The sequence below is a fragment of the Sturnus vulgaris genome, unplaced genomic scaffold, assembly GCF_052056855.1.
Source record: "Sturnus vulgaris isolate bStuVul1 unplaced genomic scaffold, bStuVul1.hap1 Scaffold_153, whole genome shotgun sequence".
In the NCBI taxonomy this organism is placed as follows: Eukaryota; Metazoa; Chordata; class Aves; order Passeriformes; family Sturnidae; genus Sturnus; species Sturnus vulgaris.
The window spans coordinates 229,296-300,475 of NW_028276071.1; the positions used below are offsets into that span (position 1 = coordinate 229,296).

At 51.7% G+C, this 71,180-nt stretch overlaps 1 protein-coding gene across 1 annotated transcript; it reads right to left on the minus strand.

The window, feature by feature from the left end:
- Positions 1-17,602: 17,602 nt before the first annotated feature.
- LOC148219356 (Fc receptor-like protein 4) lies at positions 17,603-30,097 on the minus strand. The gene is made up of 7 exons (XM_088157687.1): positions 30,004-30,097; positions 25,582-25,812; positions 25,013-25,267; positions 24,641-24,913; positions 23,929-24,198; positions 18,244-18,321; positions 17,603-17,631 (listed from the first exon to the last, which is right to left on the minus strand). The coding sequence occupies exons 1-7, from the start codon at positions 30,095-30,097 to the stop codon at positions 17,603-17,605; spliced, it is 1,230 nt and encodes a 409-aa protein (XP_088013813.1).
- Between the last annotated feature and the right edge of the window lie 41,083 nt (positions 30,098-71,180).

The window sequence follows — 71,180 nt, forward strand, 5'->3', positions numbered from 1 at the left end:
TTTCTTTTTTTTTTTATTTTTGAAGCAATCTAAAACTCCTAATGTTCCCCACTGCAAACAGACACACTCCTCAGGTGTGTGCCAGCCCAAGGTGCCACCAAAACCACTGCAGAGCTGCCCTGGGCCAGCTCTGAGGGTGGATCATCATCCCAACCTGCCCTGGGCCACTGCCAGGGGCTGTGGCCATGGACACTGCACTGACCCCACTGCTGGCTTTGGCTGCCACAGCAACCGGGAGAAGTTCAAGTTTCCTTGGGAACACTGGGGAGCACTGGGACAACCTGGGAAGATGGGAAGTGCTGAGGGGAATCTGGGTGGACTGGGATGGACTGTGGGCTGCACTTAAAAACACAGGGACATCCTGGGACATCCTGGGATTGACAGAGCCCGACTGGAGCCGGGACTACAACACCTCTCATGCCCCGTGCCCCACAGAACCCCGGTGTCCGTCCCCCACATGTCCCTTAAGTGTCCCCCAGACCCTCCAGGATTCAGAAGTGCCTCCTCAGCACCCATTCGGGATCCCCTCAAAGTGTCCCCAGATCCCCTGAATGCTCCCAACCCCACAGATTCCTGTTACAGTCACTTCTGGGAATTCATCTCCTGTAATCCCCCACGGCCTCAGAGTCCCTCATAACACAGGTCTGTACCTAAAACTCCTGCCGTGCCCTGTGCCCTAAAGAGCCCGGTTAGAGCTCCCCAAGCTCCCCCCAAGTGCTCCCGAACCGTTCACGTTCCCTCCTGAGCACCTCAAGTCTCGGCTCGGACACAAAAGTGTCCCCCAGGTGCCTTCCCGGACCCCCAAACGCCCCGGCTGAGCCACTTCCGGGACTACAGCTCCCATCATGCTCCGTGGTTCCCATAGAGTGCTATTGCAGCCGTGACTTCATCTCCCGTCATGCACCACGCCCCACCGAGAGACATTTTAGCTGCTCCTACAACTCCCATGATGCTCCGCGGCCCTATTGAACCGTATTATACCTGTGCCTACAATTCCCATCATCCCCCGCGCCTCGGAGAGCCCCGTTAGAGCCCCCGAGTGCCCGCCCGGACCCTGAATGGCCCCAGATTCCCCTCCCTCACCCCCAAGTGCCACCCTGGACCCCCAAGAGCTCACCCAGACCCCGAAGTTTCTGTCCTAATCCTTAAGTGACCACCTGGCTCCCTGAAGTGTCCTCCAGACCCTCAAGTTCTCTCTAAATTCTCTCCCCAGACCCAAAACTTCCTGAAATGTACCCCAGAAATGTCTTCATGGACCCTAAAGTGACCCCATTTTATCCTGTGAAAATGATTAAAAAGAAGAAAAAGGGATTAAAATAGGACTAATTATCATAAAGAGGGAAAAATTAATGGCCAGTAGTGGTCAATTAATTAATGAAGTGAATTGTGTTTCTTAGAATTAATGACCATTAATTTTCCTGATTTCTAAAAATTCATAGATTTTTTCATATAAATATAAAAATTCGGTATAAAAAAGAATAATAGCATTATAAAAATAAAAGCATAATTATATATTTGTTATTTAATTAAATTAACATATTAATAATAAATTGATAGGGTTTTTTTATGTTTTAGGATGTCAGTCCCAGCTAGGCAATGTCAGACACGGTGAGGCTGGGGGTGAGGAGCAGGTTGTCCAAACAGGGTTGGCCTGCAAGGGGCTCATCCTTCTGCATGCCCAGACCTCCTAAGGAGACATTCAGCATCAAGATCACTTAAGGAATGCTTCAGTCAGCCCTTCTCTGAACGGAAAAATAAAAATAATATGCCCTTGATTAAAACCGAAATTCCTTCTCGTCTCACTCACAAGGAAAGCTCTGTGTCCTGCTGTTCACAAACAGAGAAGGGCTGGTGGGAGATGTGGTGCTCAGAGGCTGTTTGGGGTACAGTGACCATGAAATAATGCAGCTTTTTAATATTCTGTGAAAGCAGGTGGGGCATCAACAAAACTTCTACATTGGACTTAGAGAGAGCAGACTTTGGCCTATTCAAGATGTGGCTTTGTGGAGCACCAAATCAGGTACTGATTTTCTTAAGGGAAACAGCTTTTTAAAACAAAGGATTCCAGAAAGGATGGACACACGTCAAGAATGAAATCTTGAAGGCGCAGGAGCAGCCTGTCCCTCTGTGCCAAAAAGTGAACAGTGACCTAGCAAGGAAAATGACAGGCCTGGCTGGGCATGGAGGTTTTTCCAGGAACTCAGGGAAAAAAGAGGGTGCATCACCTGTGGACAGAGGGGCAGAAAACTCAGGAAGTGTTTAAGGATGTTGTTAGGTCATGCAGAAAGAAAATGAGAGAAGTGAAAGCTCAATTAGGATGTAACCTGGCCACTTTTGTGAAGAATAACAAAAATGATTTTAAAAATATATTTATGGGAAAAGGAGGGACAAGGAGAACCTCCATTCCTTATTGGATATAGGGGGAATATAATAAATAGGATGAGGAAATGGCTGCTATACTTATCTCCTTCTTTGCCTCAGTTTTCAACAATAGGACAAGTTGTCCCCAGGACAAGTGTTCTCCTGAGCTGGTAGATGGGGACAGGGAGCAGAACAGACCCCCTGTAATCCAGGAGGAAGCAGCTGGGGACCTGCTGAGACACTCAGATGCTCACAGGTGTCTCTGGGAACAGATGGGATCCATCCCAGGGGGATGAGGGAGCTGCTGGATGAGCTGCCCAAGCTGCTCTCCATCATTTCTCATCAGTGCTGGCTCAGCAGGGAGGTGCCAGAGGACTGGAGGTGCCAATGTGAGCCCATCCCCAAGAAGGGCTGGAAGGAGGATGTGGGGAACTGCAGGCCTGTCAGCCTGACCTGGGTGCCTGGTGAGGTGATGGAACAGATCACCTTGAGTGCCATCCCAGGGCACCTACAGGATGGCTGAGGGATCAGAGCCAGCCAGCGTGGATTTCAATATCTGCATTGATGATCTGGATGTGGGAATTGAGTGCACCATCAGCAAATGTGCAGATGGCACCAAGCTGGGTGTGAGTGTGGATGTGCTGGAGGGTAGGAGGGCTCTGCAGAGGGACCTGGACAGGCTGGATCCAGGGCCTAAATCCAACAAGGTGAGGTTTAACAAGGCCAAGTGCTATGTCCTGCACTTTGGCCACAACAACCCCTGCAGTGCTCCAGGCTGGGGACAGAGTGGCTGGACAGCAGCCAGGCAGAAAGGGACCTGGGGGCAGTGATGGACAGCAGGCTGGACATGAGGCAGCAGTGTGCCCAGGTGGCCAAGAAGGCCAATGGCACCTGGGCTGGATCAGGAATGGTGTGGCCAGCAGGAGCAGGGCAGTGATTCTTCCCCTGTGCTCAGCACTGGTTGGGCAGCACCTCGAGTGCTGTGTCCAGTTCTGGGCCTCCAATTTAGGAAGGCCATGGAGGGGCTGGAGCGTGTCCAGAGAAGGGCAACAAGGCTGGTGAGGGGTCTGGAACAGAAGTCTTGTGAGGAGGGGCTGAGGGAGCTGGAGATGTTTATCCTGGAGAAGAGTAGGCTCAGGGAGACAAGGTGGTGTCAGGGCACAGGTTGGACTTGATGATATCTAAGGTCTTTTCCAGCCCTGCTGATTCTGTGATTCTCTGAAACCACCCTTGGAGCAGTTGCAGGATGAGCCCTGGGCCTCCTCTTCACAAGGTCCAGCAGCCCAGGTCCCTCAGCTTCTCCACACAGCCCCAAAGCCCATCCTGTCAGTCCTGCAGAGCCTCTCCAGCCCCTCCTCATTGCCCACAACAGGGAGCCCCACACCCAGACACAGCAGCCCAGATGTGCCCCCCTGGCCTGTGGTGCCTCTGGCAAGGGAGCAGCACGAGGCACTGCAGGACCCTGCAGACAATTCCTGAAGCACTTGGAGGATGATCCTGCTCCCCAAGGGATGTTCCCATGGTGCCAGCTCAGGAACTGAAATGGGTAGTGGGACCAGGGAGGAAAGGGCAAACAAGGATTGTCTGTTTCCAGGTGAGGGAACATGGATGGGCAAGAGGAAAAAATCTTGAGAAGGTAAGAGGAAAGAAACCAAAAGTGAAGCCAAGGAAATGCTCAGGGCAGTTTAGAGCTGGCTGCCAGGCAGCCCTGGCTCTAAGCAACTACATCTGCAGTGGGACAGGAAACTCACAGTTCATGGGAACAAACTTTCTGGCTGACTTCAGAGGCCATGACAAAGCTGAGTGGTTTCCCTGCCGTCCCCCAGCCCTTGCTGGCCCCAGGGGCTGATGGCATTTGTGCTCACTCAGCTCCATGTCCCCACAGCAGCACCATGGGGGTGCTGACCCTGCTGTGTGCAATGCAAACAGGGGCTCCTGAGCCAGTGCTGCCGTGTGTGTGCCTGCAAGGATGGGGCTCCTGTGTGAGCTGGGGGAGAGGCCAGGGCTGCAGAGGGGGGATGTTGTTGGCAGGTGCATGAGGACGCTCTGGGACGCTGCCCTGGGGTGTCCAGCACAGTGGGGATGGATCAGCCCCTGCTCTGCTGCTCCTTGCCAGAGTGTCCCCCTTGCAGGGAGCTTGCAGAGCACCAGCCATGCTGTTTGCCCCCAGCCTGCCCACAGCCAGCCTGGGGCTGCTCGTGGGGCTTTTCTGTGCTCAGCATTGGCCTGGCCAAGTGTTGTGGAGAGAGCCTGGTCAAGGAGCCTGGAGCCCCCAGGCCCTGGCCTGAGGCGTCAGCGCTGTCCCAGCAGTGCCCATGGCCTGTCCCTGCTGCAGCCCTGGCACTGCCACCCCCAGGGCTGTGCCCGGCCCCGAGAGCACTCAGGCCCTGCAGCAACACGAGGGCCAGGAGGGCAGCGGGGCAGTGGCACGGGAGCAGCAATGGCAACACCAAGTGCTGCTGCTGCTGCTGGGCACAGCTGCTGTGCCAGCACTGATCTGCCCCAGCTCTGCACACAGACATTGCTGCTGCAGCTGCAGAGAAGGAAACAGAAGGGGCATCTCTGAATAAAACTTTGCTGGGAGAGAGATCCTTTATTTTGTTTAAAGTTACCAAGAGCACAGCCCCTCATTGACACAGTCTCTGGGTCACAGAAAAGATGGAGAAAATCAAAAGGAAATGCAGCACAAATAATGACATTTCTTTGTAGACTATATTGAAAAGCTAAAACAAAGGAAAGAAAAGAACAAACCAACAAGCAAACCAACAAGAAGAATCAAAGGTGACTTTTATTACAAGTGATTTTCAGAAATTGGCAAGCAGTTTAATGTTTCTGAAACCATCTAGTGTTCAGTCTCCACACTGCCGCCTTGAGCTCCTGATTCCTCAGGCTGTAGATGAGAGGGTTCAGGGCTGGAGGTACCACCGAATACAGAACAGAAAGGGCCAGATCCAGGGATGGGGAGGAGATGGAGGGGGGTTTCAGGTAGGCAAACACTGCAGTGCTTAGGAGCAGGGAGACCACAGCCAGGTGAGGGAGGCAGGTGGAAAAGGCTTTGTGCCGTCCCTGCTCTGAGGGGATCCTCAGCACAGCCCTGAAGATCTGCACATAGGAGAAAACAATGAACACAAAACAACATAGTGCTAAACAGGCACTAACAGAAATGAGCCCAAGTTCCTTGAGGTAGGAATGTGAGCAGGAGAGTTTGAGGATCTGTGGGATTTCACAGAAGAACTGGCCCAGGGTATTGTCCTGGCATAGGGGCAGGGAAAATGTATTGGCTGTGTGCAGCAGAGCATTGAGAAAGCCACTGGCCCAGGCAGCTGCTGCCATGTGGGCACAAGCTCTGCTGCCCAGGAGGGTCCCGTAGTGCAGGGGTTTGCAGATGGACACGTAGCGGTCGTAGCACATGATGGTCAGCAGGGAAAACTCTACTGAAAAGAAAAAGACGAACAGAAAGAGCTGAGCAGCACATCCTTCATAGGAGATGTGTCTGGTGTTCCAGAGGGAATTGTGCATGGCTTTGGGGACAGTGGTGCAGATGGAGCCCAGGTCACTGAGGGCCAGGTTGAGCAGGAAGAAGAACATGGGGGTGTGCAGGTGGTGGCCGCAGGCTACGGCGCTGATGATGAGGCCGTTGGCCAGGAGGGCAGCCAGGGAGATGGCCAGGAAGAGGCAGAAGTGCAGGAGCTGCAGCTGCCGCGTGTCTGCCAATGGCAGCAGGAGGAAGTGGCTGATGGAGCTGCTGTTGGCAGACATGGGGACCTGTTCATGGAGAAAAAGTTATTGAGGAGTTAGAGGAGATGGCTGTACCAAAATCAAAGCCATATCCCATACGCCCTCCCCAGTAACACACACAGATACACTTTGGTGTTTCAGAGTTCTGAGGTTTTGTATTTTAAGCTCCCCCCACGTCTCTACTGGTATTCTTGGATATCAGAAACCCTCAGCATTTTTGCTGCCCTCTGGTAGAACAGAGTGAGTTCCCTGAGGCAAGATGATCAGTGGAGACTGAGGGAAAATGATCTGTCTCTTCATTCTTTTTGGAGTTTCTTCAGGCTTTCATATTTCTCAAATGGAGGATGTTCACACTGCCCTGTTTTTCTTAAAGATCAGCAGATATTGCTGAGAGCAATGTATCCACCACAGCACAGCAGCATTTTTGTATCCAAGGACTCACATTGCTCATTTCACCACCCTAACAGAATTTTCAGTGTCAGAACATCTCTTCCTTTCTCCATTAATTTTATAACCAGGAGATGGTCTAGGACAGGTTTGCATCCTGGATTGAAGCTCCCAGCTTGGACTGAAATCTCAGAGACACTTCCAAGTGTCCCAGTGATGGCATTGGAGTAAGGCAGATCCAGCTCCTTCCCCGGCTGCACTGACAGCATTGCCCACAGCCGGGCACTGGGGACAGCGTCACCCTGAGCCAGCTGTGCCCCCTCCCAGAGCCCCCAGTGCCAGGCAGCTGCTCCCAGTCCTGTGCTCTGCAGAGGGAACTGGGCCCGGGGCTGCAGAGCTGCCCCACGGCTCTGCTGCAGCTCTGCCTGCACAGGAGGGGCTCCACACCTGGGACCCCCGGCCCTGAGGGCAGAGGCTTGGCTGGGGGACAGGAGGGAGGGGGCTTGTTCAGAGGGAGGGGCTGCACTGCAGGGGTTCCTATGGAGACCTCTGAACTCTCCCTGCTACAACATTTCTGGGTTTTGTTTTCTCTCATTGCCTGATATTCTTTCTGTGTCCTGGGGATTTTCCTCCTGGAGGTGTTTCCCTGTGCCTGATCTCTCCCTGCCAGCACTCACAGGCCCCAAATCTCTGTGCACTCTCCTTGGCCCTACAGAACCGTGCCTGTTAGCAGGGCACTGGCTGGGGCAGGTTCTGTTTGCAGATGGGAGAGAGGACAGGTTAGACTGAGCCTGATGGGTCCAGCAAAGGGGATGCTGGTGCTGTGCATGGGCAGAGTGACTGAAAACACATCAGGAATTTCCTGTGAACCTATTGATCACTAAAAATAACAGTTCGGATGTCTCAAGCACTTATCAAAATTTATAATACCTTTAATATTTATACCCTCCTTCCTGCCGTTCTCCAATAGTATGAAACTGAATACAAAGTCTTAGGAAATGTCTTCATTTTTATCAAAATCCTTGTCTTGGAAATATTCTATGACTGATCATAAACCCACAACCTGTCAGAGTTTTATGAGAATTTCACCTCCTCTCCCCTAGAAACATTCAGAGAATGTACTCACAGAGTCTGCAGGCATTGGGATGTTCCAGCTTTAGGAGATCACTGCAGGAGCTGCAGCTGCATTGTCCTGCAGCCAGAGGCTTCCTGTGTCAAGGGCTGGGAGTGATTCTGCCCCAGTCACTTCTGAGCATCTTCCCAGCCCTGACTGATTGAAGCTCTCTGTGCCTCTGTGCTGTGCCTGGGGTGGCTGCAGGCAGTGCCTCAGCCCTGCTGAGCTGGGAGAAGAGCTGCTCATCAAGAGAAATGTGTTTTTGAAGCTCTTCTTGGTTGCCAGGATCTCCCTCTGTGCCAGGAGCCCGGCCCAGCTCAGCAGCACAGACACAGCACAAGGACTTTAATGACCATCCTGGGGTTTGTGCTGAGGCCCTGAACATCAGTCCCTGAGAGGGAGCTGAAGAAACCACTCAAGAACTCCAAGTCATAATCCAACTCCAAAGTTTCTGCTAGTTTTAATGGGTCCCACTGAGGGACACAGCTGAGAAAGTGTCACCAGGTTCCAGGTAGAGCAGGAAACTGGAGGCAGTGTTGACAGGAGGGGACACAGAGAAGCCAAGTCTTGGTGCCCTGGGGCACAGCAGGGTCTGTGCCACCAAGGGCTGGGAGGAGACACCTTGTCCTGAGCCACTGGGGCCTCCTGGCACAGCCCCAGCAAGGCTGGCCACTGGCACCCCTTGTCCTGCCCTCAGCATCCCCCCACATCCCAGTGGCCTCAGGGATCTGCTGGGACGAGTCCCTGGGGAGCCTTGGTCAGGAATGGCCCTGGGGGCTCCTTCATGCTCCCAGGGACTGCAGGATTTTCAGAGGACTTTGGGTTTTGCTTTTGCCTTGGAGTCTCTGTGAACTTTGTGCAATCATGGCCTTCAATTTTCTACTTTAATTAGTCCCTTGAGAGCCTTTTTCAGTAACAACACTCAGTGGGGCTCATTAATGCTTCAAGGTACTTCAGTTTTTTAAGGTACTTTCCTTTTCCTTTTCTCTCTGAGTCTCTCAGAGGTTTCTGGGTAATCCTGGCATCCAGTTCTCTCCTCCAAGGAGTCCATGAGGAGCCTGTGTTGGGGATGGACCTCAGTGGGACCCATTAATGCTTTGAGACACTTTGGGTTTTTCTTCTGACTTGGACTCCTGGAAAGGTTTGTGCAATCTCCTCTCAGGCCCTGAGGTTCAAGAGCTCAGCACCAAATGCACCACGGGGCTGATTGGGATCAAGCAAGTCCTGACAAACCATGGCTCTGCCTTGATTTCCCTCTGGTCTGGGGCAGTTCATTAGGAAGGTTTTCAAGTGCATTTATGAAGAAATTATTCAAAGAGCTTCTAAGAATTATGTATTCCTATTTTCAAGGGTGTATTTAATTACAGTTCTCTTTAGAGTAGAGGTGATTGCAGCATTCTATGGTTGATATTGATCCAGGGTCTCTCCTCAGGAGGTCTGGCCTGCTCACAGAAGCTGTGCCTTGAGGTCTGAGCCAGTGTGGACAACCTTGCTCCACATTCCCCAGACCCATCCTGTCTGTCCTCACTCACCTGTGACCTGCTTTGCTTGGAGAACTGACTGCACTCTGGCAAACAGGTGTTTTCATGCTTTTTTTGGAAGCTATCTAAAAATCCTAAGTCTCCCCACTGCAAACAGACACACTCCTCAGGTTTGTGCCAAGCCCAAGGTGCCACCAAGGAGATTCCCCTTTCCCAAGGTAGAACCCTGCAAGGATTATTACAGACCTTTGGACTCCCTGGTTCCCTGAGGCTTTGCAGTGTCACAAAAGCCCCTTGGTTCCATCAGGTTCTGTACTGTCACAATGGAGATTTGGGTCCATTGGGTCCCATGGAGTCACAATGCTCTTTTTGGTTCTATGAGGCCTTGATCTGTGACAATGGACTTTTGGTTCCATGAGTTTCTCTACTCAACAATGGCCTCTGGAGTTCCAAAGTGTCACAACAGACCCTTGGTTCCATGAGGTTCCTCAATTTCAAAATGGAATCTTTGGTTCCACGAGGCCCCACAGTGTCACCATGGTCTCCTTGGTTCCACAAGGCCGTGCAGTGTCACAATGGCTCACAGGTTTCATGAGGTTCCACAGTGTCACAGTGGCCCCTTGGTCCCATGAGTTTCCCCAGTGTCACAATGGTTCCTTGGCTCCATGTGGCCCTGCTGTGTCACAATGGACTCTTGGTTCCCAGGGGTCCCACAGTGTCACAGGGTCTTTTTTTTCCAGCAAACCCCACTGGCAGGGCCAAATGCCTGGGAAGAAGGAGGAAAAGGGGACATTTGGAGTGATGGTTTTTGTCTTCTCAGGGCACAGTGATGTGGGCTGGGGCCCTTCTGTCCTGGAGATGGCTGAACACCAGCCTGCCCATGGAAGGGCTGAGAGACAACAACCTCTGTGCATGGAACTGCAACAGCAGAGAGCTCAGGCTGAAGGCTGGGTTTAAAAGACTGTCACCAGCACAGGAACCATCAATGTGAGAGGAAAGATGTGTGCTCATGTCTTTCCAAATCATTTGGTGGGTGAAGGGATGGGTGTTGAGGTGTTTGAAATGGGTCGTAACATTTCTACTGACTTTGGGCAGCAGGTTTGTTACCGGGCCCAGCCAGCTTGGCTCCTGACACAGACAAGGGTTTTCACTGGTTTGTACTGGTTTTTACCTATTTTCCTTGTTTGTAGAGGTCTGTACTCGTTTTTTCTTGTCTATACTGGTTTGTACTGGTTACTACGTATGTATTACACAGTTGGTTACTGTTTTTTACTGGTTTTTACCACTTATACTGGTCCATACTGGTCTGGACTGGTTTATACAGGTTTCAGGGTGCTGTTGGAGCTGTCGTTTATGGGGCAGATCCTGGGGGTGAGCCCCAAATCCTACGGGGTGTGGCACCACCAGGGCTGGGTGCTGGGCCGCGCTGCAGCGCCCCCTGCTGGCTGGGAGGAACTGGCACCGTGTGATCGCCTCCTGGTGGCCGACCCCTGCAACTGTGAGTGGGTTGTATTGGTTTGTACTGGTTTGTGCTGGGATGGGGTCCAGGGGGTGCTTGGATGGGGCTGGGGTCACTGGGTTATACTGGGTTATACTGGGAAAGACTGTGTGAGTGTCTGGGAAGACCTAGTGCTGTGTGTACTGGTTTTACTGGGTTATACTGCTTTGTACTGGGATGAGGTGCTGGGGGTTTACTGGTCTGTACTGGGTTATACTGGGATGTGGTACTGGGAGTGACTGGTTTATACTGGGTTATACTGGGATAGGGTGCTGGGGGTTACTGGGTTATACACAGATGAGGTGCTGGGGGGTTACTGATTTGTACTGAGTTCTACTGGGAAAGGGAGCAGGGCTGTGTGAGTGCCCCCTGCTGGCTTGGAGGACCTGGTGGCCGACTGCAAGTTATACTGGTTTATATTGGGATGGGGTGATGGGGGTCACTGGGTTATACTGGGATGTGGTCCTGGGAGTGACTGGATTGTAGTGGTTTATACTGGGTTATACAGGGATATTCTGGATTTTACTGGGTTATACTGGGGTGTACTGGGTTATACCGGGAGGGGGCTTTGGGATGCTTGGCACTTCCCTGGGAGCAACTTCTGGGGATGCTGGCCTTACTGATTCATACGGGGATGGAACTTGGTGCCTACTGGGAGTGACTTCAGGTTGTGCTTACTGGTTTCTACTGGGAGCTGCTGCAATGGGCTCAGGGGCTCAGGGGTGGCTCCCAGTGCTTACTGGTTTATACTGGTGCCCTCCCAGTATAAACCTGGGAGCCCCAGGACCACACTGGGAATGGGTTTGGGTGCATGAGGCCTTACTGGTTTATACTGGGAGCTGATGCCACAGGCCTCAGGAGCTTGGGAGTGGCTCCAAGTGCTTACTGGTTTATACTGGTGCCTTCCCAGTCCACACCTGGGAACACTGGTGGGCCCTTGTGGCCGGGCAGGAGCTCAAGGCCGAGCTGCCCTTCACCAGGGCCTTGCTGAGCCGCAGCTTCTCCAACTTCTCAGCCTGGCAACACTGCCTGGGGCTCCTGAAGCCCACCAGGAACTACAGCAAGGGCTCTGCCCCCTGGAAGGCTGGAGGAAGCTGAGGGATACCCCAAAAAACTTCCACAATTTTGTGGGATCCCCAAAATTTTCCAGCCCATCCCTTGCCTAAATTGGAAGCTGGTTGGTTCAGTTGCATTGAATGGGTAGACCTGGTTTTCCTAAGTCCCTATTGACTTCAATGAGTAGATCTGGTGTTCCTAAATCCCCATTGACTTTAATGGGTAGACCAGAACTCCTGGATACTTGGGTGCCCCCAGCGAGATATTGGGATTTCCCCTGCTGCCCCCCTGAGATTTTGGGGTGCCTCCTTTGCACACCCCAGAGCTGGAGCTGCTGCAGAATACCATCTGCACCAACCCCATGGGCCAAAGCACCTGGCTGTACCTGATCTGTATCTTCTCCTGAGGTAACTCAGGGCTACCTCCCACCCCTGATGTCCTCACCTGGAGTTTTGGGGTACCCCCTGAATGTTGTAGTGCCCTGTGACAGCCCTGCTGCTGCCAAGGGTCACCTGTGTCCACATCGACTGGGAGGATGGTGGCCATCATCTTCTCCTGGCCTGTCAAGGTGAGTCAGGTCACTTGGGTGCCCCAAAAATAACCTGGATATCTCTAAAAATTATCTGGGTACACCTGGATACTGCCCAAAATCACCTGGATACCCCTCAACAATCACCTGGGTACACCTGGGTATCCCCAAAAATCACCTGGGTACCCCCAGAAATCACCTGGATACACCTGGGTACCCCTTGGACACCTGGATCACCAAAAACCCCTGGGCTCCTCCCGAAAACTAGTGTCTCAAACATCCTCCTTGCTTTGATTGGGTAGACCTGGTGCCCCTAAACCCCATTGCCATTAAAGGGTAGACCTGCTGTCCCTAAATTCCTATTGATTTCAATGGGATAGACCTGGAGTTCTGTTTATCTCCAATTATCTCTACAAATCCCTCCCAGTGGTCCCACTTTTGCTTCAGTGCTCCCAGTCACCCCAGTGTCCCGCATTAGCCCTTCCCAGTGGTTCCAGTTTAAACAGTAACTCTTCCCATTCAAGCCCTATCAATGGGCAGACCTGATGTCCCAAAATTTTTGGTGCTAAAAACACCAATTTTGGGTGCAAAATTCCCAGATTTCAGCTGAAAATGGACATTTTTGGGCTTACCTGGAGGCACAGCTCTAGCATGGACCGCAGGTGTGGGATTAGGGATTTGGGATTGGCCTCCAGGAATTCATCCAGGACATCCAGAGCATTGGCACTGCGATCCTGGAGCAGAAATTCCTAGAATTCAGCCCAAGATTTCTCCCAAATTTCCCCATTTTAGGACCAAAATTTACCAAAATCCCCATGAAATAGAAAGGATTAAACCAGGTGTCCCTAAATCCCTATTGACTTTAATGGGATAGACCTGGTGTCCATTAAGTCCCTAGTGATTTCATTAGTCGTGGCTGATGTCAAAAAATTGTGTATTGGGAGATTGATATTACAAGAGATGGGGCAACTGAGAGACGTTGTAAAAGATGGTTTATGGCCTCATGGTGTCAGTCTCATAGAAGGGTGAGACATTAAAGGTGTTACATCCAACACCATAATATCAGAAGCCTCCTCATTCTTAGTTACAATGCCTTATGTTAGCTTTTTATCCAATCAAATACTTCTGTGAAGTTTGCCAGCATCCTTTTACACCAATCATTAATTGCTTTCCTTCTCATGGCTTTGCTGCGATGCTTCATTTTTCAACCAATCCTATAACACTTCACAAACCTACACTGATATATCTTAAACTTCTAACTAACTTTATAACAGGTTCTATTGCTAAGCTTTACAAACTTTTACTATCTTACTTAACATACTGCTTTGCTTACATAATGCATATTTCTGCTTGCCTAAAACATATTTCTACTTGAACTAATTATAACTATATAACTTTCTTAGTCGTGGCCCTCAGCAAGACCCATGAACGGAATCAGAAACTTTGGATATTAATTATGATTGAATTTTTGAGATGTTTCTTAGCAAACAATGGTCCTGCCTTGATTTCCCTCTGGTCTGGTCCAGTTCATTCAGTAGTTTTTCAACTCCAATTATAGAGAAATATGACAAAGACCTTCTTAGAAATATCCATTCCCATTTTCAAGGCTGTATTTTATTACTGTTCTCTTTAGAGCGGAGGTGATTGCAGCATTCTGTGATTGATATTTGTGAGAAATGGATTTGTAAAGGATTCTCAATGCCTGACTGAAAGCTCACTCAGTCTTGTACATCTGGATGCAAACTCTGAGATAAGGTGTGCTGACTCAGAATGGCCCTGGAATAGAGAAGACATTGCTGAGAGAGAGATTGAACTAGAAACAAGTTTCAAACAATGGCCTTACAAAAAGATCAGATATTTTTGAGAATTAGAACTGTGAAAGATGCATTGTGGCAAGAGCACATGGGGTAGAATACTAGGTGATTGGTGTTAGGATTATTAGCACCATTGTGTGGCAAAAGCTAATAGGCTGAAAGAATTTCTAAGGTATTGTAACCAGGAAATAACTTGGCTTCTGATGGAATGGCATTGAGTTTTACATGTCTTATGCTTCACCCTTCAAGGAGACTGATAATGGAATAAAATCTTTTAAAACCTTTCTCAGTTTTCCTGTCTCTGTAGAGTTGAGATTTTCCAACAGTGCTGAGTCCCTGAACATCAGTCCCTGAAAGGGAGCTGAAGGAAAACTTCTCAAGAACTCAAAGTCATATTCAAACTCCAAAGTTTATTGAAGTTTTAATGGATTCCACTGAGGGATATGACTCGGAAAATGTCCCCTGGTTCCTGTTTGAGCAGAACACTGGAGGCACTGATGACAGGTGAGGACAAAGAAAGGAAAGGTATCTGTGATGCTGAGCAAATCTGGATGTGTTTCAGGAATGCAAAGGGCCAAGGGCTGAGCCCCAGCCCCTGGCAAGGCAGATCCTGTCCCTCCCTCATTGCTCAGGGCTCTTCCCGGGCCACTGGGCTCTGGGCATGTGCAATGCCAAGGGCAGCACCATGGGGCGGCCCCTGCCAGGCTGCTGAGCAGGGACAAGGAGGCAATGAGGCCCCAGCACAGCAAGGCTCACTTGTCCCCTGCTGGCCTCAGGCCCAGGGCCAGCCTGCATGGCCCAAGTGCTGCAGGAGTTGGCTGTGTCAGGGCCTTTCAGCTGCTGCCCATCCCTGTGCCCTCTGCAGCCCAGGCTGTCCTACGGTGTCCATGCCCTGCGCCTCTGTCCCTGCAGGCTGTCGTCATCCCCCGGCTGCCCCACCTCGCTGGCCCCTTCCTTTGCTGACAGCTCTGCCTCCTGCCTGCCTCTGCCTGGACACACAGAGTTTGAGCTTCATACCAAAAGGGTTCAATCAAGTTTTACCGTGCCTGTGAACTTTTGGCATGGGAACAAGGCATGCAGAGGCTGATTTGTCAGCAAGGATGATTGGAAGAGAAGAAGAAGACATCTGGCTCAAGGGTGCAGTGATAGAAAAAACAAAGACTGAACCTTGGAACTTGGGGTGGTGTGGGACACATATTGAGAAAGCAAGAAAATTACAGCCTGAAAAATATTCCAGGCTGCAGCTTCTCAGCTCTGTTCCCAGCCAATAAGCTCAAGGCTAGGGAGAATTACTCCCACAGTGATAATTTGGTCAAAATAAAAAGGAATTAATAACAAGATAGAGCACCTGTTGTGGTGCCTGACCAGGCCCTGGCAATGGGGTGTCTTCTCTCTAAACCAATCACCTTTTCTCTACTCTTGGAGTTGCGAGTCATGCTATAAAACCAAGTGTGCTTCTGAAGAAACTTGTCTCTTTCTTCTTGTCATGGAAGATGACCATGTAGCTGTGGATCTTATTTCTGCTGCACTTAAAGGGTTAAAACCCCTTTCTACGGCTACAGGGTGGGTTTTATCTAAATAGGTAAATTGTAATACACATGTAGTGACTGACTATAAGCAACACACTTGTAGAATTACATATCCATCTAAGGTTAGGAGTTATCTAACATTGGACCTGAGGCCTGAATGAAATGATGCCCTCTTCAACACCAAATTAGTTTTAAGGAGTCTTATTTTGATATTTTGAAGATTTGGTGACAGCAGGGCCTCACAGAACCAAGGTGTCAACTGTGACACTATGGCACCCCAAGGAACAAAGGGGCCTTTTGACACTGTGGGAGTTCATGGAACCAAAATCCATTTTGAAAGAGTGGAGCCACATGGAACCTATGGTCCCTTGTGACACTGCAGGTCCAAGGAGACCATTGTGGCACTGAGAAACCTCATGGAACCAAAAGTCCATTGTGACAGATAAAGGCCTCATGGAACCAAGGGGTCATTGTGACACTGTGGGGCCACATGGAACCAATGGTCCATTGTTCTACTGCAGATCCAAGGAGGCCATGGTGACACTGTGGAACCTCCTGCAACCATGAGTGCATTGTGACACTGCAGGGCCTCCCAGAACCAAGGTGACCATGTTATACTACAGAACCTCGTAGAACAAATGGTCCATGGTGACACTGCAGAACTGTTGCTGAGAGTATGAAAGCTCATGGAACCTGAAGTTCATTGTGACCAAGGGGCCATTGTGACACTGAGGACCCTCATGTAACCAAGGGTCCATTGTTACACTGTGGGGACTCATGGAACCAAAGGCCTATTATGACATTGCAGGCCCTCATGGAACAATGGAGACAGCTATGAAACAGAACCCCAGAATGAGCGAGGTTGGAAAGGACCTGTGAGATCATCTAGCCCAACCTATGACCTAACATCACCTCACCAACTAAACCATGGCTCTGAGTGCCACGTCCAGTCTTTTTTTAAATGCCTCCATGGGTAGTGACTCCACCACCTCCCTGGGCAGAAGATTCCAGTGCCCAATCACTCTTTCAGTGAAGAATTTTTTCCTGATGTCAAACGTGTCCTACCCCTGGCTCACCTTCAGACTGTGTCCTCTCATTCTGTCAGTGGTTGCCTTGGAGAGGAAAAAGACCCCCACCTGACTACACCCTCTGTTCAGGTGGTTGTAGAGAGTCTCCCTGGAGACCATTGTAGCCATTGGAGCCATTGTAGCACGGCAGGGCCTCATGGAATCAAGGGGACCACAGTGACAGTGTGGGGCTCTGTGGGACAAAGGTGCCATTCTGACACCATGGAAACAAGGAGAATTTTGTTACAGTACTGGGCATCATGGAGCCAAGTATGTCATTGTGACACAGCAGGGCCTAATGGAACCAAGGAGACCATGATGAGGCCACGTGGAACCAAAGGACCATTGTGGTACTGCAGGGACTCATGGAATCAAGGCCACAAGAGTGACACTGTGAGCTCCAGGGAACCAAGAGGGCATCCTTACATTGAAGAACCAAGGAAACCATAGTGACACTGTGGGGCTCCATGGAATCGAGGGGCCATTGTGACACTGTGGAGTCTCATGGAATCATGTAGGGACACATACTGAGAAAGCAAGAAAATTAGAGCCTGAAAAATATTCCAGGCTGCAGCTTCTCAGCTCTGTTCCCAGCCAATAAGCTCAAGGCTAGGGAGAATTTCTCCCAGGGTGATAATTTGGTCAAAATAAAAAAGAATTAATAACAAGATAGAACACCTGTTGTGGTGCCTGACCAGGCCCTGGCAATGGGGTGTCTTGTCTCTGAACCAATCACCTTTTCTCTACTCTTGGAATTGCGAGTCATGCTATAAAACCAAGTGTGTTTCTGAAGAAACTTGTCTCTTTCTTCCTGTCATGAAAGATGACCATGTAGCTGTGCATTTTATTTCTGCTGCACTTAAAGAGTTAAAACCCCTTTCCACAGCTGCAGGGAGGTGCTGAAGGGTCGTGCAGGGACGTTGGGGATCCTATCAGAACTTTTTGGGGAATTGATAGGGTGCCCCTCCCTGCCAAGCCTGGCGATCGAGGGGCTCAGTGTGTTGGGGAATTGGGGTCATTCAGAGTTTCTAGGGGGCATCAGGGATACTGGGGTGACCTGGAGGGAATTGAGGGTCTGGTGGAGGTTCAGGATTCCCAGAGGTGGATGGGGAATCAAAGTCACTCCTCCGTTTTTCCTTTGCAGATGCCAGGAAACACCAGGAAAGGTGACTGCAGGCTCTGACCATGATTTGTGTTTTCCCCAAACCTCCAGGACCTCCCATCCTCTTCCACACATCCCCTTATTCCCACGGAGCCCCCATGGTGGAGGATCCTCAGGTGACCAATGTGGAGCTGCAGGGGCCACATGGGCAACCATGGGAACCCCGTGACATCTGTGACATTCTACAACAAAAGTTGTGACCCTCGGGGAAGTGGGAGGAACTGGAGTGATGGGAAGCCCCCATAGTGGGGGCAGAGATTGGGCAGCACCCAGGGCCCCTGGGCTGGGGGAAACTGAGCCCGCAGTGACCTCGGCTGGGGGTACTGAGAGCTGTGGGGAGAATTTGGAGGGTCTTGGTTGGACTCCAGGGGGATCACTGGGTGGGTTTTCAGGAATATTGATGTGGCACTGGGAGATCCTGGAGGGTTCAGGGAACTCTTGGAGGGTCATGCAAGGATGTTGGGGGATCTTTCTGAGGTCCTGGGGGACTTTGAGGGGTGCCCCTACCTGCCAGGCTTCGAGTTTTGTTGCTCAGAGGGTCGGGGGCACGGGGGGCAATGGGGGCACTGTGGTGGTGCAGAAGTTCTGAGGGATTCAGGGGTGATTGGAGTGTCCAGGGGCAATCAGGGGTGCAGTGGGAATCGGGGTGCAGTGGGAATTTTTGTATCCCATGGGTTGTTGGAGCTGCCAAGGTCCCAGGAAGGGTCAGGGGTCCCGGGGTCCCCATGGTCACTCCCTCCCATTTTCCTTGCAGCTGCCAGGAAGCCCCAGGACAGGTGACTGGGAGGGTCTGGCCAGGACTCCCCTTTTCCCCCCTGCCCCAGACTCCACCCAGAACCCCAGTTATCCCCATAGGACCCCCTGGAGGAGGGGTGATGATGGACCCCCATGTTGTGGGCACTGAGTGGGTAGGGGGTGAGTATGGGGGGCTACATGGGCACGTCACCCACGGGTGTCACCCCCACCCAGGTCTCCAACCCTGGAGTCTCTCTCAGGTCCCTGCCCAGCACATCCCCCAGGTGACCCACACAGAGCTGCTGGGACCCCAAGGACACAGCAGGACCCCGGTGACATCTACGAGAACGTGCTGTGACACTGGGGGCACTGGGGGTTCCTTTCCTAGGGCACCCCCCCTTTGGCACCCCCCAGGCTCCCATGGGTGCCCACCCTGACCAGGAGGTGGCCACGAGTGGTGGGTCCCATCTGGGGCTGCACAGAGCTCCACGTTCCAGTGCTCCCAGTGCTCCCAGTATCCCCAGGGGCTCCCCATTCCCTCCCCCAGTGCCAGGGGGCACAGGACCCTTGTCCCTCTCATTGGACACAAAATGCAGCTTTGGGATTAAACTGGGAGAAATGGTTTTGTTTGTTCAGCTCTGCCTGCTCAGCTCGGACCGAGGTGGGTCCCAGTCAGGCTGAGCAGATCCTTGTGGGATTTGCAGCAGTTTTGGGGCTCTCTCAGTGCCTTGGGCACAGGGACCAAATGATCAATTGCTGCATTTCTGGACTGGTTCCCTCGCAGCTGCCCCCGCAGGGGGGGTTTCCAGCCAGCCCTGCTCTGAAAACCATCAAAGGCCCTGGCAGAGCCACTGCTGGGGCTCACACCGGGTTTTGTGCTTCTTGCAGGGCTGAGCAAACCACGGCCACGCCTTTTTCCCCCACAGAATTCTCACCTTTGCAGCAGCTCGAGAGCTGCGAGAATCAAAGCCAAGGGGGCAGGGGGAGCCTCAGGTCCTGGCTGCCACCTGGGGCTGGCCAGAGCAGGGCTGGGACAATGCCCATCCCTGTGCAGTGGCGAAGGTGAGAAGCACCAGGAAACCTTCCTGGCAGCCACAAAATCTTCTTGTGGGCAGAGCTGGGGGGCATCTGACCCCTAAAATGTGTCCAATGCCGCCATAGTATCCCAAAATCCCAGGGAGAGGCAGCAGAGCCGTGTGTTTGTGCACAGGGATGGTTTAGCAGCACAGTTGAATTTTTGGATCCCTGGTGGTAATTACAACAGCTCCTTAAGGGTCTGAAGCACCTGGAGCAGATCAGGGGCATTGGCCCAAGCAGCTCCACTTTTACCCCATTTATCCCTCCGAAGCCACTGCTCCTATCCCTGGCTGTCCCTGGGGCTGCAACTGCAGCTGCAGAGCCCTCGGGTCTGCGGTTCTGCTCTCAGACTCCTCCTCCTTCTCCTCCTCCTCCGCCCGTGGCTGCTGTGTCAGGACCAGCAGTGGCCCAGGAAGACAAGGAGCTCCAAATGTGGTGGGGAGCCCCCTGAGGAGGCCTGGCACTGTCAGCAAGGAGCACCTGCTTTCCTCAACATCGCAGGGGAATTCAACATTCCCAAAGATGCTGTGCCTGGGCTGCAGGAGAAAAAGGGAGTGAAAGGCCGAGGGTTTTCAGGAAGTGTGGTGTAAAGCCAGGAGAGGTGCTGTTGAGCACCTGAGACCTGCCTGGGGTTGGTGCTGCCTTCTTTCTGTTCGGCATCAGGGAGAGCAATCGCAGGAGTTTAGCAGGGTGTGTGCCTGGCCCCGGGACACTGCTACGCTGCCACTGGGCACTAGGAGCCAAGCTGCTGCCTTCGTCTGTCCTGCCCGGGCACTGCCGGGGATGGTGCCGGGACCGATTGGTGCCCCTGAGTTTGCAAAAGGAGCGATTTCCTCTCGTCCCTCCCGACGAGGCCGCCATGGCCCCTGAGGGGTTCGAGCGGCACCGGGGCGCCCCCTGCTGGCTGTGAGTGCTCCCTGCAGCGCCCCCTGCTGGCTGTGAGCGCTCCCTGCAGCGCCCCCTGCTGGCCGGGAGTGCTCCCTGCAGCGCCCCCTGCTGGCTGTGAGCGCTCCCTGCAGTGCCCCCTGCTGGCTGTGAGCGCTCCCTGCAGCGCCCCCTGCTGGCTGTGAGCGCTCCCTGCAGCGCCCCCTGCTGGCTGTGAGTGCTCCCTGCAGCGCCCCCTGCTGGCCGGGAGTGCTCCCTGCAGCGCCCCCTGCTGGCTGTGAGTGCTCCCTGCAGCGCCCCCTGCTGGCCGTGGTCATAACTGCACAAAGATGAACAAACTGCCCTGAGCAGGTTGGAAATTTCTTTTCTTGTGTTGCTGTTTGTTCTGTTCTGTTCTAGAAATTTCCTAGCAATGAACTGTTATTCATTTTCCTACATTTTTGCCTGGAAGCCCCATAAACTTCACACTTAAAAAAATTTGGAGGCATAGGTCCTCTTTCCAATCCAGGAGAGTTCCTGCTTTCTATGGCAGGTGTTTCTCTTTTAAATCATGACAGTTTCCAACTGCTGGGTTCCAGCGTGAATGGGGCAGGCACTTCAAGAGCAGACAAAGTCAGACACTTGGCCACCTCTTGCTCTGCTTTTTAAGCCCTTGGGCCACCAAGGGCCCTCTGCCAAGGTGGGACTCCTGGTCCCTCAGGTAATCAGGAGCTGGGTTTGGCAGAGCGTCACACTGTCCCCAGTGTGCTATGGCTGACAGACTGAATGACACACGGGGCCCTGTGCCACCAAAAGCAAGGCCTGACCCAGCCCTGCCACACACAGGTGTTCCAAAATATTTTGAGACATCAAACTTTTCCTATCCCTGACACCCCACCCTGTGCCATGGCCTGATCCCAGCTTCTCTGGAAAAGGGGGAGGGTCCAGAATTCCCCAAGGCCTTTTGGGACATCATCATGTGGGGAACACAGCACAGGAGGGGTTTGAGACAGGGCAGAAGGGAATCCAGAGCACTGGTTTTGAGTGGCAGCCCAAAATTGGAGAATCCCATTCCTAAAGCCCAACAGAGCTGAACAAAGAAACACCATCTCTGGCAGTTGAACCAAAAAGCTGCATTTTGGTGCCAGTAAGAGGGAAACGAGTCCTGTGTTCGCGTGGCACTGGGAGGAGAGATGTCGAGCCGTGGGTGTCCTGGGAGTGCTGAGAGGGGCATTGCAGAGGCACTGGGAGTACAGGGGTACTGGGAGAGAGAATGGGAACCACCTGGATCGACTGGGAGCAATGGAGAGGCACTGGGAGGGGAAAGAGGGAGCCCTTGGGGGTACTGGCAGCACAGTTTGGAGGGAATGGAGAAGTCTCTGAGGGTACTGGGGGCACTTGGATGTGGAATGGGGAGCCACTGGTGATAGTGGGAGGGGGGGTGGGGAAATCCTTGTGGGTTCTGGGGTCATGTGGAGCTCTGGATGCCCTGTGCTGCCTCACACTTGTGCCCACCTACCCGTGAATGTTGGGCACCCACGGGAACAGTGCAGGGGACACACATGTGTGGCTGCCCATGGGTGAGGTCCCCCAGTGCCCCCAGTGCCCCCAGAGCCCCCCAGTGCCCAGCCATGCCCCGAGTGTCACAGCGCACTCCTGTAGATGTCCCCTCATTCCCGCAGTCGCCCATGGGTTGCTGGCAGCTCCACATAGGTCACCTGGGGATCCTGGAGTGTGGTGGGACGGGGGGACACTGCAAGAGACACGGGCTGTGGCATCTGGGCGGGGGGACACTCATGGGTGACGTGTCCCTCTGCATGTGCCCCAGCCCGGACTCACCCCCCGTCTGCTTGGTGATCATGACGTGGGTGTACAGCACCTTCCCCTCCTCTGGGAGGGCCGGGGGCTCCGGGGGCGCCCTGAGGGAATCAAGGGGATGTGTGGGAGGGAATGGGAGGTCTTGGGGGTTGGGGTCAAAGACGAGAGTGTGGTTTGAGCCCCCTACTCACCTTTCCTGCTGCTTCCTGGCAGCTGCAAAGGAAAGAGGGGAGGGATAACTGTGGGGTCCCCAGGGTCCTGACCCTTCTCAGCAATCCTGAAATCCGACTACACCCTCAATATCCTCCAGGACCCCTGAGCATCCCTGATGCCCTCCAGAACCCCTGCTCTGTTCTCTGGACCCCCAGAGCCCCCTGAAGCTCAAGCCTGCCAGGTATGGGGTAGCCTCCACATTCCCCCAGGATCACTGAAAGAACCCCCAAAATCCCTGCAAGTCCCTCCAACACCACCCCAAATCCTTCAGGACCCTGACCAAAGGTCCTGAGCCATCATTGCCAAGTCAGAGGCTCTGGGTGCCACCCCATCACCCCAACAGGCAGGTGGTCCCCCAGCTCCCCAGGGTCCCCATGGTCCCCATTGTCACCCACCCATGTTGTTCCACCGATGCCAGCGCACAGCTACACCCAGGAGCAGGACCAGGAAGAGGAGGGACCCGCCAATGCCTGCGGCCACTGCTGGGGACAGAAGGGACAAATCGGGGTCACCTGTCACTCCAGGGGTCCTGCAATCCCAGTGACCCCGTGTGATCCCACCTCTGTTCCAGTGTCCAGTGGTTCCCTGTGGTGTCACCTCCAGGGCCAGCTCTGGGCTGAGTGCCTGGAACACGCGGTGCCCGTCCTGTCCCAGCTGGTTGGTGGCCACGCACTGGTAGGTGCCCGAATGTCCCACATCGATGTCCCCAAGATCCAGGAGGGGACCCCGGCCCACTTCCTGCCCATCGTGCAGCCAGGTGAAGGTGACAGGGCCTGAGCCCACCTGCACCGAGCAGTTCAGGGTCACAGAGTCACCTGCATGCACCTGGAGTGCCGGGGGACCAGGGGTGATGGTGGCATTGGCCACGGGCACTGCGGGGACACAAACAGGGCTGAGGCCGGGGACAGGTTCTGGCACCTGGTGAGGGGGGATGAGGGAGTCTGCATGGTGACTCCTGGATACAGAGGGTCTCCTTCACCCAGGACAGTGACCCCATGGTGCTGGGGGTCATCATGAGGTGTGGGAGGAGAGCATGTGATGGATGAGGAGTGGGGGATGAAGATGAGATGAGGGTGAGGGGAAGGTGGGATGAGGGATGCCGTGTCCAAGGGTGAGGATGGCTGTCACCTGGTGGGGGGCACAGAATGGCGTGGGTGGGATGTGATGGGTGCCATGAGGAACATCAACGGGGGCATCACCCCAATGCCAAGGGTCTCAGTGCCCTGGGAGGGTCACGCTCAGTAGGGTGAATGTGACATGATGTGCAGTGGGGAATGTGACAGCTGGGCTTAGGGATGCATGGCTTGGATGTCCTGGGTGGGGATCCCTGGAGCCAGAGGGTCCCTGTTCGCTGGTCTGTGACACCCAGGGCTGGCACTGTGAGCTGGGCTGGGGCTGGTGTGGGGGGAATGGGGTGGAATTTGGGATGTGTGGAGTTGGGGATGCTGTGGGTGGGGTCACCCCCAGCCCAAGGGTTCCACTCACCCACGACAGTGACGTTCAGAGTGGGGCTCTCAGCCACGCTGTCCCTGTTGCTGGCCCGGCACTGGTAGTGGCCGCTGTCATTGTCCCCAACGTGCCGCAGCTCCAGGCGGGGACCGGTGCCCAGTGGTGTCTGCGAACCCTCCCGGAGCCAGGAGAAGGACAGGGGACCTGTCCCCATGGCCACTGAGCAGCTCAGCACCAGGTGGTCCCCCAGTGCCACCTGTCCCCCGGGGGGCTGCACCGACAGGGACACACCAGAGAGCGGGACCCCTGTGGGGAGGACACAGGAGGGACTGGGGACATGGGACGAGTGGGGGACAGCAGGGAGCAGTGAGGGACTCATGGAGAGGGAGGATCAGAGAGGGCTGGGGGGATCCCAGTGAGGAAGAAGGGGGCACAGAGACGGAGTGAGGCTTGGAAAGGGGTGGAAGGATGGGAGATTCAGCGAGGGGACACATGGAGAGGGTTGAAGGGAACCACAGGGAACGGTTTAGGGACCCAGACAGGGATGGAGGGACCTGTGGACAATTGAAGGGCCTCAGAGAGGGAGAGAGGAACCCAGGGATGGGTAAGGGGATCTGAGAGGGATGCAATGGGCAAGGGGGGGACCCAGGGAGAGAGCTGGGAAGGAGGGGGGGCTCGCAGAGGATTGAGCAGGGATGGGAGATCTGGGAGGGCGGTGGGGGCTCCCCGTGCCCATCCCCGCACTCACTGCGCACCGTGACGCCGAGCCGGGAGCTGCTCTTCCGCACGGCCCCCCCCTCGGAGAGCACCTCGCACCTGTAATTCCCCGAGTGGGAGACCCCCACGGCGGGCACCAGGAGCTGCGGGGAGCCCTGCGGGCCCTGCAGCATCTGCCCGTCCCGGTAAAAGCTGTACAGGAGGGGGGCTCGGGGCCGCAGGGGGCTGGGGGTGCTGAGGCAGCTGAGATTGAGGGGGGACCCCTCGGTGAGCTCGGGGGGACCCTTCAGCACCGGCACGAGCTCTGGGAAGGAGATGGGGGTGGCGACTGTGACTCTGATTGCACTGAGAAGTGGCTTTGGGGGTGTCAGGATATCGGAGTTCCAGCCGTGGGAGTGCTCACCGTGCACTGTCACTGTCACCGGTGGTGACAGTGTCATTCCTGAGGCCACCAAGCCCTCGCAGCGGTAGCGGCCGCTGTTGTGCAGCTTCAGGGGGGGCAGGGACAGCTTGGCGCCCCTGAGGGACCCCCCTAGATCCTTCCCGTCCTTGTAAAATCGCACCCTGGTGGCAGGGTTGTCCTGCCAGCCCCGGCAGCGCAGTGTCACCGTGTCCCCCTCCAGCAGCGCCCGTGCTGGCACCTGCAGCACCAGCGGGTCTGTGTGACAGGAGGGTCCCGTGTCACTGAGGAGCCCGAGACAGGTCCAAAGTGGGTGCCCACGGCACCGGGGACATCTGGCTGGAGTGTCCACTGCGCAGGAGGGTCCCAGGGAGCAGCCCCGTGGCACAGCTGTCACCACGGGAGTCCCACCACACTGGGGTGCACTGGGGTGCACTGGGATGCACTGGGATGTCCCTGTGTGCAGGGGACAGGCTCTCGCCTGTCACACGAGGGTTGTGAGGCCACCCACGGAGTGGAGCCCACCCAGAGTTATCAGGGAGCCACCCTGAGCATTTCAGATCCTCCCTCACCATTTGACACCATGACGGGGGGGCTGAGCCCACTGCCGGGTCTCTGACACTGGTAGGTGCCACTCTCGGTGACAAGGAAGCGGTCACGTCCCTCCTGCCCCCAGCGCCGCCCGTCCTTGTACCAGGTGGTGGCACGGGCGGTCCCCGAGGCCTGGCAGGTCAGTGTCACCCGGTCCCACAGCACCCCCGGAGTCCAGGGGGGCTCCACCAGGAGCTGGGGGGTCTGGGCACCTGCGGGGGACAGGGGACACCAGCCTGCCAGGACCACCAAGGGGCTGGGGACAGCGGGGTGGGGGAATGGCATCCCCCGAGGACTCACCAGCGAGGCTGAGGGTCTGGGCTGGAAGGGAGAAGGGACAGGGCAAGGTGGAATTGGCTCCGTGGGGACAGGGTGTGAGGCTGTCCCCGAGCTGTCCCCGTGGGGACACGGCTTCTTGTGGGAAAATGCCCGGGCACGGTCCCCAACAGGTCTGGAGAGGCTCCCAGGGGACAGCTCTGTGTCACACGTCCGGGTGGCACGGACGCCTCGGGGACAGGGACACCACGGCCAGCCCGTGCTGGCACAGCTCACCCCCGCCAGCCCCACGGCCACATCCCCGTGGTGCTTCTCCCCTTGTCCCTGTCCCCACAGCTGCCCCAGCCCCGTGGAGCCAAACCTGACATCCCTGTCCCCAAAACTCTGTCCCCCATCCCTGTCTCCACATCCCTCTCCTAAATCCCAGTTCCCCTTTTCCCCTTTTCCCCTTCACCCCAAAACCCCGGACACACTGAGGAGCCACTGGCTCTGTCCCCCACTGGCTGTGCTGGCCTTGGGGACCTCAGGGGACCCCGCAGCCCCCCTGTGCCCCCTCTCCACCCCTCTCTGCCTCACCAGGGCCCGTCCCCAGGGTCATCAGGCCCGTGCCCGGGGCACTCACCCCACAGGAGCAGAGCCACCTTCCCGGCCATCCCGCTGTCCCCGGCCATGGGCACTGGCTGTCACTCACTGCTGTGGCTGTCCCCTGTCCCCTGGCTGGCGGCTCTTCGGATGAAGGGACAGGAAGCGAGGTCAGCTCTCGTCCCCATGTGTAGGTGGCCCTCGGTGGGGGCAGGGTGGGACAGGATGGGGGCAGGGTGGGGACCTTGTAGGACATGGGGGTGATGGTGGGACATGGTGGGACAGGATGTTGCCGGAATTTGGAGGCTGAGGAGGTGCAGGGAGCCAAGGATGGGTGTCCAGGGGACTGGAGTTCCAGGGATGGGAATGGGGGTCCCAAGGGTTGGGTGGATTCAAACTCAGGGATGAGAATCCCAGAACAATGTGGCCTTCAGGGATTTGTGATCATGGGATGGACCCCAGGGATTGGGGTGTCAGGGAAAATGGGAGTCCTGGGGGAATCTTGGTCCCCAAGGGAAGGGAGGGGTCCCAGGGGCTGGAACTACCAGGATGAGGGTCCTTGGGAATGGAGATCCTGGGGAGTGGAGGTCATGGCATGGGGGTCCCAGGGAAGAGGGGACAGAAGGAATGGTTGTCCCATGGTTGGGTTCCCAGGGGAATGGGGGTGCCAGGGATGGGCAGTGCCTGGGTAGGCCCCATGGGTCACCACTCCTACCCTGGGTGCCTCAGATTTTGGGGTGACCCAGGGCCCAACGTTGCCCCCCTGCAGTGTTTCCTGGGCAGGCATCACATGGGGGTCCTGAGCAGCTCTGCTTCTGTGCCCTCCCCACGCTTGACTTTTTCCTCTCTTTATTTCTCTGGTTTCCTTATTTTCTTCACTTTTGTGCCATTCCCCACCACTCCCAGTTCTTGGCTCAGAAATCCTGGGGAGCAGCTGGGCAGAGAATGGGTTGGGGGGGAATCCAGGCAGGGAGAAAAGGGGGTGAGGGGTCTCCAGGGAGGGGTGGGGAGGCTGTGGGGGATGGGGGTGTCCAGCTGTGCCCCCCAACACTTTCACTTTCTCTCTCCTGAAGCAGAAGGAAGAGGCTGTTTGTGCTGAGAGTCACACAGGGGGGAGTTCTGTCCTGGGGGGGCACATCCAGGGGTTCCTGTCCTGAGGGGATCCTGTTCTGGGGGTGACACGTTCTGGGCAGATTTTGTTCCAGTGGTGACACATCCCAGCAGGGGAGATCCTGTCCTGGGGGATGGTGGTTCTGGGCAGGGTTCCTGGACACATTCCCTGAGGAAGTCCCTGTCCAGGGTAGGGCACAGGGGGCCCTGCCAGCCCCCTCTGTCCTCAGTGGGGCACTGTGACCTGTGTGACATCTGGGGTGCCCCAATTTGGGGTGTGACCCGGCCACTCTACACCCCCTCATTGGCTGCCCCCACCCATCTGGGAGCCCTCAATCCCCATTTGGGAACCCTCACAGGTGCAGCACCTCGGCCCCATGCCACAGCCCACCAAGATCATTCTGTGGGGGAAAAACCCCAGCAAGGCTGAGTGGGGAGGGAAGGACATGGCCTGGTGCCAGTCAGGAAGGGCACAGACACCCCAAAAACACCCAAAGCCCACCCTCATACCCAAAACCCCTGCAGGGTCTCAGTGCTGGCAACCAGGAGATGGATGAGACCCTGCACATGGAACACTTGTGAAGCTCTTGGGAGGCTTCCCCCTCCCTCTCCTGCTCCCCAAAATCCCCTGCATGACATTTCTGTCCTGAGGGCTTAGCAACACTGGGTTTATTGGGGTTTGGGAGAAATTCTGTTCCAGACATCTTCATTTTCACTTGACCCCCGCAGGATCTGAGCCAGCAAGAGCAGCTTGGGAATGGAGCCCCAGGCAGGAAGGAGCTCCCAAACTGCTCCTCCTTGAAGCCAGTGGCCATCCAAGTGTGGGGCCCAGCCATGGCCCAGCCCAGGGCACAGGGATGGGCATTGTCCCAGTCCTGCTCTGGCCAGCCCCAGGTGGCAGCCAGGACCTGAGGCTCCCCCTGCCCCCTTGGCTTTGATTCTCGCAGCTCTCGAGCTGCTGCAAAGGTGAGAATTCTGTGGGGGAAAAAGGCGTGGCCGTGGTTTGCTCAGCCCTGCAAGAAGCACAAAACCCGGTGTGAGCCCCAGCAGTGGCTCTGCCAGGGCCTTTGATGGTTTTCAGAGCAGGGCTGGCTGGAAACCCCTCCTGCGGGGGCAGCTGCGAGGGAACCAGTCCGGAAATGCAGCAATTGATCATTTGGTCCCTGTGCCCAAGGCACTGAGAGAGCCCCAAAACTGCTGCAAATCCCACAAGGATCTGCTCAACCTGACCGGGACCCTCCTCGGCCCGAGCTGAGCAGGCAGAGCTGAACAAACCAAAACCATTTCTCCCAGTTTAATCCCAAAGCTGCATTTTGTCCAATGAGAGGGACAAGGGTCCTCTGCCCCCTGGTACTGGGGTAGGGAATGGGGAGCCCCTGGGGATACTGGGAGCACTGGGAGCACGGGAACGTGGAGCTCTGGCAGCCCCAGATGGGACCCACCACTCGTGGCCACCTCCTGGTCAGGGTGGGCACCCATGGGAGCCTGGGGGGTGCCAAAGGGGGGGTGCCCTAGGAAAGGAACCCCCAGTGCCCCCAGTGTCACAGCACGTTCTCGTAGATGTCACCGGGGTCCTGCTGTCGTCCTTGGGGTCCCAGCAGCTCTGTGTGGGTCACCTGGGGAATGTGCTGGGTGGGGACCTGAGAGAGACTCCAGGGTTGGAGACCTGGGTGGGGGTGACACCCGTGGGTGACGTGTCCCCCCCATACTCTCCCTCTGCCCACTCAATGCCGACAACATGGGAGTTTATCACTGCCCCCTCCTCCAGGGGGTCCTATGGGGATAACTGGGGCTCTGGGTGGAGTCTGGGGCAGGGGGGAAAGGGGAGGCCCGACCAGAGCCTCCCAGTCACCTGTCCTGGGGCTTCCTGGCAGCTGCAAGGAAAAGGGGAGGGAGTGACCATGGGGACCCCGGGACCCCTGACCCTGCCTGGGACTTTGGCAGCTCCAACAACCCATGGGATACAAAAATTCCCACTGCACCCCGATTCCCACTGCACCCCTGATTGCCCCTGGACACTCCAATCACCCCTGAATCCCTCAGAACTTCTGCACCACCACAGTGCCCCCATTGCCCCCCGTGCTCCCGACCCTCTGAGCAACAAAACTCCAAGCCTGGCAGGTAGGGGCACCCCTCAAAGTCCCCCAGGACCCCAGAAAGATCCCCCAACATCCCTGCATGACCCTCCAAGAGTTCCCCAAACCCTCCAGGAGCTCCCAGTGCCACACCAATATTCCTGAAAACCCACCCAGTGATCCCCCTGGAGCCCAACCAAGACCCTCCAAATTCTCCCCACAGCTCTCAGTAGCCCCAGCCGAGGTCACTGCGGGCTCAGTTTCCCCCAGCCCAGGGGCCCTGGGTGCTGCCCAATCTCTGCCCCCACTATGGGGCCTTCCCATCACTCCAGTGCCTCCCACTTCCCCGAGGGTCACAACTTTTGTTGTAGAATGTCACAGATGTCACGGGGTTCCCACAGTTGCCCATGTGGCCCTGCAGCTCCACATTGGTCACCTGAGGATCCTCCACCATGGGGGCTCCGTGGGAATAAGGGGATGTGTGGAAGAGGATGGGAGGTCCTGGAGGTTTGGGGAAAACACAAATCATGGTCAAAGCCTGCACTCACCTTTCCTGGTGTTTCCTGGCATCTGCAAAGGAAAAATGGAGGGGTGACTTTGATTCCCCATCCACCTCTGGGAATCCTGAACTGCCACCAGACCCTCAATTCCCTCCAGGTCCCCCCAGTATCCCTGATGCCCCCTAGAAACCCTGAACGACCCCAATTCCCCAACACACTGAGCCCCTCGATCGCCAGGCTTGGCAGGGAGGGGTACCCTCTGAATTCCCCAAAAAGTCCTGATAGGATCCCCTGTTAGGTCCCTGAACGACCCTTCAGCACCTCCCTGTAGCTGTGGAAAGGGGTTTTAACTCTTTAAGTGCAGCAGAAATAAGATGCACAGTTACACGGTCATCTTTCATGATAGAAAGAAAGAGACAAGTTTCTTCAGAAACACACTTGGTTTTATAGCATGACTCGCAATTCCAAGAGTAGAGAAAAGGTGATTGGTTCAGAGAGAAGACACCCCATTCCCAGGTCATGCACCACAACAGGTGTTCTATCTTGTTATTAATTCCTTTTTATTTTGACCAAATTATCACCGTGGGAATAATTCTCCCTTGTGTTGAGCTGGACCAGCTTATTGGCTGGGAACAGAGCTGAGAAGCTGCAGCCTGGAATATTTTTCAGGCTGTAATTTTCTTGATTTCTCAATATGTGTCCCTACATGATTCCATGAGACTCCACAGTGTCACAATGGCCCCTCCATTCCATGGAGCCCCAAGGTGTCACTATGCTATCCTTGGTTCTTCAATGTAAGGATGCCCTCTTGGTTCCCTGGAGCTCAGTGTCACTCTTGTGCCCTTGATTCCATGAGTCACTGCAGTGCCACAATGGTCCTTTGGTTCCACGTGGCCTCAAAGTGTCATCATGGCCTCCTTGGTTCCATTAGGCCCTGCTGTGTCACAATGACATCCTTGGTTTCATGATGTCAAGTACTGTAACAAAATTCTCCTTGTTTCCATGGTGTCAGAATGGCACCTTTGTCCCACAGAGCCTCACACTGTCACTGTTGTCCCCTTGATTCCATGAGGCCCTGCCATGCTACAATGGCCCCAATGGCTACAATGGTCTCCAGTGGGACTCTCTACAACCACCTGAACAGAGGGTGTAGTGAGATGAGGGTCTGTTTCCTCTCCCAGGCAACCACTGACACAAAGAGAGTCTGAAGTCTGAAGATGAGCCATGGATAGGATATGTTTGACATCAGGAAAAAAATTCTTCACTAAAAGAGTGATTGGACACTGGAATCTCCTGCCCAGGGAAGTGGTGGAGTCACTACCCATGGAGGCATTTAAAAAAAGACTGGACGTGGCACTCAGAGCCATGGTTTAGCTGGTGAGGTGATGTTGGGTCATAGGTTGGGCTAGATGATCTCACAGGTCCTTTCCAACCTCGCTCATTCTGGGGTTCTGTTTCATAGCTGTCTCCATTGTTCCATGAGGGCCTGCAATGTCATAATAGGCCTTTGGTTCCATGAGTCCCCACAGTGTAACAATGGACCCTTGGTTCCATGAGGGTCCTCAGTGTCACAATGGTCTCCTTGGATCCTCAGTGTCCAAGTGGCCCCTTGGTCACAATGAACTTCAGGTTCCATGAGCTTTCATACTCTCAGCAACAGTTCTGCAATGTCACCAGGGACCCCCTTGTTCCACGAGGTTCTGTAGTACAACATGGTCACCTGGGTTCTGTGAGGTTCTGCAGTGTCACAATGAACTCCTTGGTTCTGGGGGGCCCTGCAGTGTCACAATGCACCCAGGGTTGCAGGAGATTCCACAGTGTCACCATGGCCTCCTTGGATCTGCAGTAGAACAATGGACCATTGGTTCCATGTGGCCCCACAGTGTCACAATTGCTCTTTGGCTCGATAAGGCTTTTGTCTGTCACAATGGACTTTTGGTTCCATGAGGTTTCTCAGTGCCACAATGGTCTCCTTGGACCTGCAGTGTCACAAGGGACCATAGGTTCCATGTGGCCCCACTCTTTCAAAATGGATTTTGGTTCCATGAGCTCCCAGAGTGTCAAAAGGCCCCTTTGTTCCTTGAGGTTCCATAGTGTCACAGTTGACACCTTGGTTCTGTGAGGACCCTCTGTCACCAAATCTCCAAAATATCAAAATAAGACTCCTTAAAACTAATTTGGTGTTGAAGAGGGCATCATTTTATTCAGGCCTCAGGTCCAATGTTAGATAACTCCTAACCTTAGACGGACATGTGATTCTACAAGTGTGTTGCTTATTCTCAGTCACTACATGTGTATTACAATTTACCTATTTAGATAAAACCCACCCTGTAGCCGTGGAAAGGGGTTTTAACCCTTTAAGTGCAGCAGAAATAAGATGCACAGATACACGGTCATCTTTCATGACAGGAAGAAAGAGACAAGTTTCTTCAGAAACACACTTGGTTTTATAGCATGACTCGCAATTCCAAGAGTAGAGAAAAGGTGATTGGTTCAGAGAGAAGACACCCCATTCCCAGGGCCTGGTCAGGCACCACAACAGGTGTTCTATCTTGTTATTAATTCCTTTTTATTTTGACCAAATTATCACCCTGGGAGTAATTCTCCCTAGCCTTGAGCTTATTGGCTGGGAACGGAGCTGAGAAGCTGCAGCCTGGAATATTTTTCAGGCTGTAATTTTCTTACTTTCTCAATATGTGTCCCACACCACCCCAAGTTCCAAGGTTCAGTCTTTGTTTTTTCTATCACTGCACCCTTGAGCCAGATGTCTTCTTCTGCTCTTCCAATCATCCTTGCTGACAAATCAGCCTCTGCATGCCTTGTTCCTATGCCAAAAGTTCACAGGCACAGGAAAACTTGATTGAACCCTTTTGGTATGAAGCCCAAACTCTGTGTGTCCAGGCAGAGGCAGGCAGGAGGCAGAGCTGTCAGCAAAGGAAGGGGCCAGCGAGGTGGGGCAGCCGGGGGATGACGACAGCCTGCAGGGACAGAGGCGCAGGGCATGGACACCGTAGGACAGCCTGGGCTGCAGAGGGCACAGGGATGGGCAGCAGCTGAAAGGCCCTGACACAGCCAACTCCTGCAGCACTTGGGCCATGCAGGCTGGCCCTGGGCCTGAGGCCAGCAGGGGACAAGTGAGCCTTGCTGTGCTGGGGCCTCATTGCCTCCTTGTCCCTGCTCAGCAGCCTGGCAGGGGCCGCCCCATGGTGCTGCCCTTGGCATTGCACATGCCCAGAGCCCAGTGGCCCAGGAAGAGCCCTGAGCAATGAGGGAGGGACAGGATCTGCCTTGCCAGGGGCTGGGGCTCAGCCCTTGGCCCTTTGCATTCCTGAAACACATCCAGGTTTGCTCAGCATCAGAGACAACTTTCCTTTCTTTGTCCTCACCTGTCATCAGTGCCTCCAGTGTTCTGCTCAAACAGGAACCAGGGGACATTTTCCGAGTCATATCCCTCAGTGGAATCCATTAAAACTTCAATAAACTTTGGAGTTTGAATATGACTTTGAGTTCTTGAGAAGTTTTCCTTCAGCTCCCTTTCAGGGACTGATGTTCAGGGACTCAGCATTGTTGGAAAATCCCAACTCTACAGAGACAGGAAAACTGAGAAGGGTTTTAAAAGATTTTATTCCATTATCAGTCTCCTTGAAGGGTGAAACATAAGACATGTAAAACTCAATGCCATTCCATCAGAAGCCAAGTTATTTCCTGGTTACAATACCTTAGAAATTCTTTCAGCCTATTAGCTTTTGCCACACAATGGTGCTAATAATTCTAACACCAATCACCTAGTATTCTACCCCATGTGCTCTTGCCACAATGCATCTTTCACAGTTCTAATTCTCCAAAATACCTGATCTTTTTGTAAGGCCATTGTTTGAAACTTGTTTCTGGTTCAATCTCTCTCTCAGCAATGTCTTCTCTATTCCAGGGCCATTCTGAGTCAGCACACCTTATCTCAGAGTTTGCATCCAGATGTACAAGACTGTGTGAGCTTTCAGTCAGGCTTTGAGAATCCTTTACAAATCCATTTCTCACAAATATCAATCACAGAATGCTGCAATCACCTCTGCTCTAAAGACAACAATAATAAAATACAGCCTTGAAAATGGGAATGGATATTTATAAGAAGGTCTTTGTCATATTTCTCTATAATTGGAGTTGAAAAACTACTGAATGAACTGGACCAGACCAGAGGGAAATCAAGGCAGGACAATTGTTTGTTAAGAAACATCTCAAAAATTCAATCATAATTAATATCCAAAGTTTCTGATTCCATTCATGGGTCTTGCTGAGGGACACGACTGAGAAAGTTATATAGTTATAATTAGTTCAAGTAGAAATATGTTTTAAGCAAGCAGAAATATGCATTATGTAAGCAAAGCTGTAGTTTAAGTAAGATAGTAAAAGTTTGTAAAGCTTAGCAATAGAACCTGTTATAAAGTTAGTTAGAAGTTTAAGATATATCAGTGTAGGTTTGTGAAGTGTTATAGGATTGGTTGAAAAATGAAGCATTGCAGCAAATCCATGAGAAGGAAAGCAATTAATGATTGGTGTAAAAGGATGCTGGCAAACTTCACTGAAGTATTTGATTGGCTAAAAAACGAACATAAAGCATTGTAACTAAGAATGAGGTGGCTTCTGATACTTTGGTGTTGGATGTAACAGCTTTAATGTCTCACCCTTCTATGAGACTGACACCATGAGGCCATAAACCATCTTTTACAACGTCTCTCAGTTGCCCCATCTCTTGTAATATCAATCTCCCAATACACAATTTTTTGACATCAGACACAACTAATGAAATCACTAGGGACTTATGGACACCAGGTGTATCCCATTAACGTCAATAGGGATTTAGGGACACCTGGTTTAATCCATTCTATTTCATGGGGATTTTGGTGAAATTTGGTCCTAAAATGGGGAAATTTGGGAGAAATCTTGGGCTGAATTCTAGGAATTTCTGCTCCAGGATTGCAGTGCCGATGCTCTGGATGTCCTGGATGAATTCCTGGAGGCCAATCCCAAATCCCTAATCCCACACCTGCGGTCCATGCTAGAGCTGTGCCTCCAGGTAAGCCCAAAAATGTCCATTTTCAGCTGAAATCTGGGAATTTTGTGCCCAAAATTGGTGTTTTTAGCACCAAAAATTTTGGGACATCAGGTCTGCCCATTGATAGGGCTTGAATGGGAAGAGTTACTGTTTAAACTGGAACCACTGGGAAGGGCTAATGCGGGACACTGGGGTGACTGGGAGCACTGAAGCAAAAGTGGGACCAGTGGGAGGGATTTGTAGAGATAAATGGAGATAAACAGGACTCCAGGTCTAACCCATTGAAATCAATAGGAATTTAGGGACAGCAGCTCTACCCTTTAAAGGCAATGGGGTTAAGGGGCACCAGGTCTACCCAATCAAAGCAAGGAGGATGTTTGAGACACTAGTTTTCGGGGGGAGCCCAGGGGTTTTTCGTGATCCAGGTGTCCAAGGGGTACCCAGGTGTATCCAGGTGATTTCTGGGGGTACCCAGGTGATTTTTGGGGATACCCAGGTGTACCCAGGTGATTGTTGAGGGGTATCCAGGTGATTTTGGGCAGTATCCAGGTGTACCCAGATAATTTTTGGAGATATCCAGGTTATTTTTGGGGCACCCAAGTGCCCTGAGTCACCCTGACAGGCCAGGAGAAGATGATGGCCACCATCCTCCCAGTCGATGTGGACACAGGTGACCCTTGGCAGCAGCAGGGCTGTCACAGGGCACTATAACATTCAGGGGGTACCCCAAAACTCCAGGTGAGGACATCAGGGGTGGGACAGAGCCCTGAGTTACCTCAGGAGAGGATACAGATCAGGTACAGCCAGGTGCTTTGGCCCATGGGGTTGGCGCAGATGGTATTCTGCAGCAGCTTCAGCTCTGGCATGGGCAAAGGAGGCACCCCAAAATCTCACGGGGGCAGCGGGGGAAATCCCAATATCTCGCTGGGGGCACCCAAGTATCCAGGAGTTCAGGTCTACCCATTACAGTCAATGGGGATTTAGGAACACCAGATCTACTCATTGAAGTCAATAGGGACTTAAGAACACCAGATCTACCCATTCAATGCAACTGAACCAACCAGCTCCCAATTTAGGCAAGGGATGGGCTGGAAAATTTTGGGGATCCCACAAAATTGTGGGAGTTTTTTTGGGGAATCCCTCAGCTTCCTCCAGCCTTCCAGGGGGCAGAGCCCTTGCTGTAGTTCCTGGTGGGCTTCAGGAGCCCCAGGCAGTGTTGCCAGGCTGAGAAGTTGGAGAAGCTGTGGCTCAGCAAGGCCCTGGTGAAGGGCAGCTCAGCCTTGAGCTCCTGCCCGGCCACAAGGGCCTACCAGTGTTCCCAGGTGTGGACTGGGAAGGCACCAGTATAAACCAGTAAGCACTTGGAGCCACTCCCAAGCTCCTGAGGCCTGTGGCATCAGCTCCCAGTATAAACCAGTAAGGCCTTATGCATCCAAACCCATTCCCAGTGTGGTCCTGAGGCTCCCAGGTTTATACTGGGAGGGCACCAGTATAAACCAGTAAGCACTGGGAGCCACCCCTGAGCCCCTGAGCCCATTGCAGCAGCTCCCAGTAGAAACCAGTAAGCACAACCTGAAGTCACTCCCAATAGGTACCAAGTTCCATCCCCATATAAATCAGTAAGGCCAGCATCCCCAGAAGTTGCTCCCAGGGAAGTGCCAAGCAACCCAAAGCCCCCTCCCAGTATAACCCAGTACACCCCAGTATAACCCAGTAAAATCCAGAATATCCCTGTATAACCCAGTATAAACCACTACAATCCAGTCACTCCCAGGACCACATCCTGGTATAACCAGGTGACCCCCAGCACCCCATCCCAATATAACCCAGTATAACTTGCAGTCAGCCACCAGGTCCTCCAAGCCAGCAGGGGGCACTCACACAGCCCTGCTCCCTTTCCCAGTAGAACTCAGTACAAATCAGTAACCCCCCAGCACCTCATCTGTGTATAATCCAGTAACCCCCAGCACCCTATCCCAGTATAACCCAGTATAAACCAGTCACTCCCAGTACCACATCCCAGTATAACCCAGTACAGACCAGTAAACCCCCAGCACCTCATCCCAGTACAAAGCAGTATAACCCAGTAAAACCAGTACACACAGCACTAGGTCTTCCCAGACACTCACACAGTCTTTCCCAGTATAACCCAGTATAACCCAGTGACCCCAGCCCCATCCAAGCACCCCCTGGACCCCATCCCAGCACAAACCAGTACAAACCAATACAACCCACTCACAGTTGCAGGGGTCGGCCACTAGGAGGCGATCACACTGTGCCAGTTCCTCCCAGCCAGCAGGGGGCGCTGCAGCGCGGCCCAGCACCCAGCCCTGGTGGTGCCACACCCCGTAGGATTTGGGGCTCACCCCCAGGATCTGCCCCATAAACGATAGCTCCGACAGCACCCTGAAACCTGTATAAACCAGTCCAGACCAGTATGGACCAGTATAAGTGGTAAAAACCAGTAAAAAACAGTAACCAACTGTGTAATACATACGTAGTAACCAGTACAAACCAGTATGGACAAGAAAAAACGAGTACGGACCTCTACAAACCAGAAAATAAGTAAAAACCAGTACAAACCAGTGAAAACCCTTGTCTGTGTCAGGAGCCAAGCTGGCTGGGCCCAGTAACAAACCTGCTGCCCAAAGTCAGTAGAAATGTTACGACCCATTTCAAACACCTCAACACCCATCCCTTCACCCACCAAGTGATTTGTAAAGACATGAGCACACATCTTTCCTCTCACATTGATGGTTCCTGTGCTGGTGACAGTCTTTTAAACCCAGCCTTCAGCCTGAGCTCTCTGCTCTTGCAGTTCCATGCACAGAGGTTGTTGTCTCTCAGCCCTTCCATGGGCAGGCTGGTGTTCAGCCATCTCCAGGACAGCAGGGCCCCAGCCCACGTCACTGTGCCCTTGGAAGACAAAAACCATCACTCCAAATGTCCCCTTCTCCTTCTTCCCAGGCATTTGGCCCTGCCAGTGGGGTTTGCTGGAAAAAGGAGACCCTGTGACACTGTTGGACCCCTGGGAACCAAGAGCTCATTGTGACACAGCAGGGCCACATGGAGCCAAGGAACCATTGTGACACTGGGGAAACTCATGGGACCAAGGGGCCACTGTGACATTGTGGGGCCTCATGAAACCTGTGAGCCACTGTGACACTGCACGGCCTTGTGGAACCAAGGAGACCATGGTGACACTGTGGGGTCTTGTGGAACCAAAGATTCCATTTTGAAATTGAGGAACCTCATGGAACCAAGGGTCTGTTGTGACACTTTGGAACTCCAGAGGCCATTGTTGAGTAGAGAACCTCATGGAACCAAAAGTCCATTTTCACAGATCAAGGCCTCATAGACCCAAAAAGAGCATTGTGACTCCATGGGACCCAATGGACCCAAATCTCCATTGTGACAGTACAGAACCTGATGGAACCAAGGGGCTTTTGTGACACTGCAAAGCCTCAGGGAACCAGGGAGTCCAAAGGTCTGTAATAATCCTTGCAGGGTTCTACCTTGAGAAAGGGGAACCTCCTTGGTGGCACCTTGGGCTTGGTACACACCTGAGGAGTCTGTCTTTTTGCAGTGGGGAAACTTAGGACTATTAGATTGCTGCCAAAAAAAAACCAGGAAAACCCCTTTTTGCCGGAGTGCAGCCAGTTCTCCAAGCAAAGCAGGTCCCAGGAGTGAGGACAGACAGGATGGGGTTGGGGAATGTGGAGCAAGGTTGTCCATACTGGCTCAGACCTCAAGGCACAGCTTCTGTCAGCAGGCCTGGCCTCCTGACGGGACACCCTGCTTCGATATCAACAAGTGAATGCTGCGATCACCTCTACTCTAAAGAAAACTGTAATAAAATACACCCTTGAAAATAGGAATACATAATTCTAAGAAGCTCTTTGAATAATTTCTCCATAACTGGCGTTGAAAAACTTCCTAATGAACTGCCCCAGACCAGAGGGAAATCAAGGCAGAGCCATGGTTTGTCAGGACTTGCTTGATCCCAGTCAGCCCCGTGGTGCATTTGGTGCTGAGCCCTTGAACCTCAAGGCCTGAGAGGAGATTGGACAAACCTTTCCAGGAGTCAAAGGCAGAAGAAAAAACCCAAGGTGCCTCAAAGCATTAATGGGTCCCAACGAGATCCATCCCCAACAAAAGCTCCTCCTGGACTTCTTGGAGGAGAGAATGGGAGGCCATGATTGCCCAAAAACCTCTCAGAAACTCAGAGAGAAAGGGAAATCCAAAGGAAAATCCAAAGTACCTTTAAAACCTTGAGTAGCTCAAAGTATTAATGAGCCCCACTGAGTGTCAGTACGAAGTTCTCAAGGGACTAATTAAAGCAGATAATTGGAGGCATCATTGCATAAACTACTAAAAGACTTGGTTTCAAAAGGGCACCTCCAAGTACCTTAAAAAACCAGAGTACCTTGAAGGATTAATGAGCCCCTCTGAGTATCATTACTGACAAAGCCTCTCAAGGGACTCATTAAAGCAGATAATTGGAAGCTGTCACTGCACAAACCTCTCAGAGACTCAGTGTCAAAAAGTAGAACTTAAAATTAACCCTGATTGCCTTGAAGCATTAATGAGCCCCACTGAGTGTTGTTTCTGAAAAAGGCAATCAAGGGACTAATTAAAGAAGATAATTGGAGGCCATGATTGCACAAAGCTCTCAGAGACTCCAAGGCAAAAGCAAAACCCAAAGTCCTCTGAAAAACCTGCAGTCCCTGGGAGCATGAAGGAGCCCCCAGGGCCATTCCTGACCAAGGCTCCCCAGGGACTCATCCCAGCAGATCCCTGAGGCCACTGGGATGTGGGGGGATGCTGAGGGCAGGACAAGGGGTGACAGTGGCCAGCCTTGCTGGGGCTGTGCCAGGAGGCCCCAGTGGCTCAGGACAAGGCGTCTCCTCCCAGCCCTTGGTGGCAGAGACACTGCTGTGCCCCAGAACACCAGGAATTGGCTTCTCTATGTCCCCACTTGTCATCTCTGCCTCCTATTTCCTGCTCTAACTGGAGCCTGGTGCCACTTTCTCAGTGGTGTCCCTCAGTGGGACCCATTAAATGTTCAAGAAACTTTGGAGTTGGATTATGACTTGGAGTTCTTGAGAGGTTTCTTCAGCTCCCTCTCAGGGATTGATATTCAGGGCCTCAGCACAAACCCCAGGATGGTCATTAAAGTCCTTGTGCTGTGTCTGTGCTGCTGAGCTGGGCTGGGCTCCTGGCACAGAAAATGATCCTGGCAACCTTTAAGACCTTCAAAAACACATTTCTCTTCATGAGCAGCTCTTCTCCCAGCCCAGCAGGGCTGGGGCACTGCCTGCAGCCACCCCGGGCACAGCAGAGAGGCACAGAGAGCTTCAATCAGTCAGGGCTGGGAAGATGCTCAGAAGTGACTGGGGCAGAATCACTCCCATCCCTAGACCCAGGAAGTCTCTGGCTGCAGAACAATGCAGCTGCAGCTCCTGCAGTGATGTCCTAATGCTGGAACATCCCAATGCCTGCAGACTGTGTGAGTACATTCTCTGATGATCTCTTGTGTAGAGCAGCCAGGGGTGCCCAGGGCTGTCGTGCAGAGCAGGGTCCTGCAGCCCAGGGCGCTGTGCTGGGGCAGGGACTCTGCTGCCTGCCAGGGACAGCTCTCAGCCAGCCCTGGGAGCTGCTCCCAGCACTGGGGGACAAGGTCTGGGTGGAAGGAGACACCTAGTAAGGCTTGGAAATGTTCTCCTTGTGTGGTGAAGATGCTCCATTGTTCAGGGCTGCTCCCAGGATGACATTTAAATCTACAACAGTTCCAAACAGATTATACATGGAGTACGGTGTGGCAGGGGCTGCATAAAAGGGAAAATCCTGCTTTTTAATCTACTGCCCTGGGTTGCCTGAATGGGAAATTGAACACTGATATTAATCTCTCAGTTCAGATTGGGAAAAATTTTTAAAAATTCTCTTAAATCTCAAAAAACCAAGCAAAGAATAAAAAGCAGCATAGGGGTCCTTAAAGGCGGCATCAATGTTGCTTTTTCAGCCTCCTCAGGATTGCAGTGACATTGCATCAGAGCTTGCAGAGGTAGAGCTGGCCCTGGCAGTGCCCTGTGCTGGGAGGGGTCTGCAGGGCAGAGCTGAGCCCCCAGGGCTGGGCTGGGCTCTGGCAGCACTGGCAGGGCCCAGCCCTGGGCACAGGGAAGCAGCTGCTGGCAGGGACAGCTCCAGGCAGCAGAGCCCTGGGCATGCAGTGGGGGGAAAGAGCCACCAAGTTGGGCTGGGATATTTCCAGTCCTCTCCAAACTGAACTATTCTATGATTATTTATTTTACAGATCACCATGCCAAGACACAGCAAATGTCCAACAGCAGCTCCATCAGCCACTTCCTCCTGCTGCCATTGGCAGACACGCGGCAGCTGCAGCTCCTGCACTTCTGCCTCTTCCTGGCCATCTCCCTGGCTGCCCTCCTGGCCAACGGCCTCATCATCAGCGCCGTAGCCTGCGGCCACCACCTGCACACCCCCATGTTCTTCTTCCTGCTCAACCTGGCCCTCAGCGACCTGGGCTCCATCTGCACCACTGTCCCCAAAGCCATGCACAATTCCCTCTGGGACACCAGACACATCTCCTATGAAGGATGTGCTGCTCAGCTCTTTATGCTTGTCTTCTTCCTTGGATCAGAGGTTGCCCTCCTGACCATCATGTGCTACGACCGCTACGTGTCCATCTGCAAACCCCTGCACTACGGGACCCTCCTGGGCAGCAGAGCTTGTGCCCACATGGCAGCAGCTGCCTGGGCCAGTGGCTTTCTCAATGCTCTGCTGCACACAGCCAATACATTTTCCTTGCCCCTGTGCAAGGGCAATGCCCTGGGCCAGTTCTTCTGTGAAATCCCACACATCCTCAAGCTCTCCTGCTCACACTCAAACTTAAGGCAACTTGGGCTTCTTGCTGTTAGTGGCTGTTTAACTTCTGGATGTTTTGTGTTCATGGTTTTCTCTTATGTGCAGATCTTCAGGGCTGTGCTGAGGATCCCTTCTGAGCAGGGACAGCACAAAGCCTTTTCCACCTGCCTCCCTCACCTGGCTGTGGTCTCTCTGTTCCTCATCACTGGCATGTTTGTCAATCTGAAGCCTCCCTCCATCTCCTCCCCATCCCTGGATCTCTCCCTGTCAGTTCTGTACTCACTGGTGCCTCCAACCCTGAACCCTCTCATCTACAGCCTGAGGAACCAGGAGCTCAAGGCTTCAGTGTGGACACTGATGACTGGAAGATCTCAGAAACATTAAATTACAGGCAAATTAAGAAATCACTTGTAATAAAAATAATTTTTGATTGTTCTTTTTGGTTTGGTTTTGGCTTTTTCTTTTTTTTCCTGTGTTTTAGTTTTTTAATATTGTCCACAATAATGTGCTATTGTCCACAATGTGCTATTTCTCATTTTGGTTCTCTCCACCTCTCTTGTGGCCCTAGACTCTTTTAATGGGGATTTTTGCTCTCAGGGGCTTTAATGAACAAAAGATCTCCCAGCAAAATTTTCCCTGGTGATGCCCTTTTATTTTCCATTTTCTGGAACTGCAGCAGCAATGTCTATGTGAAGAGCTGGACAGATCAGTGCTGGCACAGCAGCTCTGCTCCTTCTGGCCACACCATTCCTGATCCAGGCCAGGAGCCATTGGCCTTCTTGGCCACCTTGGCACACTGCTGGCTCATGTCCAGCCTGATGTCCATCTGTGCCCCCAGATCCCTTTCTGCCTGGCTGCTGTCCAGCCACTCTGTCCCCAGCCTGGAGCACTGCAGGGGTTGTTGTGGCCAAAGTGCAGGACATGGCCCTTGGTCTTGTTAAACCTCACCTTGTTGGATTTGGGCCCTGGATCCAGCCTGTCCAGGTCCCTCTGCAGAGCCCTCCTACCCTCCAGCACATCCACACTCACACCCAGCTTGGTGCCATCTGCACATTTGCTGATGGTACACTCAATGCCCTCATCCAGATCATCAATGCAGATATTGAAATCCACGCTGGCTGGCTCTGATCCCTCAGCCATCCTGTAGGTGCCCTGGGATGGCACTCAAGGTGATCTGTTCCATCACCTCACCAGGCACCCAGGTCAGGCTGACAGGCCTGCAGTTCCCCACATCCTCCTTCCAGCCCTTCTTGGGGATGGGCTCACATTGGCACCTCCAGTCCTCTGGCACCTCCCTGCTGAGCCAGCACTGATGAGAAATGATGGAGAGCAGCTTGGGGAGCTCATCCAGCAGCTCCCTCATCCCCCTAGGATGGATCCCATCTGTTCCCAGAGACACCTGTGAGCATCTGAGTGGCTCAGCATGTCCCCAGCTGCTTCCTCCTGGATTACAGGGGGTCTGTTCTGCTCCCTCTCCCCCAGCTCAGGAGAACACTTGTCCTGGGGACAACCTGTCTTGTTGAAAAGTGAGGTGATGAAGGGGTTGAATACTTCAGCCTTTTCCTCATCTTTGGTAACCATATCCCCCCCTATAAGGAATGGAGATTTTCCTAATCCCTCCTTTTGCCATGAATGCGTTTATAAAATCATTTTTGGTATCTTTCACAGAAGCAGCTAGGTTAACTCCTAATTTGAGCTTTCACCTCTGATTTTCTTTCTGCATGACCTAACGACTTCTTTAAACATTTCCTGAGTTGCCTGCCCCTCTGTCCAAAGATAATGCACCTTATTTTCTCCCTGAGTTCCTGGTAAAAGCTCCCTGCCTAGCCAGGCCAGTTATTTTCCTCGCTAGCTCACTTCCTTCTATGAGGAATGTGAGAGACAGGTTGCTTCTGCTCCTTCAAGATTCCTTTCTTGAAGTGTCTCCATTCTTCCTGGAATCCTTTAAGAGCTGTTTCCCATAAAAAAAAAAATCAGTTCAATTATCCCCAAATCTGCATTCTGAATAGGCCGAAGTCTGCTCTCTGTAGGTCCAGTGTAGAAGTTTTGTTGATGCCCCACCTGCTTTCACAGAATAGTAAAAAACTGCATTATTTCATGGTCACTGTACCCCAAACAACCTCTGAGCACCACATCTCCCACCAGCCCTTCTCTGTTTGTGAACAGCAGGACACAGAGCTTTCCTTGCCAGTGAGAAGAGAAGGAATGTTGGTTTTAATCAAGACCATATTATTTTTATTTTCAGTTCAGAGAAGGGCTGACTGAAGCATTCCTTAAGTGATCTTGATGCTGAATGTCTCCTTAGGAGGTCTGGGCATGCAGAACAATGAGCCCCTTGCAGGCCAACCCTGTTTGGAAAACCTGTTCCTCACCCCCAGCCTCACCATGTCTGACATTGCCTAGCTGGGACTGACATCCTAAAACATAAAAAACCCCTATCAATTTATTATTAATATTGTAATTTAATTAAATAATGAATACATAATTATGCTTTTATTTTTATAATACTATTATTCTTTTGTATAACAAATTTTTATATTTATATGAAAAAATATATACATTTTTAGCAATCAGAAAAATTAATGGTCACTTGTTCTAAGAATCACAATTCACTTCATTAATTAATTGACCACTACTGGCCATTAATTTTTCCCTCTTTATGATAATTAGTTTTATTTTAATCCCTTTCTGTTCTTTTTAATCATTTTCACAGACAGGATAAAACAGGGCCACTTTAGGGTCCATGAAGACATTTCTGGGGTACATTTAAGGAAGTTTTGGGTCTGGGGAGAGAATTTAGAGAGAACTTGAGGGTCTGGAGGACACTTCAGGTAGCCGGGTGGTCACTTAAGGATTAGGACAGAAACTTCGGGGTCCGGGTGAGCTCTTGAGGGTCCAGGGGGGCACTTGGGGGTCAGGGAGGAGACTCTGGGGCCATTCAGGGTCCAAGAGGCCACCTGGGGGGCTCTAACAGGGCTCTCCGGGGCACGGGGTGTGATGGGAGTTGTAGGCACAGGTATAATACAGTTCAATAGGGCCGCAGAGCATCATGGGAGTTGTAGGAGCAGCTACAATGTCTCTCAGATGGGCGTGGTGCATGATGGGAGATGAAGTCACGGCTGCAATAGCACTCTATGGGAACCACGGAGCATGATGGGAGCTGTAGTCCCGGAAGTGGCTCAGCCAGGGCGTTTGGGGGTCCGGGAAGGCACCTGGGGGACACTTTTGTGTCCAAGCCGAGACTTGAGGTGCTCAGGAGGGAACGTGAACGGTTCGGGAGCACTTGGGGGGAGCTTGGGGAGCTCTAACCGGGCTCTTTAGTGCACGGGGCACGGCAGGAGTTTTAGGTACAGAACTGTGTTATGAGGGACTCTGAGGCTGTGGGGGATTACAGGAGATGAATTCCCAGAAGTGACTGTAACGGGAATCTGTGGGGTTGGGAGCATTCAGGGGATCTGGGTACACTTTCAGGGGGTCCCGAATGGGTGCTGAGGAGGCACTTCTGAATCCTGGAGGGTCTGGGGGACACTTAAGGGACATGTGGGGGACGGACACCGGGGTTCTGTGGGGCGCGGGGCATGAGAGGTGTTGTGGTCCCAGCTCCAATCGGGCTCTGTCAATCCCAGGATGTCCCAGGATGTCCCTGTGTTTTCAAGTGCAGCCCACAGTCCATCCCAGTCTACCAAGATTCCCCTCAGCACTTCCCATCTTCCCAGGTTGTCCCAGTGCTCCCCAGTGTTCCCAAGGAAACTTGAACTTCTCCCGGTTGCTGTGGCAGCCAAAGCCAGCAGTGGGGTCAGTGCAGTGTCCATGGCCACAGCCCCTGGCAGTGGCCCAGGGCAGGTTGGGATGATGATCCACCCTCAGAGCTGGCCCAGGGCAGCTCTGCAGTGGTTTTGGTGGTACCTTGGGCTGGCACACACCTGAGGAGTGTGTCTGTTTGCAGTGGGGAACATTAGGAGTTTTAGATTGCTTAAAAAAAAAAAAAAAAAGAAAGAAAAAGAAAAAGAAAAAGAAAAAGAAAAAGAAAAAGAAAAAGAAGAAAACCCCTCTTTGCCAGAGTTCCTGAGGAGAGACCCTGGATCAACAACAATCACAGAAAGCTTCTATCACCTCTGCTCTAAAGAGAACAGTAATAAAATACACCCTTTAAAATAAGAATGAATATTTCTTAGAAGCTCTTTGAAATATTTCTCCATATCTGGAGTTGAAAACCTTCCTAATGAACTGCACTAGACCAGATGGAAATCAAGGCAGAGCCATGGTTTGTCAGGACTGCTTGATCCCAATGAGCCCCGTGGTGCATTTGGTGCTGCCAAGGAGCTCCAAATAAGATTTTGGAAATACTGGCTCTGTCTCTGCAGTGCTGCCTTTGCCAGGAGCCCAGCCCAGCTCAGCAGCACAGACACAGCACAAGGACTTTAATGACCCTCTCGGGGTTGGGGATGAGTCCCTGAACATCAGTGCCTGATAGGGAGCAGAAGAAACCTCTCAAGAATTCCAAGTCAGATTCAAAGTCCAAAGTTTCCTGAAGTTCTAATGGGTCCCACTGAGAGACGTGACTGAGAAAGTGTTCCCTGGCGCAGGTTTTACATTATATTTGTTTTTACATTATATTTTCAAAATGTGTGTTTATTGTTTATATTATATATTTTTCAAGTGTGGCCTTATTGATTTTATGTTGTAATTTTTGGTGGGGACTTTTTCTTTTTCCAAATGAAGCAGACAGACAGGACTTCTGAGTTCTTTTAGAAAGTGTGATTTATTTTTTTAAATTTTCTATCCAGGTAGAAAGGGTAAGTTTATCTTAGAAGTGGTTACAGCATGGCTTAGAAGTCACAAGACTTATGGTTACAAGGTCTTTTAAGGATTTATTAACCAATAAAACACTGTCAACAGAGATATTTATGTATCTAATTTAATACTAAGATATTTTGTTTCACAGACTCATTCCACAGAGTGAACTTTCTTAGCCAATTATATCCCAACACACAAACTTAGATTGCTGCACTCTACAACTTCTTGTTCCCTTTGTAAGTACCTTTATTTCTTCTAGATCTTAAATTCAAAAGCTAAACCTATCTCTATTTGTGTTTAGTTTTAATCTTTGGCTTACAGACATTGCATTTTGAATTCTAACACAGCAATGAATTGACTTTGCTCTGGGTGTTGCCTGCAGCCTCCATCAGCTCCAGCTGAGCTTTGGCTTTCCTAAACACATGAACACACACTCAGGGCAGATTTCTGAATTCCTCCTCTGTATCTTCTCCTCACTTCCACCTCCTGGTCGTTGTGCTGTGGCTCATGCCTGTCATTTGTCCCTGAGGCAGCACAGCCCCCCTGGCCAGCAGAGGCCCCACATCCCCTCATCAGACACGGCACAGCACAGGGAGTGCTTTGGGTGGGCAAATGTTCCCCACCAGAGTGTCCACTCCACACCTCAGTGTCCAGTCCCAGCACCCACATCCCGTGCCAGGGATCACAGAGAGCCCTGCTCTGGGCTCTGCCAAGGGCTGGGTGAGGAGGGAGCCCGGGCAGGGCTGATGCTGCCCCTAGAGCAGTGCTGAAATCAGCAGGAGGAACGAGATAAGCACAGAACAAATAGACCAAGAAACTGGGGAGAGTGCCCAGGTCTGGAAGTGGCTGATGGAAGAGAGTGGAGGGATGCTCAAAACCCTGGGGCACCTTCTCACACTGGCCATGTCACCAAGGCCACAGACCAAGCTCCTCAGTGCTGCACCTGCCTGTCTGAGATCCCTGCCAGGGGACTGGCACAGCAGCACACACCTGCTGGAACATGTCCTGGCCCTGCAGAGTCACACAGTTCAGCTGACAGGAGTGGGTTTTATCTCCTGGGCACTCAGCTTAATTCTTTGGGTCCTCAGCATGTCACAATGTTCTCCTTGCTTCTGCAGTGTCACAATGGCCCCTTGCTGCCATGAGGCCCTGCAGGGTCACAATGGCCCTTTGGTTCCCCACAGTGTCACAATGGTCTCCATGATTCCATGGGGCCTTGCAATGCCACAATGGTCTCCATGGATCCACTGTGCCCTGCAGGATCACAGCGACCCTTTGGCTGCACCAGGCCCTGGAATGCAACAATGGCCTCTTGGTTCCACAAAGCCCTGCTGCTTCACACCAGCCCCTTGGCACCATGCAGCCCAGCAGGGCCACAGTGATGTCCTTGGTTCCATGAGATCCCACAATATCAAAATGGTCCCTTGCTTCCATACAGCCCAGCAGTGCCACAACAATGTCCGTGGTTCCACAGGGTCCCCACAGTGTCACAATGGCTCTTTCATTTCAGAAGGCCCCAAAGTGTCACAATGGTCTCCATGGTTCCATGGGGCCCCACAGTCTCACCATGGTCTCCACAGGAAGGAATCCATGAATCCCCCGTGTTTCATGGCCACATGAACTGCAGCCACCAGAGGCCAAGGCCAGCCAGACCTGTCTGTCCTGGCAGCTTTTGTCTGGCAGAAACCCTTGTGGATAGGAATTCAGGAGGAAAAGCACCAATTTTGGCCATGGGTGCCTGTGCAGGAGGGACGATTCTTGTCCATACGAAGGAAAGCACAGAGCCCCAGTGTTTGAAGACAAGTGAGACCCAGCCCTAAGGAAGCCAAGGGCAGCCAGAATGTTGGAAATGGCAGCTTTTGTTTGGGAGCAATCACAGATATTGAGAATTTTGGAGAGGGAAATCTCGTTTTGGCAATGGGTTCCTGGATGAGAAGGACAGTTCTTTTCCATTGGAAAGAAAAGCTCAGGGTTTCAGGGGCACATTAGAAGAGACCCTCAACCTGCCACGGGCAGTTGGATCAGTCAAGCCAAGCCAAGCCAATCAGACTTGTTCCTTGTTCCCTTGTTTCCATGAGCCCTTGCAGTGTCACAGGGGTCTCCTTGGTGTCACAGTATCCCAATGGACCCTTGGTTCCATGGGGACTCACAATGGCAGAAGGGTCTCCTTGGTTCCATGAGGCCCTGCAGAGCCCCTTGATTCAACGAGGCCTGAAAGTGTCATCATGGCCTCCAGGATTCCATAAAGTCCCACAATGTCACAATGGACCTTTGTTTCCATGGGGTCCTGCACTGTTCCATGAATCCTCAGTTCCATGGGGCCCTGTAGTGTCACAATGGACTCCTTGGTTCAATGGTGCCACACAGTGACACAATCACCCCTTGGCCCCACGAGACCCCATAGTGTCACAATGGTTCCTTGCTTCCATGAGGCCTTGTAGTGTCACAATGGACTCCTTGGTTCAACAGGGCTGCAAAGTGTCACAGTGGCCCCTTGGTTCAGTGAGTCTTGTGATGTCATAAGAATTTACCCTTTATATTTTTCAAATTCAGTACTGCAATAGTGCATAACTCTAAACTTCATACAAAATGTTAGTTAACTGTATTCACATTTTGGTCAAACAAAACAATTCATCTAGGCCTGAAACTCAAGGACACCCTACAGCCTCAGGCTCTGAAAAGTATAAACAAAAGTGAATTCAAGGGTGAGAAAACTGAGGTAATGTGGCTTCATTACCTGAAGCTGTTATTGGAGGATTAACCTCTGATATGCAAATGGACCAAAATTAAATTTTTCTGAAAAACTCATCATCACAGTCCATCTTAAGTGTAGCCCCTGGGAGGCTTTTGACTGCCCAAGGTGAATCTATTGAAGGCCTTTAATAGATACACAGTTTATTCTCTTAACCTTGTCTAGCCTCTGTTCTAGGTAGCTGATCCAAGGCATCACCTGTAGTGTCACAATAGTCTCCATGACTCCATAAGGCCCTGCACTGTCAAAACAGACCATTGATTCCATGAGATCCCACAGTGTCACAACAGACCATTGGTTTTACTGAGCCCCACAGTGTCACTATGGTCCCCTTGGCTCCACAAGGCTCTGAAGTGCCACAATGGCCCTTTGGTTTCACAAGGCCTCAAAGTGTAAAAATGACCGCCATGGTTTCATGAGGCCGTGCTGAGTGACAATGGACCTTTGTTTCCATGGTGCCCCATAGTGTCACAATGGTCTCCTTGGTTCCATGGTGTCAGAATGGACCCTTCATCCCATGCAGACCCACAGTGTTCAGTATAGTGCCCTTGATTCCATGAGGCCCTGCCATGCTGAAATGGCCCCTTGGTTCCAGGGGGTCCCAAAGTGTCAGAATAGTCTCCATTGTTCCATGAGGCCCCACAATGTCACTGTGATCCCCTTGGTTCCACAGGGCCCCACAGTGTAACAATGGACTCGTGGTTCCATGAGATTCCTCAGTCACAATGGTCTCCTTGAATCCACAGTGTCACAATGGCCCCTTGGCTCCATGTGGCCGTGCTGTGTCACAATGGCTCATGGCTCCATGACACCACACAGTTTAATGACAGACCCTTGGTTCCACAAGGCCTTGGAGTGTCACAATGGACCCACGGTTCCATGAGCTTCCGTAGTCTCACCACGGTCTCCTGGGAATCTGAATTGTCACAATGGACCCACGGTTCCATGGGACCCTGCTGTGTCACAGTAAACCTTTAGTGCCATGGGGTTCTGGAGTGTCACAATGGTTTCCCTTGTTCAACAAGGCCCTGGAGTGTCACAATGGCTGCTTGGTTCCATGAGCTTCCAAGGTGTCACCATGGTCTCCTTGTTTGTGCAGTGTCATAGTGGACCCTTGGTTCTATAAGGTTCTTAAATGTCACAGGTCTCCTTGGTTCCATGTGGCCCTGCTGTGCCACCACAGCCCCTTGGTTCCATGAGTTTCTGTGCTGTCAACAATGGTTCCTTTGTTCCAATGAGGCACCACTGTGTCACACTGGACCCTGGGTTCCATGAAGTTCTTCAGTGTCACAGTTGCCCCTTGGATCCATGAGGTCCCACAGTGTCACCATGGTCTCCTTGGATCTGCATTATCACAATGAAACATTGGTTCCATGTGGCCTCGCTGTGTCATAATGGTTTCCTTGATTCCATAATTCCCCTCAGTGTCACAATGGAGCCTTGTTTCTGTGAGGCTCTGAACTGTCACAATTGTCTCCTTGCTTCCATCAGCCCCCGCTGTGTCACAATTGTCTCCTTGGTTCCATGAGCGCACCAAAGCTTTGCATAAACATTGAGCAGCACCTGCTTAACACACCTGGGAACATCTGTCTGCATTCAAACGTGGGGTTAAAGGTGAGAATGGCACCAGCAGCTTCCATCTGCAACAGAGATCCAGGGAAAGAACAGAGACATAAAATTCAGCTGAAAGACTCAGAGAATTCTGCTTACAAAGATCATTATTGCTCACACTGGCCCTTGTAGAAATGTGACATCATTGCAGGCAGCCTGGACTGAGCATGTGGTTCCTCAGTGGGGTTTGTTGTTCAGGAAACCTGCTCAGGCTTTTCCATTCTGTCCTCACAAACAGGAAAACTTCTCCTGGGCCTGTATGCAGGCAGAACCCTGAGGAGAGCAGGTGGGACATGGTGCAATGGGCAGGGACGGCCAGCTGCAGAGCTCAGGGGACAAGGTTCTGGTGCAGGGCACAGGGATGTCAGTCCCAGGTGGGCAATGTCAGACATGGTGAGGTTGGGGGTGAGGAGCAGGTTGTCCAAAAAGGGTCAGCCTGCAAAGGGTTCATTCTTCTGCATGCCCAGACCTCCTAAGGAGACATTCAGCATCAAGATCACATGGGAAATCCTTCAAATCCGTCTCCTTCTCTAAACTGAAAAATAAAAACATGCTCGATAACAAAAAGAAAAAGTCATGAGTTGCACATCAAAATCTTCCTCCAAACTGGCTCCAAGCAGATGCACAACGCCTGAAGATATGAAGACAATTGAAGGAAGACAAAGAGCTCCTGAGGGCTTTCTATATTTTAATGAGCCTCTCTGTGGATTTGGGGCTGAGTCCAGGACCCTCAGGCACTGAGAGAAGGTTGAAGAAGCTGCTCCAGGAGTCAGAAGCAAAACTCCAAGTCCCTTGGAGCATCACTGGCCCCACTGAGGGCAGGGAGTGCCAAAGGCTCCCCAGGGAGTGGTGAGAGCAGATCCTTGAGGGCAGGATTGCAGGAGCCCGAGGCTGTGAGCAGGGAACTGCAATGCTGAGCAAGGCCTGGGCTGGTTGGAGGAAGCAGAAAGGCCAAGGCCTGAGCCCAGGCCTGGGCCAGCAGGGCCTGTCCCTCACAGGTGGCTCGGGGCTGTTCCTGGGGCAGTGGGATGGCAGGGGCAGCAAGGACAAATGTCATCAAGCTGTGTGACACTCCAGATGCTCATGGAACCAAGGGCCAGTGTGACACAGCAGGGCCTGATGGAAACAAGAGGCCATGGTGAGCCTGGGGGGCTGTAACACCCCAGAACACTGAAATGCTGGGGGTGACCAAAGGTTCTTTTACTTGAGTTTGGTACAAAGGAGGAACCCCAGCCAGATATTCTCAAGAGGTCAAATGACATAAAATTTTGCTGGCAAAGTATAGAAAATCAAGGAACTTTGGAAAAGGATTTAATAAAACATCCTAGTCAACATAAAACATTCATCATAGCAGTAACTTCATTAACTTTTCCCATTTTACCTTAGAAACATTTAAACACTTAAGATGTTGAGGTACCCCAAACTGTTCCATATAAAGAGCATTAGAAGGAGAGGAAAGAGAGAGACAAAAGGACAGAAGCTCTATAGACAGACACACACATGGCTCCCAGCTCCTAGGGTTCCAGTGTGGGTGAGACACAGACCCCAGGAGAAGGCAGGGTATGGATCATGGGCTGAGCGCCTGCTCTGTGTTTTAAGACCCTGGGCCTTCGTGGGCCTCCCCCAGGTGGGACTTGTGATTGCTGGGGCAATCAGAGCCTGGGTCAGCACCACCCCACTGTGTGACTGACTGACAGCTCATCCCCAGGTGTCTGGGACATTGATCTCATCCAGCCTCTGACAGTGACCATGGTGACACTGCAGAACCTCATGGAACCATGGGTCAGCTTTGACAAGGACAGCAGCAGATCCAAAGACACCATGGAGACACTCTGGAACCTCGTGGAACCAAAGAGACCATGGTGACACTCTGGTATCTCATGGAATCAGGGGGACCATTGTGAAAATCAAGATCCCTATGGAACCAAGGGTCAAGGATGAAGTTGTGGGGCTCATAGAACCAAGGAGCCATTGTGACACTGAAACAGAGGGAATTAAAATTAAAATTAAAATTAAAGAGTTAAGGATAAAAATACAGGTGGATGCTTTAACTAGAAGGGCGCTGAAAAGATGCTATGAATGCTTAACATTCACTTTTGCAAGAACAGGAGGACAGAGCAAGGCTACAAGATAAGATAGAGGGCAAGAATGCACAATCAAGATGGAAGAGTGAGGCCCCTTCCAGATAAGGGGGATGTCTTAGACCACTGATCCAGAAAAATTTGGTGTATGATCTGGAAAGTGACCAAAGACTAATATGCATGCTCAAAGAAGGCGAGGTGAAAAGTTCAACTGAGAGGAAGACTCTTTACTTCATCCCAAGGACCCCCAGATGACCACCAGAGTGACCAACAAGGAGCAAAGAGGCGTGGAGCTAATTTTAATATGAAGCAGGGGTGGTTAGGAAATGAATATGTATTTGGTGTATTGTGCAATCCTAGTTTGTAGAGAATAAAAAGAGAGGTGCAGGTTGCTGAAGGTGTGCAGGTTTTTGGAGGAGCTATCCCCCATGCACCTCAGTGCTGAGTAAAATACATATCTATAACTTACTTTGTGGATTATAAAGATTTTCTGTGCTGGGAGACGTCACTACCCCCCTGAGATTTTGGTGCCCCCTTTGCTCTGCCCAGAGCTGGAGCTTTTGCAGAACGCCGTGTTCACCGACCCCACAGACCAAAGTGCTCGGGTGTACCTGTGCTGCATCCTCTCCCAAGGTAACTCAGGCCTCCCCCCCACCCCTGGGGCCCTCACCTGGAGTTTTGGGGTGTGCCCCGAATGTTGGGGTGTCCCACAACAGCCCATCCCCACAAAGGGTCATCTGTGTCCACGTTGACCAAGAGGATCAAGGGTGGCCATCATTTTCTCCCAGCCTGTCAAGTACTCACCTGAGTAACCCCAAAATCATGTGGGTGCCCCAAAAATCAGCTGGGTACACCTGGGTACCCCTGAAAATCACCTGGTTACCACCAAAAGTCACCTGGATGCACCTGGATCCTCCCAAAAATCACCTGACTACCCTCACATATCACCTGGATACATATGGATCCCCCTAAAAATCAGCTGGGTACACCTGGGTATCCCTGAAAATCACCTGGTTAACCTCCAGAATCACCTGACTACATCTGGGTACACCCAGAATCACCTGGGTACCAACAAAAATCACCTGAATACACCTGGATCACCCCAAAAATCACTTGGATACATCTGGGTACCTCTTGGACACCTTGATCACCCAAAACCCCTGGGCCCCCCCTCAGACTGGTGTCCCTAAGTCATCATTGCCCTGACAAGGTAGACCTGGTCCCCTTAAATCCACATTGACTCTACAGGGTAGATTTTGTCCCTAAATTCCCATTGACTTCAATAGGGTAGACCTGGTATCCTGTTTATCCATTATTCATCTTTACTAATCACTCCTCATGGTCCCACTTATGCCTCAGTGTTCCCAGTAACCCCATTGCTCCCCCTTAGCCACTCTCAGTGCTCCCAGTTTAACCAGCAACCCCTGCCAATCAAGCCCTGTTAATGGCTAGACCTGGTATCCCTCAATCCCCTTGGACTTCAAAGTGCAGACCTGATGTCCCCAAATTTTTGGTGCTAAAAATCCCAGTTTTGGCCTCGGAATTCCCAGATTTTGGGCTGAACAAGGAGATTTTTGGGTTTACCTGGAGGCACAGGTCCAGCATGAGCCTCAGATGTGGGATCAGGGATTTGGGATTGGCTTCCATGAATTCATCCAGGACTTCCAGAGCATCAGCACTGCAATCCTGGAACAGAAATTCCCAGAATTCAGCCCAAGATTTCCCCCAAACCTACCCAAATTTTCCCCATTTTAACCCCAAATTTCTGCAAAATCTCTACTGACTATAATGGGTAGACCTGGTTTCCCTAAATCCTTATTGACTTCAATGTGGTAGATTTGATGTCCCTAAATTCCTATTAATTTTTTATAGAGTATACCTGGTTTTGCTACATCCCCATTGATTTCGAGATGTAGACCAGATGTCCAAAAAATCCTCCTTGGGAGATTAATGTTACAAAAGATGGAGCAACCAAGAGACAATAAAAAAGATGGCTTATTGCTTTATTACATCAGTCTCATAAAAGGGTGAGACATTAAAGGTGTTGCATCCAACACCATCATATCAGAAGCCACCTCATTCTTAGTTACAATGACTTATGTTAGTTTTTCAGCCAATTAAATACTTCTATGAACTTTGCTAGAGTCTTTCTACACCAATCATGAATTGCTTTGCTTCCCATGGCTTTGCCACGATGTCTCATTTTTCAACCAATTATATAACACTTCACAAACCTACAGTGATATATCTTAAGATTCTAGCGTTATAGAAGGTTCTATTGCTAAGCTTTTCACTGCTCTAATTCTCCAAGCCACCTCCAAGGTCTGAGGTCAAACCTTGGATCCATCTCAATCTCTGAGCCTGTATGCACAAGGCCCTGAGAGCTCTCTGTGCCTGCATTTCCCACACCACCTGTCATCTCTGCCTCCAATTTCCTGCTCACACTGGAACCTGGGGACACTTTCTCTGTCATGTTCCTCAGTGGGACACATGAATGGCATCAGAAACTGGAGTTTGATTATGACTGAATTCTTGAGAGGTTTCCTAAAAGCCACAGTTCTGCCTTGATTTCCCTCTGGTTCAGTGCAGTTCATTAGGAAGGTTTTCAACTCGAGTTATGGAGAAATATGCCAAAGAGCTTCTTAGAAATATCCATTCCTATTTTGAAGTGTTTATTTTATTACTGTTCTGTTTAGAGCAGAGGTGATTGCAGCATTCTGTGATTGATATTGGTCCAGGGTCTGTCCTCAGGAGGTCTGGCCTGCTCACAGAAGCTGTGCCTTGAGGTCTGACCCAGTGTGCACAACCTTGCTCCACATTGCCCAAACCCCATCCTGTCTGTCCTCACTCACCTGGGACCTGCTTTGCTTTGAGAACTGGCTGCACTCAGGCAAGCATGGATTTTCTTCCTTTTCTTTTTCTGTAGCAAGATAAAACTCCTGAGTTTCCCCATTACAAACAGACACCGTCCTGAAGTGTGTGCCAAGCCTAAGCTGCCACCCAGGAGGCTTCTCTTCCCAAGGCAGACATATGCAAGGAATGTTTTAGTCCTTTGGACTCCCTTGGTTCTCTGAGGCCTTGTTGTGTCACCATGGACTCTTGGTTCTGTGAGGTTCTGTAGTGTCACAATGGATGTTTGGTTCCATGTGCCCCATAGTGTCACAGGGGTTTCCTTTTCCCTGTGGCAACCAGCAGCAAAACCCAATGCCGGGGCCAAATGCCTGGGAAGAAGGAGAAGGGGACATTTGGAGTGATGGTTTTTGTCTTCCCAGGGCACAGTGACGTGGGCTGGGGCCCTGCTGTCCTGGAGATGGCTGAACACCGGCCTGCCCATGGAAGGGCTGAGAGACAACAACCTCTGTGCATGGAACTGCAACAGCAGAGAGCTCAGGCTGAAGGCTGGGTTTAACAGACTGTCACCAGCACAGGAACCATCAATGTGAGAGGAAAGATGTGTGCTCATGTCTTTCCAAATCATTTGGTGGGTGAAGGGATGGGTGTTGAGGTGTTTGAAATGGGTCGTAACATTTCTACTGACTTTGGGCAGCAGGTTTGTTACCGGGCCCAGCCAGCTTGGCTCCTGACACAGACAAGGGTTTTCACTGGTTTGTACTGGTTTTTACATATTTTCTGGTTTGTAGTGGTACATACTGGTTTTTGCTGGTCTATACTGGTTTGTACTGGTTTACAACTGGTTTGCACTACACTGTTGTTTACTGGTTTTACCACTTACACTGGTCCATACTGGTCCGTATTGGTTTATACAGGTTTCAGGGTGCCATCAGAGCTGTTGTTTATGGGGCAGTGCCTGGGGGTGAACCCCAAATCCTACGGGGTGTGGCACCACCAGGGCTGGGTGCTGGGCCACGCTGCAGCGCCCCCTGCTGGCCGTGAGGACCTGGTGGCCAACTGCGTGTTATACTGGGTTATACTGGTTTATACTGGGATGGGGTGCTGGGGGTCACTGGGTTATACTGGGTTTTACAGGGTTATACTGGGTTATAGTGGAATGTGGTCCTGGGGGTTATACTGGGTTGTAGTGGTTTATACTGGGATATTCTGGATTTTACTGGGTTAAACTGGGGTTTATTGTGTTATACTGGGAGGGGGCTTGGGGATGCTTGGTTCTCCACTGGGAGCAAATTCTGGGGATGCTGGCCTTACTGATTTATACGGGGATGGGGCCTGGGACCTACTGGGAGTGACTTCAGGTTGTGCTGGCCTTACTGGATTATACTGGGAGTTGCTGCCATGGGCTCAGTGGTGACTCCCAGTCCTTACTGGATTATACTGGTGCCCTCCCAGTATAAACCTTGGAGCCTCAGGACCACACTAGCAGCCTCCCTAGACTACACCGGGAATGGGTTTGGGTGCATGAGGCCTTACTGGTTTATACTGGGAGCTGCTGTCACAGGCCTCAGGAGCTTGGGAGTGGTTCCAAGTGCTTACTGGTTTACACTGGTGCCTTCCCAGTCCACACCTGGGAACTCTGGTAGGCCCTTGTGGCCAGGCAGGACCTCAGGGCCAAGCTGGCCTTCACCAGGGCCTTGCTGAGGCACAGCTTCCCCAGATTCTTGGCCTGGCAACACTGCCTGGGGCTGCTGATGCCCACCAGGAACTATGGCAAGGGCACTGCCCCCTGGAAGGCTGAAGGAAGCTGAGGGATTCCCCAGAAAAACCCACACAATTTTGTGGGATCCCCAAAATTTTCCAGGCCCTCCCTCACCTGAAGTGGGAGCTCGTGGTTCTGTCGGGTTGAATGGGTAGACCTGGTGTTCCTAAAACTCCATTGACTTCAATGAGTAGAACTGGTTTCCCTAAATCCCCATTGACTTTAATGGGTAGACCTGAACTCCTGGATACCTGGGTGCCCCCACTGAGATATTAGGGTTTCCCCCACTTTCCCTCTGAGATTTTGGGGTGCCTCCTTTGCCCACCCCAGAGCTGGAGCTGCTGCAGAATACCATCTTCACCAACCCCATGGACCAAAGCACCTGGCTGTACCTGATCTGTATCCTCTCCTGAGGTAACTCAGGGCTCCCTCTCATCCCTGATGTCCTCACCTGGAGTTTTGGGGTACCCCCTGAATGTTGTAGTGCCCTGTGACAGCCCTGCAGCTGCCAAGGGTCACCTGTGTCCATGTTGACTGGGAGGACAGTGGCCATCATCTTCTCCTGGCCTGTCAGGGTGACTAAGGGCACTTGGATGCACCAAAAACAACCTGGATATCCCTGAAAATTATCTGGGTACACGTGGATATTTCCCAAAATCAGCTGGATCCCCCCCAGCAATCACCTGGGTACCACCAAAAATCACCTGGATACACCTGGGTACCACTTGGATACCTGGATCACCAAAAATCCCTGGGCCCCACGAAAACTAGTGTCTCAAATATCCTCATTGCTTTGATTGGGTAGACCTGGTGTCTGTTAACCCCATTGCCTTTAAAGGGTAGACCTGCTGTCCCTAAATTCCTATTGATTTCAATGGGTTAGACCTGGAGTCCTGTTTATCTCCATTTATCTCTACAAATCCCTCCCAGTGATCCCACTTTTGCTTCAGTGCTCTCAGTCACCCCAGTGTGCCCCATTAGCCCTTCCCAGTGCTCCCAGTTTAAACAGTAACTCTTCCTAATCAAGCCCTATCAATGGGTAGACCTGGTGACTCTAAAAATCCCTATTGATTTCACTGGGGTAGATCTGGTGTTCTTTAATCCCCTTTGACTTCAGTGGGCAGAGCTGATGTCCCAATATTTTTGGTGCTAAAGATCCCGGGTTTGGGCTCAAAATCACAGATTTAGGGCTGAAAATGGACATTTGTAGGCTTGTCTGAAGGCACAGCTCAAGCATGCACCGCAGATGAGGGATTAGGGATTCGGGATTGGCCTCCAGGAATTCATCCAGGACATCCAGAGCATCAGCACTACTATCCTGGAGCAGAAATTCCCAGAATTCAGCCCATGATTTCCCCCAAATTGACCCAAATTTCCCCATTTTAGGACCAAATTTCATCCAAATCCCCACTGACTTTAATGGATAAACCAAGTGTCCCTAAATCCCTATTGACTTTAATGGGATACACCTGGTGTCCATAAGCCCCTATTGATTCCATTAGTCATGTCTGATGTCAAAAAATGTGCATTGGAACATTGATATAGTAAGGGAGTGGGAACTGAGAGACGTTGTAAAAGATGGTTTATGGCCTCATGGTGTCAGTCTCATAGAAGGGTGAAACATTAAAGGTGTTACATCCAACACCATAATATCAGAAGCTGCCTCATTCTTAGTTACAATGCCTTATGTTAGCTTTTTATCCAATCAAATACTTCTGTGAAGTTTGCCAGCATCCTTTTACACCAATCATTAATTGCTTTCCTTCTCATGGCTTTTCAGAAATGCGTCATTTTTCAACCAATCCTATAACACTTCACAAACCTACATTGATATATCTTAAACTTCTAATTAACTTTATAACAGGTTCTATTGCTAAACTTTACAATCTTTTACTATCTTACTTAACATACTGCTTTGCTTATATAATGCATATTTCTGTTTGCTTAAAACGTATTTATATTTAAATTAAAAGCTCATATGCTTGTTTTATATCTATTCTACTTTTAATGCTCTGATTGTCCAAGATTTCTCCAAGGTCTTAGGTCAAACCTTCGATCCTTTGTGAGCCTGTATGCACAAGGCTCTGAGAGCTCTCTGTGCCTGCATTTCCCACACCACCTGTCATCTCTGCCTCCAATTTCTTGCTCACACTGGAACCTGGGGACACTTTCTCAGTCGCACCCCTTAGCAAGACCCATGAATGGTATCAGAAACTTTGGAGTTCGATTATGACTGAATTCTTGAGAAGTTTCCTAGAAAGCAACGGTTCTGCCATGATTTCCCTCTGGTCTAGTCCAGATTATTCGGACCTTTTTCAACTCCAGTTATGGAGAAATATGCCAAAGAACTTCTTAGAAATATCTACTCCTATTTTCAAGACTGTATTTTATTAATGTTCTCTTTAGAGCAGAGGTGATTGCAGCATTCTGTGATAGATATTTGTGAGAAATGGATTTGTAAAGGATTCTCAAAGCCTGAATGAAAGCTCACACAGTCTTGTACATCTGGATGCAAACTCTGAGATAAGGTGTGCTGACTCAGAATGGTCCTGGAATAGAGAAGACATTGCTGAGAGACAGATTGAACTAGAATCAAGTTTCAAACAATGGACTTGCAAAAAGATCAGATATTTTTGAGAATTAGAACTGTGAAAAATGCATTGTGGCAAGACTACGTGGAGCAAATATTTGGTGGTGTTAGAATTATTAGCATCATTGTGTGGCAAAAACTAATAGGCTGAAAAACATTTATAAAATATTGTAACCAGGAAACAAGTTGGCTTCTGATAGAATGGCATTGAGATTTATATCTTGTATATTTCACCCTTCAAGGAGTCTGATAATGGAATAAAATCTTTTTAAAACCCCTCTCAGTTGCCCCATCTCTGTAGAGCTGGGATTTTCCAACAATGCGGAATCCCTGAACATCAGTCTGTGAGAGGGAGCTGAAAGCAAACTTCTCAAGAACTCAAAGACATATTCAAACTCCAAAGCTTATTGAAGTTTTAATGGATTCTACTGAGGGATATGACTCGGAAAATGTCCCCAGGTTGCTGTTAGTGCAGAACAATGGACGCACTGATGACAGGTGGGGACAAACAAGGGAAAGGTGTCTCTGATGCTGAGCACACCTGGATGTGTTTCAGGAATGCAAAGGGCCAAGGGCTGAGCCCCAGCCCCTGGCAAGGCAGATCCTGTCCCTCCCTCATTGCTCAGGGCTCTTCCCGGGCCACTGGGCTCTGGGCATGTGCAATGCCAAGGGCAGCACCATGGGGCGGCCCCTGCCAGGCTGCTGAGCAGGGACAAGGAGGCAATGAGGCCCCAGCACAGCAAGGCTCACTTGTCCCCTGCTGGCCTCAGGCCCAGGGCCAGCCTGCATGGCCCAAGTGCTGCAGGAGTTGGCTGTGTCAGGGCCTTTCAGCTGCTGCCCATCCCTGTGGCCTCTGCAGCCCAGGCTGTCCTACGGTGTCCATGCCCTGCGCCTCTGTCCCTGCAGGCTGTCGTCATCCCCCGGCTGCCCCACCTCGCTGGCCCCTTCCTTTGCTGACAGCTCTGCCTCCTGCCTGCCTCTGCCTGCACACACAAAGCCTTGGCCTTGACACCAAAAGTGTTTAATTCAAGTTTTACTGTGCCTATGTTCCTGTGAACTTCATGTGCCTATGAACTTTCAGCAGAAAAACAAGGCATTGTGGGGCTGCTTTCCCAGCTGGGACAGTTGGAAGAAATGAAGAAGGCATCTGGCTCAAGGCTGCAGTGATAGAAAAATCACAGACTATAACTGGGAAATAGGCATGACTTCTATGGAAATGGGTAAATTGTAATGCACATGTAGTGACTGAAATTAAGCCACACGCTGCTAGAATCACATGTCCGCATGAGGTTAGGTGTTATCCTCTGCTGGACCTCAGGCCTGAATAAATTATGCCCCTTTTAACACCAGATTAGTTTCAAAGAGTCTTATTCTTATATATCGGAGATTTGGTAACATTGTGGCCTCAGGGACCCAAGGAGTCCACTGTGACACTGTGGAACCTCATGGCACAAAGGCTCCATTGTGACACAATAGAATCCCATGGAACCAAGGGGCCTTTTTAACCCTGTGGGGCTGCATGAAACCAAAATCCATTTGGACACAGCGGGGCCCAATGGCACTGATGGTCCATTGTGATAGTGCAGATCCATGGAGACCATTGTGACACCACAGAAACGCCTGGAACCAAAATTCCATTGTAACAGAGAAAGGTCTCATGGAACCAAGGGGCCATTGTGATACAGCAGAGCCAGACAGAACCAAGGAGTCCATGGTGACACTGTGGAGCCTCATGGAACAAAGGGTCTGTTGTTACACTGGGGGCCCTGTGGAGCCATGGAGACCATTCTGATACTGTGGTGCTCCATGAAACAAAGGGGCCATTCTGACAGTGCCACCCCTCACGGAACCAAGGGCCCAATTGTGTCACAGTGGGGCTTTATGGAACCAAAGGTCCATTGTGACACTGCAGGGCCTTGTTTAACCAAGGGGCCATTTTAGCACAGCAGGGCCTCATGGAATCAAGGGGACCACAGTGACAGTGTGGGGCTCCATGGGATGAAGGGTCCATTCTGACACCATGGAACCAAGGAGGCCATTTTGAAGCAGTGGGGCCTCATGGAACCATGGAGACCATGATGACACTTTGAGGCCTCATCTAACCTAAAGACCATTGTGACACTGCAGGGCCTCATGGAACCAAGGGCACAATAGTGACACTGTGAGGCTCCAAAGGACCAAGGGGGCATTCTGACACTGCAGAACCAAGGGTCCGTTGTGACACAGCAGGACCTCATGAAAGCATGGAGGCCATTTTAAAAGTTTGAGGCTTTTTTAAAGTAAAGAGCCATTGTGACACTTCAGAGCCCTGTGAAACCAAGGGGACCCTAGTGACACTGTGGGGCTCAATGGGACCAAGCGGCCACTGTGACACTCTGGGGTGTCACAGAACCAATGGTCTGTTGTGACATTGCAGAGCCTTATGGAATCATGGTCACTACTGTGACACAACAGATCTCATTGAACAAAGGGGCCATTGTGACACTTTGCAGCCCCATGGAACTGAGGAGTCCATTGTGACATTACTGGGGCTTGCCAGGCCAAGGGGCAATTGTGGCACTGTGTGGCACGGTTATGGGGGGCAATTGTGGGGGTTTAGATAAGTCCCTGCCCTTTGCCCAGGCCTCTGGCAGCAGGCAGTGCCTTTATTGAGGTGGTCAGCACCCAAAAACTCACTCTCATTTGCAATATCTTTAATAATGGCTGTTTCGGTCTATTATATCATGAATTCTTTATTTAATAGACAGAAAACTAACAGACATAAGACTTAAACCAATACTACACAGGAATAAGGACAAAAAGAGACTTCAACCAGGTATATACAGCACGAGGTTAAAGGTACCTCTTAATATTACAGCTAGCAAAGATATAATATAACTTAGGATTCAATGTATCTTACCATCCAATTGTTGGTGGAATCTCACATCGAGATCCTTTCCCTCAATCCCCAGGGAACTACTGGTGAAATCTGTGTGCAAACTACAAGAAGAAGCCCTTTACACCTTCAGGGTGTGTATGTGGTGGCTTCTGCCTCTCTGATAACTCATATGTCTTTTAGTTTGTAAAACAGTGTCTCTCAGTCAAGAATATTTCTTTTATCTCTTCCCACATCTGCTCTCCAGACTAAGATGTTGATTCTGAGCTGAGGCCTGAGCCCTTTTGGCCCCAGAGATGATCCCTTGCTGGGTCTCTCAGCCCGGATTATCTCTTTATGCACCGACTGTCTGTGGTAGGGGTGGGTGGAAGTCCTGCCACAGGCACCCCTGAACCAAGGAGACCCTTGTGACCCTGCAGGGCCCATGGAGCTAAGGGTTCATGTGACAGTGTGGGACCCCATGGAACCACTTTCTATATGCCTTTACTGTAATCATTATATGTACAGCTTCTATCTCTCAGCTAAGCTCTTAACCATTTGATTTTTGCTTCAAAGCGTGGAGCAGAGAAAGCTCAGATTTGCACAAGGCTGCTCTGAGTCCTGGGAATTGGATGGGGGAAATGGTGGTGTATGGACAAGGACAAAGTGTCATTGATTGTCAGCCAAAAAGGGTCTTGATTTTCATATCTGTTCAGACTGCATTAGGAGGAGCTGGGGATCAATATAACTGGAGATTGCTGATATAAATCCATACACTGGAAAAGAATAAATGGTAAAAAAAGATCTTCACTCTTTTTGTTTTTAAATAAAATATGTTTTGAATGGAGTGGAAGTCCTACTTTATGCTCAGGTTTCTGGCAGTAGCTCTGTTTCAGGTGACTTGTAGCCCAAATTGCTCCTGCTCTCATGTTCTTTAGAATGGCTGATTAGGTCTATTATAAAAAGAATTATTTACTGAATGGACTCAAGATTATCAGACAGGAGACTTTAAATAGACTACTTACTGCACAAGATAAACAAAACAAGTACAGGTAGATACAAACACAGTGCACAATAAAGTTTCCTATATTACAGCTAGTGAAGAAATAGCAGAGATGAGAAGTCAATGTAACTTACCACCAAACTGATGAGGGAGTACACAGGGAGCCCTTTCACTCAGCTTCCAGAAAAGGAACCACAAAGTTGCATCCAGACTTGAGAGAGAAGCCCTACCTGTTTGCAAGGACTATGCAGAAGATTTCTGCTTGGTGAAAGTTTTGTGTGGTTTTTATGGTTTGTAAAGTGAAGTGTGTGTCACTCAAGAAATTCAAGGCTTATCTCCCTTCAGTCTGCTCTCAAGGCAAGATGTTCATGGTCAGCTGGGAATTCCACCCCCCTGGCACCAGAGAGAACTCAGGACAGGACAGATGTCCGGCCTGGGTTATCTCAGCAATTCCTGAGAGGGGGAAGATGCCCTGAGTGATGGCCCCAGCTGATGGACAGAACAGATGAGCTCTGCTGGGCCATAGGGGAAGTCCTGCTGCAGGAACCTCATGGAACCAAGGGTCTGTTGTGACATTGTGATGGCTCCTGGAACCAAGGAGACCATGGTGACACCAATGAACCTCATGGAACCAAGGGTCTGCTGTGACAGATCAAGTCACAAAAAATGGGGCTTCTTGGAACCCAGGAGAACATTGTGGGGCAATGGAATCTGATGGAGCCAAGTGTCAATTGTCAGAACAGAGAGGCCTCATGGAACCCAAGTTACCCTTGGGACTCCATGGAATCTCATGGAACAAACTGTCAGGTGTAACACAGCAGGGTGTCATGGAACACAGGTGCCACTGGGACATTGCCATTGCTCATGGAACCACGTGTCCATTGTGACACAACTGGGCCTAATGGAACACAGGAGACCACTGTGACACAAGGGAGTCTCAAGAAACCAAGGCTGCATTGTGAGACAGCAGGGTGTCAGGGAACCAAGGGAACCATTGTGAGGCAATGGAATGTCCTGGAACAACAGGTAGATTTTCAAGAGAGCAGGACCTGATGGAACCCAGGAGCCAATGGGACATTTCCAAGGCTCATGCAAGCAAGCATCCATTGTGACAGAGCCAGGCCTAATGGAGCAAAGAAGAACATGGTTACCCAATGGAATCTGATGGAACCAAGTGTCCACAGTTTCACAGTGCTGCCTTATAGAGTGGTGGAGACCATTGTGTTGCAATTGAATATGCTGGAACTGTTGTGACAAATGTGGGCTTTATGAAACCAAGGAGACCACTATGATGCAATCAAATCTCAAGGAAACAAGGGTCAATTGTGAACACATCAGATGCTCAGGAAAATAAGGAGAACGGTGTAACATAGTGGAATCTCATGGAACCAAGGCTTTATTCTGACAAAGTAGGACTGAATAGGAGACAGGTGCCATTGGGACATTGCCAGCTCTTGTGGAATCCAGTGTCCATTGGGACACAGGGCAGGCCATGGAAACTTAGGGAGCATTGTGATGTGATGGAACCAAGGGTCAATTGTGACAGAGAGGGGCCACAAGGAACACAAGGGCCATGGAAATATTGCCAGGCCTAATAGAAACAAAACTCCACGGTGGCAGAACAAGGCCTTGTGAGATCTGGGAGAGCACTGTGAAACAATGGAATCTCATGGAAGCAAGTGTCCATTGTGACATGGCAGGGCCTGATGGCACCTATGTGCCACTGGGACTGTGCCAAGGCTCCACTGTGACAACGAACAGCCTCATGGCACCCTGGAGAACATTGCAGCACAGTGGAATCTCATGGAACCAAAGCTCCATTGTGACAAAGAGTGGCCTGATGGAAACCCAGTGCCACTGGGACATCTCCAGCCTTGAAGGAAGCAAGTGTCCATTTTGACACAGCACAGCCTCGTGAATCACAGGAGAGCACAGTGACACCGTGGAATCTTGGGGAACCAAGTGTCAATTGTAAACCCATGGAAGCCAGGAGACCATTGTGACACCGTGGAATCGCAAGGAAGCAAATGTCCTCTGTTTCATGTTTCATGTTGTGGCCTCACAGAGCACTGGAGACCATTGTGACAGAATAGAAAAATGTGGAGCAAAGGCTCTTGTAAGAGTCAGTCTGGAGTTTCCCTCATTTGCCTCACGACCATCGCGAGGATAGAGGCTGTCCCAAGGACCCCCACCCGCTTCTGGACAGGAGTTCTGGCCTGGCCGAGGTGGATGCTGGCCAAGGGACTGTTTGCTGGTGCTCTGTGCTTGCTGTGCTGTCCACGGTACAGAGCCTTTGAACAGGTACTGCACCTACAGCTGCTTCTCGGAGCACCACTGCATGTTCTGTCTCGAGCACCTCACAATGGCCCATAAATCTCCCACCTCTTGGCCAGACTCCACTCACTTTGGAAAAGGACTATAAGAACGCGACCCTCTGGAGAAGCCTTTGAGATCTCCCCACAGAAGACGTGTCTATTGGCTGGGACCACGAGGACACCGGAGTCTCTTGGGCCAGACCACGAGGACATCCATCTCATCTGTCAGTAGCTATTCCCCATTCTCCCCTTTCTCTAACTAACTCAGAAAACACTTCCTAAATGCAGCAACATGTTGTGTATTCATAGACCTTCATGCATTATTCAGAATCATTCTCCCCAACCTGTAAATCATTACTTTTTCCTGCCCTGGGGTTCTGGTGTTCCATAATCCAAGAATGTGAACAATTTCTTGATTATCTTTTTTCCATTCCCTGAGTTAGGTACATGAACAAAAGATTTTACATCAAAATGTTGTAGTCCAAAAAAATATATTTATCACTACTATTTATAAGTTCTGTTAATCGCAGAGCTATAAGAAACTATGTTCATACAGCAAAGTTTTCCAACAGACAGCATTCATTTTAATATTTGCAAAAAGACAATAATACAATATGTACTTATAACACACCTAGGATACAAATTTCTTTGCTGAGTCTGGAAGAGTCATAGCTGGGGCACTAATCATTTTGTTCTTTTTCATTTTCTCAGCTTTTGTTCCTTTTCTCCTGTCCTTACCACAACCTTGAGGCTACTGAGGTTTAGAAAGTGATACAATGTTATGGGTAGAACAGAATCATCAATCCAGGTCCTGCATAATATCCTATTACTGCTCAGAATTCTTGCACCTCCTTTTCAGTCCTGGATTACTTCTGAGATTCTCCAGACCCTCTCTGGGTCAATACACCACAAACCTACAGTCAAAATACGTCCCAAATATTTAACTATTTTTTAGAGCATTTGCTCTTTTTTTTTTCAAATAATCAAAGATGCTTTTTTTAGCCTGAACATTCAGCCAATTTGCAGAGGCTTCTTCTACCACCTCTTGTCCTCCTGATTGCAGCAAGTCATCCACATCCTGCATTAACCCAATCCCTGGGGGCGGGGTAAATTCTTGTGATGTTTTCTGCAAGGCTTGCCCGAATAAGGCTGGTGCTTCCGTGCATCCCTGCAGAAGGACCGTCCATGTCTTTTCCATTTTCCCTTCTACCTCTTGTTCCCAGTCAAGGGCAAAATACAGTTTACCATCCTGTGTGAGTGGGCATCCCCAGAAAGCATCTTTGCCATCAAGGAGTGAATGGTGGCAGTGTGAGGATGGTTCAGGATGGTGTAAGGATGTGAGAGCCCCTGGGTGCTGGGGCCCCCTTGGGCCCTGGGGTTCATCCCTCAGGGGCTGTAGAAACTCTGCCATGGCCATGGCCTTGGCCTTCCCCTTGGCCTTTTCCTCCTCCCTTCTTGCATTCCCCTGCTGTGCCTTTGTGACCAACTGCTCCAGGGGCTTCTTCTGCCCCTCCTGCAGCCCCCTCAGTGCCTGGGGGTGCTCATCCTCTGACAGCTGCTGAGCTTTCTGCAAAATCATTCCTTTCTGCAGTGACCCAAGGAAAATGCTTAAAAGCTAATCTCGATCCTTGCACGTCCAATGCCCATTTCCCAGCTGTTCCTTCGTGCTGCTCCTTGTGCTGTCGCTGCCGTGGCCAGCCCGTATCCCAGAGCCGGTGCCTGTCCTGCCGCAGTGTCCAAACGCGGCCCCCCCGGCGGGCAGGGCCGGCAGCTCCACGGGGCCGGGCAGCGGCCGGGGCGTCCCGCAGCCTCCTGGGGGCCGGGGGCCACTGCCGGGCCTGCAATTGCCGGCGGCTGCTGGGCTCAGGCAGCGCCCGGCGCTGAGCCCCGGCTGCCCCACAGCCCCGGCCCGGCCCCGCAGCTCCCCACAGGCCCCCAGCCCGTGCTCCCGGTGCCGCCCCTCTGCGCCCGCTCCTGCCGCTGCCCAGCACAGAGAAACCCCCTGCAATCCTCACCTCCTTGTGTGCCTGTCCTGGCAACCGCGGATACAAACGATCTGGATCAGCTGGCAACTTCTGAGGATAAGAGCCTGCTGAAAAAAATGCCCATCCTCAGTATTTTTCTCTTCTTCGTCTTTTACATCAACCTTTTTCTTACCACATAGATTCCTCCTGCTCCTTCTTGCCTGAGCCATATTCCTGCACACTGCCCTTCACCCAATCCCTTCCCAGCACACCAACAGCATCCATCCCCTGTTGTCTAAATCCCTTCTGGACTTCCCTTATTGCCCCCCTGGGGGTCAATAACCTTGATTCTCTCTGGGACAATGTGCAAACTCCCTCAACATGCTCCCAAGGGACCCTTCAGAGATATTTTGGGATCATCATCCCTTTTGCCGGGAGCCCTCCTTGACTTTCCCTTTCTACCCTCCATGGGTGCCCTGCCATGTTTAGTCCCCGAAGATCCCACTGTAGTCACTGCTGAGATTTTCAGTGCTCTCTGGCTGCCGACTCTTCCCAGCCCCCCTGATCTGTCACTTGTCTGTCTCCCGGCCCCAGCGCCCCCCGCCAGGGGAATTTGGGGCGGTGGGAGCGGGGAGCGCCAAGGCCGGGCCCCCCCGCGCTGTGGTGGCGGCAGCGGCTGCAGTGGGGAGCGAGTGCGGGCGGGAGCGGCCGAGAGCCCAGCGCTGCCCCAGCCCGAGCTGCCCCAGCTCCATCGCTGCCCCTGCGCTGGGATGCTGTGGGTTTGGGGGGAAGAGGGAGCCGGCAGTGGGTGCTGGGCCTGGGGGCAGCAGGAGAAGGGAAGGAGAAGCACGGTTGGAGAACAAAATGGGAAAAGAATGCACGTGGGAGGAGAAGGTGGGATTGTGCAGGAGAAGGAAGAATAGTAGGACGAAGAGGAGTGCGAGGAAGAGTAGGGACACAGGAGGAGGAGGAGGCGGAACAGGAAGCAGCTCAAGGTTCCACCCCTTTCTGTATCTGCAGCCTCTCCCCCAGCCCCAAGAGCGTTGCACTCCCCACAGGCACCAGGTGACCGGGAAGAAAAATCCACGAATTTTAAGTGGGGTGAATCTTGGTGTTTCTTAACTTTATTGGGCTAAATGTCGGTGCTTTTGTTACTTTGGGGGGGCCTGAATGTTTATATTTTGGAGGGAGTTTTGGCTGAATCTGGATATTTCGAGTAATTTTGATCTGTATCGTGATGTTTGAAGGATTTTTGGCTTGAATCTTGGTGTTTTGGTGGTTCTTACAGACACAAGATGCCCCATGTCTTCCTGAGCTGCACTTGGGCAAGGAAGAGCTCCCCAACCCAAGGCCCTCTCCTCTTGTTTTCTCCCAAACCAGGATTTTTTGTTCCCAAGGTGTGGGCAGATGGAGGAGGAGGAAAAGCCCCAGAGTTTCCTCAGGAGGAGGGGCTGCAAACCCAGCCCAGGGAGCTCTGAGGAGCAAAGACCCTCCCTGAGCCAGGAAGGCGGCCGGAGATTCAGTCAGAGCTCAGAGGTGGTGGAGAAGGCTCATGGAGGGGAGAAGCCCCACAGGTGCTTGGAATGTGGGAAGGATTTCAGCTACAGCTCCAGCCTGATCCGGCACCAGAGGATGCACACTGGGGAGAGGCCCTACGAGTGTGGGCAATGTGAGAACAGCTTTAGGACAATATGTTACCTGTTGCAGCACCAGGTGATCCACACAGGAGAACGGCCCTACACCTGCTTGGAATGTGGGAAGAGCTTTGGGTGGAGCTCCAGCCTGAGAAAACACCAGTGCATCCACACTGGGGAGAGGCCCTACGAGTGTCCCCAGTGTGGGAAGAGGTTTCAGAGCAGCTCCAATCTCCTCAGACATGAGCGGATTCACACAGAGGAGAGGCCCTTCCGCTGCCCCGCCTGCGGGAAGGGCTTCAAGCACAACTCCACCCTCACTGCCCACCGGGGCATCCACACCGGGGAGAGGCCCTACGAGTGTCCTGAGTGTGGGAAGGGCTTCTCCACGAGCTCTCACTTGACCCAGCACCAACGAAGCCACCAATAAAGGAAGGCCTGTGATTGTCCCCAGTGTGGGAAGAGCTTCGTGCTCTGCTCCAGCTCCATCCCTCATGGGAGAATCGGTGTTGGATGATCCCCAGTGACCCCCGTTGGGCAGAGCCCTGGTGATCCGTGGTCCTGGTGATCCGTGTTGGGTGGGGCGAAGGGGTTGGAGAGATTTCTCTCCCTTCTCCTTGTGCTGCTGTGATGTGGTTGGTAATAAATTCCCTCGCTGTGCCCAGGCTGGGTCTGTTGTTCCCGTGCCGGTGCTCGGGGCGGGATCTCTCCTGTTCCTTCTCTCAACTCCCGGGGCTCTCCTCAGCCAATCAGAGAATGCGATGGAGAAGATTCAGCCAATCAGCGAGAGCAGCTGTGATGACTCACCGGTTGCCGGGCAGACCCGCAGCACCCAGTGTTCCCCACCTGGGCCCACCCTCCCCGCCCAATCACGATCCCCCCGCGGGGT

Coding starts and splice junctions, on each gene's coding strand:
- LOC148219356 (XM_088157687.1), bottom strand. CDS start 30,097: ATGGTGGAGGATCCTCAGGTGACCAATGTGGAGCTGCAGGGCCACATG. Junction 24,914..25,012: donor GGTGACAGTGACAGTGCACG/GTGAGCACTCCC, acceptor TCTCCTTCCCAG/AGCTCGTGCCGGTGCTGAAG. Junction 18,322..23,928: donor TCTGAACGTCACTGTCGTGG/GTGAGTGGAACC, acceptor TGAATCCCTCAG/AACTTCTGCACCACCACAGT.